The sequence below is a fragment of the Nicotiana tabacum genome, chromosome 23, assembly GCF_000715075.1.
Source record: "Nicotiana tabacum cultivar K326 chromosome 23, ASM71507v2, whole genome shotgun sequence".
NCBI lineage: Eukaryota > Viridiplantae > Streptophyta > Magnoliopsida > Solanales > Solanaceae > Nicotiana > Nicotiana tabacum.
In genome coordinates this window covers 29,484,959-29,557,047 of record NC_134102.1, presented here as the reverse complement: position 1 = coordinate 29,557,047, position 72,089 = coordinate 29,484,959, and the positions used below count along the sequence as shown (strand labels likewise).

The 72,089-nt window shown below is 37.5% G+C and overlaps 2 protein-coding genes and 1 non-coding gene across 6 annotated transcripts in view; 1 reads left to right on the top strand and 2 right to left on the bottom strand.

Annotated features, from left to right (window-relative positions):
- Positions 1-9,829, bottom strand: part of LOC107797204 (protein SUPPRESSOR OF PHYA-105 1) — an 11,505-nt gene extending 1,676 nt beyond the window's left edge. The window contains exons 1-9 of one of the 4 annotated variants that reach the window (XM_016620071.2): positions 9,559-9,829; positions 6,304-7,761; positions 5,957-6,114; positions 4,348-5,173; positions 3,898-4,049; positions 3,477-3,794; positions 3,334-3,393; positions 2,929-3,181; positions 2,603-2,832 (exon numbers count right to left, since the gene is read on the bottom strand). In XM_016620071.2, the coding sequence (XP_016475557.2) occupies positions 3,614-3,794; positions 3,898-4,049; positions 4,348-5,173; positions 5,957-6,114; positions 6,304-7,626 (2,640 nt within the window). In that variant the 5' untranslated portion in view covers positions 7,627-7,761; positions 9,559-9,829 and the 3' untranslated portion in view covers positions 2,603-2,832; positions 2,929-3,181; positions 3,334-3,393; positions 3,477-3,613. The remainder of the gene's footprint in view (positions 1-2,602; positions 2,833-2,928; positions 3,182-3,333; positions 3,394-3,476; positions 3,795-3,897; positions 4,050-4,347; positions 5,174-5,956; positions 6,115-6,303; positions 7,762-9,558) is intronic. The other 3 variants (XM_075245454.1, XM_016620066.2, XM_016620068.2) reach the window with 3 other exon arrangements.
- A 22,384-nt stretch (positions 9,830-32,213) lies between these two features.
- Positions 32,214-32,319, top strand: LOC142177851 (small nucleolar RNA R71). Its single transcript, XR_012706396.1, has one exon. It is a non-coding gene; the product is annotated as a small nucleolar RNA R71 (small nucleolar RNA).
- Positions 32,320-36,700: 4,381 nt separating this feature from the next.
- Positions 36,701-45,109, bottom strand: LOC107824819 (mitochondrial adenine nucleotide transporter ADNT1). The gene is made up of 8 exons (XM_016651626.2): positions 44,626-45,109; positions 42,786-42,834; positions 42,304-42,467; positions 41,500-41,537; positions 38,370-38,482; positions 38,154-38,267; positions 37,366-37,707; positions 36,701-37,093 (listed from the first exon to the last, which is right to left on the bottom strand). Exons 1-8 carry the CDS (start codon positions 44,784-44,786, stop codon positions 37,010-37,012), a joined length of 1,065 nt encoding a protein of 354 aa, XP_016507112.1. The 5' UTR covers positions 44,787-45,109; the 3' UTR covers positions 36,701-37,009.
- Between the last annotated feature and the right edge of the window lie 26,980 nt (positions 45,110-72,089).

The window sequence follows — 72,089 nt, the reverse complement described above, 5'->3', positions numbered from 1 at the left end:
TTATCTTTTCGTTTTTGTGGGGTTCAGGAGATTGGCTAGAAGAAAGAGTCCAGTTTGAGTTCACATGTGTCTGGATTAAGCACTAAGAAGAAGGGGATCAATGGCCATTGGAAGATGCATTTTTTGTTGATAGCATCATATGTAGAAAGGAGCTGGAGTAATTAAATTTCAACTATCTAGATTATCTGCTACACTTCATAAGTTGACATATCTGATAATCTATCCAAATGATCGAACAGTGGCATGTGACGCAGGAGCTTATCACCTAATGATGCAGCAGCTTATCACGTGCTAATGTAGCAGCTTATCACGTGCTGATGTAGCAGCTTATGATATGATGATTCAGCGGCTTGTCAATCTTATTTTATATTTATCATCCTTATCTTTTACTCCCTCAGTTTATGTGAACCTATTTCCTCCGTTTCAAAAGGAATGATCTTTTCCTAAATTTAGAAAGAATTTAACCTAAATTTTCCATTTTACCCTTAAGGAGAAGCTTTTACAGCCACACAAACACTATGACATGTTTAAGACTATAAGTTTTAAAAGAACTATATCCACACAAATGTTATAGCTTGTTTAGCACGACAAGTTTCAAAACTCTTTATTTCTTTCTTAAACTCCGTGTCATGTCAAATGGATTTACATAAATTAAATCGGAGGGAGCAGGTGATAAGCTCTTGCTTCATTAACTAAAATTCAATATCCTACTTAGTCGAAGGAGTTAATTGAGTTTTACGCAGATATTTAGATGCCTACTACATCTTTAAATTAAAAATGTTTTGGGATAAAATTTCATTCTAAATACCAACAACAACCACCCAGTGAATTCCCACAAGTGGGGTCTGGAACGCAGACCTTACCCCTACCCCGAGTGAGTAGAGAGGCTGTTTCCGAAAGACCCTCAGCTCAAGATTCATTCTAAATACCATTAATGAATATTATGTAGGTATTGCTGCAGCTACCTGGAACTAGAGCGAGCTCTGCTACACCAGGCCAAGAACTTAACATGGATTTGAGCACAAAGGTCGTGCAATGAAATTATAAAAATAACAAAAGCAAGGTCGTCAGCAGCTAAAGGTTAGTATGGAACACTGTAAAATTACTCACCTTTAAGAAAAGAAGCCTAAAGCATGATAAGCAAAGAAGATAATGACAGAGAAATGTTTCACTGATGAATTAACCTTTTAAGTTGTAATGGCTTCACTTTGCGGTGAAGCAACAATTGCTAAGATATGCAGAAATAACTAGAACAATTCGACACCCATTACGAAATATTTAACCAGATTAAGGGTGTGTTTGGTATAACAGAAAATGTTTTCCGTGGAAAATATTTTCCAAGAAAATGTTTTCCGTGGATAATATTTTCCAAGAAAATGTTTTCTTGGAAAACAAGTAGTAATCTTATTCATTTTCCGGTGTTTGGTACGCAAATTAAGGAAAATAACTTCTCAAGAGTATTCATAAATAATTTAGATACAATAAACATAAAGTCATAAACTTTTGAACCCACAAATTTCATAAATTTCCGAACCGCTAAACTTTCGAAACCACGAAATTTCGAACCCATAAACTTTATAATTTCTAAACCCGTAAACTTCCAAACACATAAACCTCTGAACTCATAACTTTGGAACTTGTAAAATTTCGAACCTGTAAACCGAAAGATGAAAAAACTAAAACTGAAAATATATAAAAAAATATATATTTGGGGGGGGGGGGAGTATAAAAACGAAAAAACAGAAATTTAAAATTACAAAATTTGTGGGGGGTTGTAGGGTGGGTGGTGATGGAAAAAAAAAACTGAAATTTGAAAAAAAAAAAGACCTTTTTGGAAAGAGGGGGTGGGGTGGGTAGGCATGGGGTGGGGTTAGGTGGGTGGGTGTGAGGGTGTGGGGTGGGTGGGTGAGGGTGGGGAAGGCTGAGAAGTAGTTTTGGAAAATATTTTCCCTTCTCTTGATAAGGAAAACATTCGCGTTCACAAGGAAAATGTTTTTCAAAACATTTAAGCCAACCAAACATGGAAAAATTAGAAAACCAACTGTTACGTGACGCCTTCCTGAAGTTCCTTGGAAGGGCGACGTAAGGCTAAGCAACTGATGTCAGTGCGGTTGTTATGCGCCAACTGAGGTCCCCTCCGTACGCTAGACTAAATTGTCAGTGTCGTACGGGAAAACCAATGTCGTGAGCAATTGAGCAGCGAAAATGAGCAATTGATGATGAAAGCTGATGATTGTATTGATGATGATGAAATCTATTACAAAATGCTATGCGGAGTCGGGGGGAGAGACACCAGTACAGAGAATTGTTTGAATGCTTGAATGTTTGAATTCTTTGGTCCCCACGTGCAGATCCAATGCCAAGCGCCGGCGCCCAGCCGCAAGCAGATCCAAATAGTGTCGCGCGCCATCAGCAATCATACCAAACACACCCTAAATTTGATTCTTTGCTGTTCAATAAGTAACTATATTTCTATAGACTAGTCGTAAAAAGGGTGTTTTTCCCCTTTACAATATGAAGAAAGAAATAGGGGTCGAAATTTAGACCGCTCACGCCACATTGAAGTAAAGAAGATATTTCTTCCAAAATTTATAATCCGTACCTCGGCTTCAGAAAACTAATCACGCAAAGCAAAATTTCTCAACATTGCTGATGTCATCTTTTCGCAAAAGAAGCACCGAAGGAGGCCAGAACTGCTGCATCTCCATTTCCATCATCAGAGTTGAATACTTTTGGCTCCTAAAAAAGTTGTATTCCTATTTTAAAGTCCATTCCATTTAGCCCACAACTACAAATTTCAGCTTCAATCTTCCACACCTACATTCATTAGTCCTGAAATGTTCAAAACATTGTATTCATAAAAAAATACTATTTGTGTACTTTGACCAATTTTGTAATATGTGAAATGAACTAAATTCAACAATTTACCTGAAGCTAATTGCAGAACACATCTGACAGCATGGCTCAGATTCAGAGGATAATGAGCTTTAATTCATACCAAACGCAACAGCTTTATACATCCAGTTGAGTTTGCCGCAACTACCATATTAGATTTTCTTCTCCAGCAAACACTTGAAACAAATTGCCCATTACTCTCACCTTCATTGCCAGAGCTAGGATCAACAGATCCAAAATTATACGAGGTAATTGGCATCGGTAGAGATCTATGATACGCATATACCTGCACAAAAATGTTAAATTAAAGAAAGAGAATGATGCTTCAGCTGGAAACCAACAACCTTTAGATGTTGGGAATGGTAAGGGACACCAGTAGTTGAGTGGTCTAAATCAAAACCACATATCCCTAATAAAAATGATGAGATACGGTGTTACCTCATTAGATTCGGAACCACATGCAATGTATCCATCCAATACTGATAACCCGACAAAATTCTGTAGAAAGCAAAAAGAACAGTAAATGAAATTGAACTTATTGCATTCAGATGTTCATTATAAAGAAAATATCCTCGGTATACCTTCTCATTGGTGTGCCCCTTGAAAGTCAAGCTGCAAGCATTTGAGGACAGTCCTTCCGAACTTGTTGTCTTAAGGTCCCATAGCTTTAATGTGTTATCAGTGGATGCAGAAGCCATGGTACCATAATCTACAAATTTTACATAGCTAACAGCCTTCTCATGTCCTGATAAAGTGCACCACGGAATCCTAGTATGGCGAAGATCATAGCAGTAGATTTTGTAGTCAGCAGATCCAAAAGCCAACAGATGAGAGGAGTAAGCGGAGAACTGCACACAGCATATGTTGGCAGGATTCCAGATTGTATCCACAGAACTCCTCTGCCGAAAGAAATGAATTAAATTCCATGTTTGTTTCCGCAGATTAAATCTCAATGAAGCTACCAACTTCATTAAAGTTACAAGCTAGGATCAGGTAAAGTACCTTACCTCATTAATATTCCACACTTTTACGGAACAATCATCACTTCCAGTGGCAAACTTTGTGGGATCTACTTGACAAAAATTGACCGACCAAGCCCTCTTCTGGTGCTCTACATATTGTGAAAATCCTTGACCTGTGCTTGGATCCCACATCTAGATTCAAAATAGACACACCGAATTACGGAGTGACAGAACAAGTTGTAAAAATTAAGTTAACAAAATGAATGAAATACTTTCCGCTTCAACTGCAAGTATGTGTTGGGTAGTTGATGTACCTTTTCAATTATAAATTAATGCACTTAATAGCGAGGAGACATGTTCTCTTACATTGCCAAGAAAAAGTCATGCCAGAAAGAATACTTTTCGAGTATTTATAGGCTAGTCAGATAAGGGGTAAGAATTAAAAATATTGTCAAAATCTCTAACAATTTCAGTAAAAAAAGGTACATACCTTGACTACGCCATCATAATCTGTTGAAGCGAGATAGTTTTTCATATAACTATTCCAGGAAAGACAGCTAAGCCTAGATTTGTTTGACATCTCAACCACAGGATATTGAAGATCGACAGAGTCATTCAAAAGTGAAGCAAATTCAAAGATTTTGATTTTCTTTGAAACACCAGCTGCAGCTATATAGTCCTCTTCACGATCAAAACAAAGGGAGCAGATCACATTTATAGAGTTGAGAAGATCGCCATTTCTTAATGTCCCGTATTCCTCAAACTTGCTGTAGCGAGCATATTTACAAACACCTTCAAAGAAGGCTCCAACACGATTGACAGATTTAAGAGTTGGCTCCACAATTTTTGTTGAAACCTGGGACAACCTGTCACGACATGTCAACAAATCCTTGTCTGGTCGACCTATCGTATCATTTTCCACAAGCTGGATTTGGGATCTCATGCAGAAGTAAGCACTTTCAAGCTGAGAAAAATTTTTAATCAGCTTTTCATTGGTCATGTTTTTCATAGAAAGACGGTCATTAGACTTGAGATGTTTAAAGTAGGATCCCTGCCGCGTATTATGGAAGTCTGTGTCCACCAAATTTGAAGTTCTAAAGCCATCTTTTTTCTCGACCTCCTTGATATCAGCTTCTAAGCACTCTATTCTTTGTAATAACTTGGAGGTATTATTCTGATTTTCCTCCTGCAGTGAAACTAGGAAATAGAGCAAGATGTCTGAATCAGGGTCATCATCCTTCTCAATAATTGATGGCACACCATCTATTTTACAGATTTCTTCAGTTCCATAAATTAATTCAGACTGCAGGATTTCCCTGCAAAGATGATAAGTAGAATTGTGAATGTGATTACAAGTAAAACAATTTTACTTGAGGAAATTCACAAAATTGGGGTGCCTGAGCTTTCTACCAGTTAGAGAAGTTAAAACTGAATAGGATAAAGCCACAAGGTTACCAGCACAAAAGCAGAGATATCTATCAGATCAGACCGATAAACGGCAGGTTAGAAGACAACTAGCAAAGAACAAATAACACTTTAAAAAAAGTCTATTCCCTCAATCCTACCGAGTGGCAAATATTTTGCTATTTATTTTCCACCATCGCAGAAACTCAACTCTTTTTCGTCTGAAAGCTATCCTACTTATATTACTTTTTATATAGTTTCTAAATATGTATATTTTTTTCAAAAAATTTGAAAATTCTATGTCTAAATTCACACAGAAAATTAGTCAGTTTGACCCTCGTACTCCAAAAAGGTTTACATAAACTGGAACGAGGGGAGTATATAATATAAAAGAACAAAAGAAGAGGCTAAGATGCCTCAAGCCCTAAAGAGCTCCTCTTTTCTGATTATAGAAACATTAGTCTTGAACACCAAACAAGCTTCTCACCCGAAAGGAAAAAGGAGCATAATAGACAATATAACAAACTACAAGGAATCTATGATTGGCAAAAGCGGAAAATGCTATGAGTTTACTCAGCACATCACAATGTTATCAAAATAACCAAAATCTAGGGTACTTTAACAATGAATGGTTTAAGCAAAGTCCAAGTAGCAGAAAATTATACTGCGCATGGAATTAGGAAACATAATAATACCTTGCTGTAGGACGAGAAGAAGGTTCAGGATGAAGCAGCAAGAAGCAAAAGCCAACTTCCTTGGGATTCTGAGAAAGGAAATTTGGTGGGAGAATTCGACTATGCAAATTCAACATTGCTGCAGAATGTGCCGCTGGTGATTCGAAACAGCAGAGCAACTAATAGAAACAACAGGCATTAGTAAGAGGAAAGATAATTTATCTTAACCCTTCAGCAAAGCACATTGTGGAACAAAACATCCCTTGTACCCACCGTCAATTTAAATGAATCAAGAGGAAAAAAAATCATTAACAACAAAGGAGAATTCATAAATTCAGCATCTACTGTATGATAAATTGATTACCCACCTCAAAAAGAAGAACCCCGAGACTGTAGATATTAGATGATACTAGGCTTCTGTAGTTGAGTTCTTCAGGACAAGTGTACCACTTCTTTTCCAAGTGATTAATGTCAGACTCCAGTCCCTTGGTTTCACCATAAATATCTCTAACGACATACCCAGAAACATACTCAGGCTTCTCTCTCATCAAGTCCACGTAATCACTGACTTTCCGCTGCTTTGCACCCAAGTTGTTTTGAGCATGCATTTCCAGGTTGGATGGCCTTTTCCCATTTGTATTCTGATTTACGACATACATGGAGTCTATTTGGATAGATGGACCGACATATTTAACACCATTTGGTGAAAGTAAAATGAAACAGGATGGCCGTAAATCCTGGAAAGCAATTCCTTGGGAATGTGCAATATCGATTAACTTCACAATCTGCCGGAAAATGTGAATCCTCTCAGCTTTCTTTATCCGTGATCCCATTAAGTTTATCCACTCTCTCAATGTAACTCCATTGTGAGTTGAAGTTGGTTTTTCTCTTTCCTGATTGTTACAACTAAGCGGTGCTTGATTAGAGTTAGCGCCTGGCTTAAACGATGCATCAGATGATACCATTCTTATGGAAGCTTTCTCATACTCATACTTATTCTGCGGAATCGAGGCGCTATGAACTTCTTTATGAAGTGCAGTGCCTTTTGGTGCATCAACATCTTTGCCTTTAAGAGATCGGTTAGCGAAAAACTTAGAAAAGCCAGATGTAGATAAAAGTTTCGATCCACTATTTCCCGGAAGTAATCTACTGCTTGGAATGGTTAGGTTATGGTCTTCTTTTGATTGGGAAGAGACTGCATTAGAGCCTACATTGATATCTTTATCGGATGCATGCTTCAGCTCTTTCAGCCCTAGCAAATTCTTGTCTGTGGAAGAAGGATCTACATCGTCCTTCGCATTTCTAGAGCCACCCCTCAATTGATAGGAACGTTGCCACTGAATTTGCGGCTTGTGATTTTTTTCTCGATTATCAGAGTAATTACTAAGAGTAACTGGTTCAGGAATATTGTAATTACTCCTAACTAACTCTTCAATGGTGAGCCTTGAACTACTCATCGAATAAGAGCTTGTACCGGCGGGCTGAGGATCCTTCACGGACATTGCATATCTGTTTGTACCATCATCCTCCATCATCGCCAAACTAGCAGAAGTTGATCCCTCCGCCAACTCATGACTGGTAGTTATGCACGTTCCAATCGATGGTTCAACGGAAATATCACATTCCCTCGTTTTAAGTAGCGCACTCGCAGCTACATCATTTGCCTCTACTTCCTCCTTTGACTGTTCCATACCACTCCAAACTCAGAGTACTCTTTTTTTCTCTAACCAATCTTTCATTTCTCAGAAATGTTTCAAAGAATCAAATTAAATGGACTCTTTCAATTAAATACCAGCTGCATTCGGCATTGATTAATCCTCGAGGGACTGACTGAAATAAAAGTACTTTACATTAAATTGGGGCAACATTCCTATCAAGCAGAATTTTGAGGTACTGAGATTTGAAATAAGGTCTAAGGGCAAGGGGATAAAATTATCTTTAAATATCTATCAAGGGAAACTAAAATCAAGGACTCAATACCCAATATACAACAAGAACAGCAACTATACCTAAGCTTATTGGGTCGGCTATATGATTCTTCACTATATGTCTGGCAATAACCAATTATGCAATAGTGTAAATTATCACATTGGAGAAAATAAACTCAAGAAGGTGAAAAACTCAACCAAGCAAAGAAATTCAAGAAACACAAACTAAAATCCAGATACCCTGGCACATAAAGTTGAATCCTTTATACCAGTATACAAGAAAATAGCAGCTAATACAAGTCATAAACATTCATATGACTATAAAAAACTCATTACGGTAAAATTGGACGTTTAATGTTAAATTATTTTTAAACATAAAAATGTACCCTTTATTAGAGCAAAGGAAAGTGTGTCATATAAAATGAGATAGAGATATATGCAGTGTGTCACATAAAACGGGAGAGGGAGTAAATGTGCGGTCCAGATGAAACAACCAGAATCAGGGGCGGCCCGCCCATAAAGCAGGTAAAGCAACTGCTTTAGGCCCCACATTTGTGGAGGCCCCATTTTTTTTTAGTATAAATTTTTTTAAAAAGTTATGTGAAGTGAAAATGTTTGATTTCATTATTTAACAAATAAAGAGATGAAGGATTTGCAACTACTTTAATTTCTGCCAAGGAAATTGCATTTGAAATTAATATCGAACCCAAATTTCATAAGAAAAGTGTAATATATAGGAAAAAACAATTTGATGAGAATGTTAATAGTGAAATCTCAAATATACATACTCCCTCTAGTCCATGACTTTTTAACCTTTGTTGTGCCCCTTAAGAAAATACCGACTCCTAGAACAAAAATGTATTTTGACGGAATTATCCTTAATTAAAATTTATATGTTGTTAACTTGACACATTGAGATATGTAAATAAGGGCAAATTTTGGAAAAATAAAGTTAATTCCTTCTCGATTATATAAAAGGACACTTATTTTGGACCAAAATAAAAGCCAAAAAAATAACTTATTATGGACCTAGTAGGCAAGGTTATTTTTTCACGTTAAAATAGATTTGAACAATTAGAGGCATATGAAAATATTGTTGATTTTCTATTTAGTGGTAAAAAATGAGATCACTAGTTGATGAAAATTTAAAAAATATTGCCTTCATCTTGAAAGATCCTTAAATCATAATAATCAACCCGTTTAGATTTATTTTCTGAATAAAAAATATTTTAAAAAATAGTACAATTAGAAGATAACAATTTAATTGATATACTCAATCAAATAAAAAAGTTTGATTATTTTCCAAATGTCTATATTACTTATAGAATAATATTAATAACTCCTATTACCGTTGCTTCGGCGAAAAAAAGTATTTCAAAATTAAAATTGATAAAAACTTAATCAACAATATTTCAAAGATATTAAATAAATTAATTATATTGTCAATTGAGAAAGACTTATGAAAAGAAATTGATTAAAAAAAATTAATAATAACTTTGTATCTAAAAAAGTTAAAAAAAATAGACTTCAAATAAAAATAAAATATTTTTTATTAATAAAAAAATTAAAGCCCTATTAAAATTTTGCTTTAGGCCACACGAAATTGATCGGGCCGCCCTACCAGAATAAGCAACAAAGTTCAGCTTTTCCCCAAAACCCACAGCTCAAATAGCAATAACAGAGATATCAAAAGACTTGCCTGAAATAGAAATGGCTGAAAAAGGGTACTTTTCCCTAGTATTGGATTCCGTTATCGTTCACCATTTCTACAGCAGTAAAAATCTGTGTAGCTCAACAGTAACTCAAGATTCTAAAACCAATAGGTAACTTTTTATTACCACAACCAGAAATAATTCTTTGTACATTACTTTTCATAGATATGGTATCTAATCAGTATAACTCCGAGAAAATTTGTAGGAGAAGAAGAATCACAGATATTTCTGTTATGGAGTGTTGTTTTGCGAAATGATGATTGTCAATAGTGGAGGGAGAATTAAAAGGGACAGGTCTTAGTCAGGGGTCAACTATCTTTTTCTTGCAATTGTTTTTTTTCTTGGAAGTTGGAAAAAAGGAACCACGGATATTTGTTCCTTTTTACTACTACTCCGTCCCTTCTTTTGCAAAAAAAAAATTAAATTTATGGTCTAATAAGTTTTACAAATTTTTTTGGTTATAAATTGTCTTACAACATCAACAACACTCCATGCCCCGGAGGGATATAGAGACTGTTTTCAAAGAAATATTCGGTTCAAAAATTAATTATAAATTATTTTATAAAAATAAAATAATAAATTTAATTTAATTAATTTTAAATATAAAAAAGTATTCTTCTTCTTACCGGCTTTTTAACATAAAATAGAATGAAAGAATACTGCTTCACTGAATTATGACTTACACTATATTTGTATTTATTTGAGTTATTTTAAAACGATTTATTTCTTTAATAAATATATAATATAAAACTCATAACTTTAAATATACAGTGGTTGAGTGCTCAAAAATCTAGGCATCCGAACACATGCAGATGGTACGACTAAATATACTGACATTTGAATCGTATTATTTATGTATATAATCTAGTAATGTACAAATTACATCAAATAATATGTCGTGACTCGTGACTATGAAGAGAGACAAATCGTCAAAAAATGGTGTAATTCTAAAGTCAGCCGCAAAAAGGGCCGGCGTGGGCTCGGCCCGGTAAATATAAGGGTTAGATTTATCATAATCACGTGTGCTACTGAAGGTCCTCTCTGTTATTCCCACGTGAAGCCCAAGCCCTTCACAGCCCGCCGCCCAATAATTTGGTAACTTTCCTCTTTTATACCACGTATTTGTTGCTTACTATTATGTTTCCTCAACTAAATAATTTTCTTTGACTTATCACAAGTTGATGTAAAAGAAGAGGTTTTGAGTACTTAAATATGTAAGTCAATGTACATTTTACAAAATTAGATTGATGTTATAAATAAAACCGGGAAGCTAACTAAAGCATTGAAAAATAGAGCGAGACTGATATATTATTTCACTTAAAACTGTATAAAATGCATTAACTTAACTTCCTATTTGTAAAAGAAAAAAAAATTAATTGCAAGCCTCTTTAGTGAGCTACTTGCGAGCATTCGCGGAGTCAGAATTTTTATTAAGGGGTGTGTAAAATATATAAAAGTAAACTAACGAAAAAATCAAAGAGAATCAACATATATTATATATGCATATAAAAAATAATTTTACCTACCTACACAATTTATTTTTTCACGAAAGGGTGTTAGTTGACATCCCTTGCTATAAGTTGGCTCAGCCACTACTTGCAAGCTATTTACATAATTACTCGCGAGTATGGGTGCTTATCGAGCGGATTGGGTGAATAATTACGCTTAACGGTTTGGTTTATCGGTTATCGGATTATAAATATAGTAATCTGCTAGTCATCCAATAAGACAACGGGCGGATTGGTATCGGATTAACGATTACCAGGTGGTTTATTGGCTAAACCAAATAGAAAAATTTTGAACAATTAATATCAAACGGCCAAATGCATAGTTCAAACTGTCTCTATTAGTTGTAGTAGCTTTTCTTGATGAAAAGCCAAAGACGACTACCAATGATGTTAGCTACAGACAGACGACAGTTCTATTGAGAATTAAAAATTAGAGATTTAGTCATTTATGATTTCAATAGTACTTTATATATATAGGGGTAAAAGTACAAATATAAAAATTCTTAATGGGTTAATGGTTTACCCAATAAGAAAATTGAATAATTCGCCCCCAAACCGTTAAGCCGTTAATTATAAAACTCAATCTGTTCACCATCCATTACCCCGACAATCCGATACCAATAAGCCAATAAGCCATCGGTTCGGCTCGGTTAACGGTTTCGGCTCGGTTTTGAACAACCCTATTACAAGACTCTTTAGGGAGCTGCATGAAAATTGTCTCCTCGAGTTCCTTGCAAACTACTTACTTGATTGCAATCACTTCAAGGAGCTTCTTGTAAACTATCTACATAAGTTATTTGCAAGTTACGTGCTTAATTGCAAAGCTCTTTAGGAAGTTGCTTGTAAGTTATCTGCATAAGCTACTTGCTTGGTTACAAGCTTCTTCAAGAAACCTTAGGAATATTAAATTGGCAAACAAAATTTAGTATGTTCATAGTAGTTGAAAGTTTTTTTCTTGAGATATATATACGAAAAACCTTCTCTTGCACAACTGACGAGCAAAAAAACATAAAATTATTGCTCGCTAGTCAATGATAGTATAGATTTATTATCGTCTCCACAGAGATTAGATTTATACAATGTTCGAATAATCTCCAGTTGATTACTATCCAGAAAAATTAATACTTGATTTGATAACTGTTACTACGGTGAACTACTAAAAATTAAGCAAATAACAATTGATCACAAAAGACAGCAAATGAGGAATAAAGAAATATCAATGAGAGGGATAAGGGTATTTGACTAGATAGGTGAAAGATAACCGACTCGGGATCCAATTCTTGAGTTAATTCACTTTATAATATGGTTGATTCTCACGAATTCAACCGATAATCAGATTGAACTTGAAGTTACTGTTCCTCTTTCGATTAAACGTTAATTCAATAACTAATCCAATTGAAACACGGTAAACAATTGCAACAACCAAATGATGGTTATGATCTAAAGGGTAACTTCTCACGAATATTTTCCTATTTTCTAATTCGATTAACAATTCAAGAGGCTATTTCGATTACCTATTTGAATCACGAATTTAAACTAGAGCGTAAGATGTGAAGAAATTCAATATCAAACTCCTCTTTCGATTAAGCAAAACAATAAATAACTCACAATACAAATTAAAGCTCCAACAATTAATTCTAACAATTATCAAGAATCGAATCTCTAATCACGTTATCGAAACATTGTATCTGGCAACACCCTAATGGAAATTACTCCATAACAATGGAGTAATACATCTCAAATAAGTTTAAGAACAAAGAAAACATTAAAGCTAATGATTTCGATACAAACTCTCGTATTGCACCGATTGCAGGTTGTAATATTGATGAATTCTTGAGTCTTCTTGCCTTGATTGGTTCTCCAATCTTTCGTAGGTCAAAAGTCCCTTCAAAATCATATTTTTTGTATATTTATACCGTGTAGAAACAAGTCCGGATGAAACTACACTTTCCTAGCCGAACTTGGAAATCACTTTGACAATTTTGCACAGCCGCGCTGCCCGCTAGTGAGGAAATTCAGAGAGCTCGCATTTTGCTTGTCAAGCAATTTTGCACTGTCGCATTGCGCCTCGCGGCGCCCCATGCGCTTTTTCTCAGAATAAATTCATGTGTTAACTTTTTGATATCCGGACTTGGTCCTCGACTCCCGAACGTGATCCTGGCTTTATTTCTTGGGCTTCTACTCAGACATCAAAGCTCCAACTTGTTCTATTTTGCTCCAAATTACCTAAATAGCTCAGAATCACTTCCTACAAGGCATAAAGCATGTAACAAGTATAATTTACTATCAATTAAGCTCAAATACACGTAAAATGCAATAATTATAGTGCAATACTACGACTAAAATACGTGTTTCTAGCCTACCATCAACACCCCACACTTAGACTATTGCTCGTCATCGAGCAATCAAACAGCATTTCACCTAGGGACGACCTTTTCATTAAACAACATCCCTAACACATCATGCCAAGAATGTTTAAAATCAACTAAGCACCATATCATAACATCCTGACCTCGAGACTCGACTCAAAAGTACCACGCATTTTTGACAACCTGTTCACTTACTCTAACACAGAGGTCAAAGACTTTACCTTACCTTCACAAGTCATATGCCCTCACACAAATAATAGAGAGTAGTTTCATATACAATAAATTTCAAGAGCAATTAGGACTCAAGATAGATAGAATTCACTCACTCTCCAAAATAAAATTTATGCGCCACAGAAGACGTACCATATGTTTTTCCGTAGTGTAATACTCTACTAATTTAGCTCATTCAGTCAAGGATCAAGTAGGATTTTAATTGGTTTTAATGTAGGTTGCGGGACGGGTAGAATATAATTGGATATAGTGACTACACCTCCCTGAGCACTTTAATACATACGATTTCACAATATAAAATCCATACTTGTGTTGAACTAAACCCCAACCTTCACATCATATTAACACCGAGCTCCCAATTTCCTTAAGCACAGACAAAGCAAGATTTACCACTAGCAAGGAATAGTTTTCTTTATAATATATACAAACACCAACATTTTTTCTTTTTCTAGATTCTGATTTTCTCTTCTTCTTTTTTCAACTCCCTACAAGTGGTTCTCATAAAAAAAATCTTTTCAACAGTGCACCTTTCCCTTTTCTATAGTTACACTCAAAACCAACCATACCTCCACCTAGATTTTACAAGCTCATAACAAACTCAAGTGCTCAAGAGAGGTCAACGGTTCAAATAGATAGTCAATTCAAACAAAGGGCTCAGGCTTGTAGTGTAGTTGCCAAAGAAATAGGATTAGAGGCTTAAATGGGCTAACTGAGATAAACATTAATTAGGTGAGAAAAAGCATATATCTAGCTCAACAAAGAAATGCCTATATCACTTCCTAGACTGAACAAGACTGTTATTTCGCTTTGCAAACACACAGGGCAAGTTCTAGACATTAACTGACATGCATATAATATCAACGAAAAACTCACTCACACATTGGCACATAACTCACTCAGGATCGGATCTTTCCCGACTCTCTAGTCAAAGTAGTTAAGCAGAGTTACGATCAAGCAATTTAAGGCACTTATCTAAAAGTCAAGAACTGAGCCTAGGCGTCACGACTAAGGCACTCACCACTCTCAAGGCATATACAGTCAAGGAAAATTGCTTCAAGTTAGCACTATGACTCAAGATTCTTTATTCCTATAAAACAAAAAACTAACTACACATGATTCAAGTAAAACCCTTTGAAAAGAACCGCGACACAAAGAAATATCAAGGGAGAATTACTATACTGCCTAAGAAAGAAAAATAAAATATAATAAAATAAAACAAAGGACATATTTTTGGATTTTCAATTTTTTTATTTTATTTTGTATTTTTCTCGTTCGACTTCAAATCCCCTTAAGAAGCCAGTCGACAAAATCCATGGTCGGGAAGAGTCGAAACTAAACAGTTAATTACTAGCTATTACATGCCGATAGAATTCAGAGTTATGATTACATACCATATTATCTAAAAAAACAAGAAACAAATCAAACAAAACCAACTGGCAAATAGAAAACAAGTACAAATACAATCAAATAGAAGCACCCCACACTTAAGAAATTGCATTGTCCCCAATGCAAAACAGTAAAACAAGAGTGAAAAGGTAACTCCCTGAGGCCCGTGGCCTACTCCTCATCAAATACCCTCAAAAGTGTGTAGGTACTCTTCATCATCAGAGGGAACAAAGTTGGTGTCCTCATCTGGTGGCATCTGTACTCCAACAGCTAAACCTAACCATTGTTGCGTGACCGCGAAGAGTGGATGGTCCTCCTGCAGCTCTGCCAAGTCAACCTCCCCTCGAGCAGCGAGAAGGCGCATATCAACAAATAGCAACTGCAGTGTCTCCTCAACATGAACAAATCTCTTATCTACAAGAACAACAACAACAGAGGGGTCTGTTACAGCTGTGACATTAAAATGCTTAAGAGGCCGCAAAACCGGAATCTCCCGATCATAATGGAACTCCTCCTCCACATGGTGAGTCCTCAAAAGACGCGTGATCATACTCGGGAAATATAGGCGGCGGGCCTCAAGTGGTCGTACTCGAGACATGTGCTTAAGCATAATATTACCCAGATCAAACTTCATCCGAGTCAAAATAGCATAAATGAGACACACCTTCAACCGAGAGACATCAGTGTCATTCTAGGTAGGCATGATCTTTGCCTTAATCAAACGGAGAACGACTCTGGCGAGACGCTGGAAATGGAACTTCTTCATGTCCTTGTGGAACTCATTAGCATCTCGCGTCCATATGGCAAGAGATCCCGTGCCACACAGTTGGCGTCTAATATCAGGATAGGGGGCCGATGCAGCAACCTCAAGAACAACTTATGCAAATTCTCCGTGAATCCCATGATCTGATTTATTACCTTGGAAGAAAATGGAATCATCTTGCCTCGCACCTCCACTTCATACACTGCATGTAAACTGGCCTCAGGTTTCCAGTTGACATAAAACTCCTTAACCATGTTCACGTTCACCGACTCACCGGGACGGAACAAGCTTTCAAAACCCCTGTATCTAATGTTGTTGTAAATCCCCGAGTGTTTCCTGGCTAGCTTACCATCATCAATGCCAACTTCCGGGTCGGGACTCACCACCGGAACAAAGGTCCGGTACCACATCCTAGCATGAGCTGGCACAGCCCGAATGCCATACTTGCATCCTGGCACTACATCTGCATCAGGATCAATGCACTCCTCTTCCTTCTCCACTGGGGCAGAGGGAGGTTCCCTCCTACCTCCTCGACGGCTACTAGAGGCAGCCTCTGAGGTACCCGTGTTAGAACATTTGCTAGGATGATGAGACATTGTACCTGCACAAGACGAACAATATTAGCCACAACACTTAAAACATAAACAGGACCAAACGGGGTAACCACCCCGCACTTATGTTATTGGCAAGTTCATAAGTACAATGTATATCGGGGACTCAAACACCCCATTGAAAGCACACCACGAGTAATCAACAACCCACCCGACCACCAATATAATATTACAACAACATAACCACGGACTACACTAGTGTAAAAGACAAAATTATGAAGCTAAACTAGTAATTAAGAAAAGAAAAAAAAGTTAGTCCAATTCACTACTATCAAAATTAAGATACAATACAATACTACACAAGCACATAGCGTGAATCGGATACCCCATTTTGCACCTAGCAACACATTAGTATGGGATGGTCAATCAATTAGCACTCGAGACTAACAAATTAAAGTTTCACAACATACAGACATGACCTCCCACCCCACACTTATCATCTAGCATCACATCCCACAAAGCACTTTCCTTCAAAATTATCAACATTACAAAATTTTATGTCACTAAGGCACTTCCACAAATATATTGTGGGCATACCTTTCACCTTCTTATTTCAATTCAAAGTGGGTTAGAATCATCATGCAACCACATCAAAAACACCATGCACCACAACCACATCTTCACAATAGCATCAAGTGCACAAATTTTATACAAACTTCACTAATTTTTGGCCACTTGGGCACCCTCACCAAGCTTCAACACAAATTAATTACAACCCATCAAAACACACCAAAAATCACCCATAATCATAAGAACACTGAAAATCCCACAAATTTATGCAAGAATTTCGGCCAAAATAGAAGAAAAAATAGCTAAAAGATTAGCACAAAATAAACTACCTAGGGTTAGAGAACTTAAACTAAAATTAACTAAAATCTACAATTAAATACTAAAAGAAAGAGAAGGAGAACTTACCTTGAAATTGGAGTGGTAAAGGTGGGGAGTTGGAGTGGAAGTAAATTGAAGAAAAAGAAAGGGATTTGGGGTGAGAGAGAAGGAATAGTTGGGAAGCAGTAAAATGAAAGAATGGGAAAAGAAGGAAAGGGGTTGGGGGTGTTAGAGTTTCACATTAAAAAAAAATTATTTTTGTTTTTTGCAAAATTTGTACCGCCTCCTTGTGCTTTTTCTTCTCTTTTTTCTCTATTTCTTGCCCTCTCATTCCAAATTGCTTCGAGTTGGCTCCTACACATCACAACACTAACATTTTAGTTCAATCTATCATAACATATGTGAAATTACATAAGATTCTAGTAAAATGTGAGGTGATATGACCACATACTGACCTGTCCAACTTGATTTGAATTTTTCGGGTAACAACCTAGGTCTACTATTGTATAGTAAGACTTTGTCCCCTTCATGAAAATCCTTTAGTTTAATCAGACGATCATGCCATCTCTTTGTCTTTTCCTTAAAGATTCGTGCATTTTCATACGCGTCCAGTCTAAACTCCTCCAATTCGTTCATCTGCCCCAACCTGTGTTTACCTGCAAGACTAAGATCAAGATTAAGCAACTTAATTTCCTAATAAGCTTTATGTTCTATCTAAACAGGTAGATGACACGATTTTTCGTACACTAATTGAATGGTGAAGTCCATATGGTTGTTTTGAACGCAGTTCTATATGCCCATAGAGCTTCATCTAACTTTACAGACCAATCCTTACGAGAAGCACTAACCATATTTTCAAGAATTCGTTTAAGTTCACGGTTAGCCACTTCAACTTGCCCACTAGTTTGGGCATGGTATGGGGTTCATGTTTTGTGTGTGACCCCATACTTGGACAGCAGTGCAGCAAAATGCTTGTTCACAAAGTAAGACCCATTGTCACTGATAATCACTCGAGGTGTCGTAAATCGGGTAAAGATATTCTTCCGTAAGAACTCATACACCATCCAAGCATCATTGGTCCTAGTAGGGATTGTTTTGACCCATTTAGAGACGTAGTCAATGGCTACTAGGATATACTTATAAGAATGTGACAATGGGAACGGGCCCATGAAGTCAATGCCCCAAACGTCAAAAATTCACATACCAGAATGGAGTTGAGAGGCATTTCATCCCTCTTGCTAATATTACCTACCCTTTGACACTTGTCACATGCAGCTACATACGCTCGTGAGTCTTTGTACAAAGTAGGCCAATAGAAACCGGCTTCCATGACCTTTGCTGTAGTGCAATTTCTACCATAGTGTCCTCCAGCTGCTCTATCATGGCAGTGAGACAGAATGCTTGCCATCTCTCTTTCAGGCACACACCTTCGAATCACACCATCTGCATACAGTTTAACAAGAGAGGGTCATTCCAAAAATAACTTTTTACCTCACCTTGAAGCTTCCTTCTTTGATCACAAGAGAGGTCACGCGGCAACCATCCACTAGCCAAAACGTTGGCTACATCATCATACCAAGGCAGTCTTTCTTAGACCACAACAATGGAGAAAATCTTCTCATCGGGGAACTCTTCTTCTTCTCAGTTTCAAGAGCTTCAGCCTCTTTCTTTATTTCAGGATCTTCATCCTCCACTGTGCTAGACTGAGTAATACACCTCTCCAGAGTATCCCCCACAAACTTGTCAAACTTATATTTTTCATCCAATTCTCCAACAACATCCAGCTTGAAACACGAGTAGGCAGATGCCTCATTACTGGGGTATTTCATCATCTTTTTCATCTGGAACACCACTTTTTCGTTGCCCACTCTAAGCATAAACTACCCCTCATAGAATCAAGGATACCTTTGCATGTACATAAGATTGGTCTTTCTAGATATAGAGGCACCTCCTTGTTCACCTCCATATCCACCACAATAAAGTCTACGGGGAACATAAACTTGTCCACTCGCACTAGAATATCCTCAATGATTCCCTCAGGTAGAATGGTGGTTTGGTCAGCCAGTTGTAGGGACACTGGTATTGATTTGATCACTCCGATCTCAACTTCCAGTTTCCTGAATACAGACTGAGGCATTAGATTTATCGACGCACCAGAATCACAGAGGGCCTTGTCAAATTTTTCACTCCCCAACGAGCATGGTATGGTGAAGCTACCTGGGTCCCTACATTTTTGGGGAATTTTTTTTTTGCAATATGGCACTGCAGTGGGCATTTAGCTTGATCACTGTTGTTTCCTCTAATTTTCTCTTGCTAGACAGGATTTCCTTTAAGAACTTTGCATAGGCCGACATCTGAGTGAATACCTCAGTGGAGAGAATGTTCACATAAAGTTGCTTGAGCATCTCTAAGAATTGCCCAAAACATTTATCAAGTTTCTCCCGCTTCATCTTTTGAGGGAATGGTAGAGCTGGCATATGTCTACTTTCTTCAATTTCTTTTTGTACCCCAATACTCTGGCCTTTCTGCTCATCACCTTTTTTCTCTATTGGTATCTCTGCCTGCTTGTTCACCACCTCGGGTCTAGCCTTCACCACTGGATCAACCAATGTTTTGCCACTTCTCAGAGATACAGCTGTCACGACCCCAAATTCCCTCCGTAGGATGTCGTGATGGCACCTAGTCTCTAAGACTAGGTAAGCCTATCAATGTGGAATAATAATAAATATCTGAAATAAATAAACTATAATTCAAACAATTTCAACTCCCAAAATCCGGTAGAAATAAGTCACAAGCTTCTAAGAATTTATTCTCAATGTCTCTATATGTCAAGGTCTAAATAAAATATAAGGAAGCAACATAAAATGATAAAAGGGGACTCCGGAGTCTGCGGACGCTGGCAGATTTACCTCGAAGTCTCCGTGCGCAAGTAACTCACTGACGTCTAGGCACAAAAAGATGTGCAGAAGTGTAGTATGAGTACACCACAGCGGTACCCAGTAAGTGCCAAGCCTAACCTCGGTAGAGTAGTGACGAGGTCACGTCAGGCCCAGCTGGAAAATAAATAATGGCATGGTAAAATGTTTATCAATGTAGTAAAATAAAATGACATTGAAAATGAATCAAGTAGTATGTCACATTTAATTACATCAAATAATGGCAAATAAATACCTCGTTGAAACAAAATAGAATTCTTTTCAACTTTAAGAAAATCACAACAATAATCAAAGGCAACTACGGCCATAAATCAATATCAACAAGGGCACTCCCGAGGTACCGCCTCGTAGTCCCAAATCATAAATAAATTCACAATATCTCATTTCCTTATATCACCGCGGGAGCCTTCACAATTTATTTAAAGAAAATATTTTTCCCGAAATAGCATCCCGCGTTTTAGCCACCCTTATCACACCGCATGACTTCTAGTAGTTTCCCTACTAGCCACGCGTATCAAGCCACTCTTATCTCACCGCATGCGTTTCAACACCCAGACCTTATACCACCGCATGCGTATCAATATCACAATATATCACAATTTGCACCTCAAGTGCTCAAATAATTTAACTTGCCAAAATAATTCAACAACAATATTTTTCCACAATAAAGAGCTCACGGCTCATGCCAAAATAAATCATCAATAATAGTTTTCCACAATAAAGAACTCACGGCTCATGTCAAAATAATTCATCAATAATATTTTTCCACAATAAAGAGCTCACGGCTCATGTCAAAATAATTCATCAATAATATTCTTCCACAATAAAGAGCTCACGGCTCATGTCAAAATAATTCATCAATAATATTCTTTCACAATAAAGAGCTCACGGCTCCCTCACAATGAGTATAAAAATATTCAGGAGTAAATAATATAGAAAAATAATATTTCAAAATCTTTACTACGTTGCTTCAATATCAAGTTTAAAAATGTCAAATACTTCATATTAATAATATTTAATTTAAATAAAATCAACTTTCAAATAATGCACAGAATAAAAGAAACCAAGTTTCAACTAAACAGGTAAAACAATTAGTAAGAAAAGATCAACCAAATTTGAAGTATATATCTCACATCAATGATGAAGAAAATAACAAGATAAAATAATTTAATAAATGCGCAACAGTGATCTACACAATTTAAAAATATAATCTTTCACAATTTAACCCGTGTACACACTCGTCACCTCGTGCACACGATTTTTAACACATTTCAATAATCACATCAATATCAATCCTAGGGGAAATTTCTCCCACACAAGGTTAGACAAGTCACTTACCTCGACTTGCTCCAATTTAACCAAGTATTATGCTTTTTCCTCGATTTTCCGACTCCGATCGACTCGTATCTAGTCATAATTAATTCGATACAGTCAACAAAAATTATAGTAATCACTTTCATAAGAAAATATTACATTTTCATTAAAATCCGAAATTAGCTCAAAATTTGCCCGTGGGGCCCACATCTCGGAATCCGGCGAAACTTATAAAATCCGACAACCCATTCAATTACGAGTCCACCCGTACCAATTTTACCAAAATCCAATAACAACTCGACCTCCAAATCTTAAATTTTCGTTTTTGGAAGATTTTGCAAAAATCTTGATTTTTCTTCCATAAATTCACGGATTCATGATGTAATTGAGTATGGAATCATGAAATATAATCAATATAGGATAAGGAACACTTATCCCAATGTTTTTCCTTGAAAATCGCCCAAAAATCGCCCAAGAACCGTGCTCCAAAAATCCAAAACGAAATGAATGAAATGAGCATTTTTGGTCCTTAAGTTTCTGCCAATCCGTCACTAAAAGTCCATTTTTCGTCACTAAAAGTCCATCAGAAACAGCTCTAGCAGTCTTACTTCAATTGATCATAACTTTATATACAAATGTCCAAATGATAAATGGTTTAACTTTCTGGAAACTAGAATCCACCGACTACAACTTTCGTGTTTTGCAATTATTCTGATTCCTTATGCATTGCGAAATATAAGGTCCCAAAGTCGGCTGCATGCATCAGAATTTCTGGCGAAACTGCTCTACCAGCCTTCATTCAATCCGTCATAACTTTCTGTAAAAATGTCCAAATAATGCAGAGTTTAATTTTCTGAAACCTATAATCATACGACTACAACTTTTATGTTTTGCACATTTTATGATTCCTTATGAATTGCGAGATATAAGCTTCCAAAGTTGGCTCCACGCACGGAATTTCTGCAACAGAAATTTCCAGCACTCTTTGTCCGAAATCCATTCCGTTTACCTTCCGAAATTCACCCGAGACCCTCGGGACCTTAACCAATTATTCCAACATGTCCCAAAATACCATACGAACTCAGTCGAGCCTTCAAACTATATCAAACAACATCAAACAACATCAAAACGACGAATCGCACCTCAAATCAAAATCAATGAACTTTGAACTTTCAAATTCTATATCTTGTGTCGAAACACATCAAATCAATTCGGAATGACTTCAAATTTTGCACACAAGTCATAAATGACATAACTGAGTTATGAAAATTTTCAGAATCGGATTTCGACCCCGATATCAAAAAGTCAACCCCTCGGTCAAACTTCCCAAAAATTCAACTTTCGGCATTTCAAGCCTAATTCTACTACGGACTTCCAAATAAAATTCCGATCACGGTCCTAAGTCCAAAATCACCATATGGAGCTGTTGGAATCATTAAAATTCTATTCTGGGGTCGTTTGCACATAATTTGACATCCGGTCACTATTTGAACTTAAACTTTTAATTTTTCATCAAAATTCCATATCTCGGGCTAGGGACCTCGGAATTTAATTCCGGGAATACGCCTAAGTCCCAAATTATAATACAGACCTACAAAAATTGTCAAAACACTGATCCGAGTCTGTTTGCTCAAAATGTTGACCAAAGTCAACCTAGTTGAGTTTTAAAGCTCTAATTCACATTTTAATTCATTTTTCACCTGAAAACTTTTTGGAAAATTTTTACGGACTGCACACGCAAGTCGAGTAATGATAAATAGTGCTTTTCGAGGTCTTAAAACATAGAATTAATTATTAAATTTAAAGATGACATTTTGGGTCATCACATTCTCCACCTCTAAAACAAACGTTCGTCCTCGAACGGAGTTAGAAAAAGTACTTGAGGTAGTGAATAAGTGTGGATAACAGCTGCATATATCACGCTTGGCCTCCCAAGTCGCCTCCTCGACCGAATGACCCCTCCACTGAACCTTTACAGAAGCAATATTCTTTGACATCAGCTTTCGAACCTGCCTATCTAAAATAGCCACTGGTTCCTCAACATAAGATAGATCCTTGTCCAACTGAACCGAACTGAAGTCTAACACATGAGACGGATCGCCGTGATATTTCTGAAGCATAGAAACATGGAATACCGGCCACGTAGAAAGACTAGGTGGTAGTGCAAGTCTGTAAGCCACCTCTCCAACTCTCTCAAGAATCTCAAAAGGCCCAATATACCTAGGGCTCAACTTGCCCTTCTTCCCGAACCTCATCACACCCTTCATAGGCGAAAACCGGAGCAATACCTGCTCACTAACCATGAATGCAACATCACAAACCTTCCGATCCGCATAACTCTTCTGTCTAGATTGGGCTATACGAAGTCGATCCTGAATCAACTTAACCTTTTCCAAGGCATCCCGAACCAAGTCTGTACCCAAAAGTCTAGCCTCACATGGTTCGAACTAACCCACTGGAGACCGGCACCGCCTACCATACAAGGCCTCATACGGAGCCATCTGGATGCTTGACTGGTAACTGTTGTTGTAAGTAAACTCCGCAAGTGGTAAGAACTGATCCCAAGAACCCCCAAAATCTATCACACACGCACGAAGCATATCCTTCAGTATCTGAATAGTGCGTTCGGACTGCCCGACCATCTGAGGGTGAAATGCTGTACTCAACTCTACCCGAATACCCAACTCACGCTGTACTCCCCTCCAAAACCGTGAGGTAAACTGTGTACCCTGGTCAGAGATGATAGATACTGGTACACCGTGAAGTCTGATAATCTCGCGAATATATACCTGAGCCAGCTGCTCTGAAGAGTAAGTAGTAATCACATGAATGAAATGAGCTGATTTGGTCAGCCTATCCACAATCACCCAACTGCATCGAACTTCCTCCGAGTCTATGGGAGCCCAACAACGAAATCCATAGTGATTCGCTCCCATTTCCATTCTGGAATTTCCAACTTCTAAAGCAATCCACTAGGTCGTTGATGCTCATATTTCACTTGTTGACAATTTAGACACCGAGCTACATACTCCACTATGTCTTTCTTCATCTTTCTCCACCAATAATATTGCCTCAAGTCCTGCTACATCTTCGCAGCACCCGGATATATGGAGTACCGCGAATTATCAGCCTCCTGGAGAATCAATTCACGAAAACCATCTACATTAGGTACATATAGCCTACCCTGCATCCGTAATACATCTTCATCTCCAATAGTGACTTCCTTGGTATCGCCGTGCTGAACTATGTCCTTAAGGACAAGTAGATGGGGGTCATCATACTGACATTCCCTGATACGATCATAAAGTGAAGACTGGAAAACCATGCAAGCCAAAATCCGACTCGGCTCGGAAACATCCAGTCTAACAAACTAGTTGGCCAAGGCCTGAACATCCATGGCTAAAGGCCTCTCTGCTACCGGTAAATATGCTAAGCTACCCAAACTCTCCGCCTTACGACTCAAGGCATCGGCCACCACATTGGCCTTCCCCGGATGATAGAGAATGGTGATATCATAATCCTTAAGCAACTCTAACCATCTCCGCTGCCGCAAATTAAGATCCTTCTATTTAAACAGATGTTGTAGACTCCGGTGATCAGTGTAGATTTCACAATGGACACCGTACAAATAATGCCGCCAAATTTTTAAGGCATGAACAATAGCTGCTAACTCCAGGTCATGTACAGGATAATTCTTTTCATGCACCTTTAACTGTCTGGACGCGTAAGCAATCACCCTACCGTCTTGCATCAACACTGCGCCGAGACCAATATGTGACGCGTCACAATACACAGTATAAGATCCTGTACCTATAGGTAATACCAATACTGGGGCTGTAGTCAAAGCTGTCTTGAGCTTTTGGAAGCTTTCCTCACATTCCTCGGTCCATCTGAATGGAGCACCCTTCTGGGTCAATCTGGTCTTAATAGTTGTTCATAATCAATTACCGAATCATCAATTAACTTCATGTTAACGAAAATCTCATTTCAAACTTTCACAATACTGATAACGAGACACGAGGCATGAAGACCTCAAAATTATTTACCCAAATTAACGAGTCACATTTAACGCCACCTAGGCGGGCACCTACCTCGTAGGTTAAAAATTAATAATTACCAGACGAATTTGACAACTATGCACAGAGAATTTCATATAAGAATTTTCAAATAAGCCTAATAGGCATGACTCCCTATTAGTACTATAGTACAAATTTAATTTCACAAGGGAGAATTTAAACACAAGAATTTTCCTCACAAGGATCTCGTCCTTTTATAACTTCCACCGCAGCTCGTAGCCCGGTTTAAACATATCAATTTATATAAAAATGTGAGGATCTCGTCCTCAGTTTTGAATCACAAGTAATATGCACATCGTGCCAATTGCAAATTTCTATTTTCTCCTTTTAAATAATTTCGGTTACACCAAATCACAACACATAATGAACCCCATACCAGTAGGGCATATAATTCATAATTTGTAATTAATTATTCGGAATTTACATCAAAATTTACCGAAATGAGGAACAGAAAGCCACATTTAGCCTCGCAGCTCTTATTAGTGACCAACACGAAATGATAGGTGTAGTTATCTCCATAAAATCTCCCAACAGAGGTAAACACATAAGTAAATTATAGAATTATGAAACTCACTCATAAGTGGAGCACAATAGGAAGACTCGTTTCGATATTGAGAACTGAATCAACTTAAGGAAATCATTCCTTTATATTATATCAAAGTCGTACCTGTAACGACATCAACTGATGTAGGATGCCTTTTACCCGTCTGTCCTCCACCCCTAACTGGTCGTGTGGGTGGTGTAGTAACTGCAATGGAACAAGTAGCCTGAGTGCTTTGATGAAATAAGTCTCTCCCAAGTTTTTGACAATTTTTCTCATGACGAGCCTAGTATCACCGTATTCATAATAACCCCTTTGCGGGTTAGGCTGCTCATATTTAGTTTGTGCCAGATAACTGGAATAACCATTGTAGGAACTCATGTCGGTGGTGTATTAAAAGAACTTACTAGAGCACCCCGAGTAATCTGATGTGTGGACTGGGATGGACGACTGCCTGAGCCCCCGCCATAATGATTTATACTTGCAGAGTAGAATCCACTGAATCCCCCAGAACCATGAGACGTCTTGGTCTCCTTAGTTTCCCCCTTTTTTTTCCCACCCCGAACACATTCTAATATCTTGGCAATTTGTACAACTAGCAGAAATAAAGTATCAGCTTGTAGCTCCCGAGTCGTACAAAATTTTACGATCATAATTTAGTCCTTTAATGAGTCTATGGACTCACCCTCTGGCTGTAGGAAGTAAAGTAGGAGTATGACGGGCAAACTTATTGAATTTGATGGCATATTCTGACATCGTCAATAGTGACATAACGCAACCATTCAAACCCTATGCGCCACGTATTACGGAGAGTCCAGAAAACAAACTCTTTCAAAAGCGTTTCTAAGAACTGAGCCAAGTGGGCGGTATTGCATTGGCTGGTTTGCCCTCTTCATAGGCTTACCACGAACACTGGTGGAGAATTATCTCTCCCAAGGCAAATTTCTTCTTTTGTTATGCTGACTCAACACTGTTGAGCTGACCCATTTCTTAACATACTCTTTGATTCTTCTTTGGGGTAACCCTTACCCCTATTTATACACAACGATCACAAAAGTAGAGCTCCATACAGACAAATCTTGGCACGAACCACATAGTCCAGAATCTCGTCAACAACTATACTTACTCCGAAGCACTCCAAAATCCGCAACAGTGACGTCCACGCTGAGTAGACCTTCTACAAATTTAGAGTTGTTTCTATAACTCCTTTGGTATTGAAGTATAGGATTATTAAGGAGGCGTACATACCGCAAGTCCTAACCTTATCCTCCACAAAATCTCAGGTCTTAAACATGTGTAAATTTTAGGGAACCTTTCAGTACCACATATATACATTTCAGGCCAAAACTGATATAATACATGACCCCGCAATCTACCCATTGATAGTGGACGGCGTGAAGTCATAGGTCACAACGTCCGAAGATCCACAATAATAACCTTCACAGCTCGTATAAATCAACTATACGCCAATGTCCGTTGCACCCCGCACATGATTCACTAGGTGATCTCTCAATACGCCCACATCTTCAGTCGGAACCACACGTTAAGACAATGTTTGAGCATCTCTAGCTCCCTCGTAGTCCATCTGCGGCATCACGAACCCTCGACACATAACTGATATTGAGTGCGCAATGTCATACATGAGTGGATACAAAGGAGTATAAGATATATCTTTCAAGCTAAATCAATGCCGCACGATAAGGAGTCAAAAAGTGAATATTTCCTAACAGTTCCATAGCCTCTCGAAGATAAGTACAGATGTCTCCGTACCGATCCGCAAGACTCTACTAAACCTGCTTGTGACTCATAACACCTATGAACCTAGTGCTCTGATACCAACTTGTCACGACCCCAAATTCCCTCCGTAGGATGTCGTGATGGCACCTAGTCTCTAAGACTAGGTAAGCCTATCAATGCGGAATAATAATAAATATCTGAAATAAATAAACTATAATTCAAACAATTTTAACTCCCAAAACCCGGTAGAAATAAGTCACAAGCTTCTAAGAATTTATTCTCAATGTCTCTATATGTCAAGGTCTAAATAAAATATAAGGAAGCAACATAAAATGATAAAAGGGGACTCCGGAGTCTGCGGACGCTGGCAGATTTACCTCGAAGTCTCCGTGCGCAAGTAACTCACTGACGTCTAGGCTGGTAAAATGTACCTGGATCTGCACAAAAAGATGTGCAGAAGTGTAGTATGAGTACACCACAGCGGTACCCAGTAAGTGCCAAGCCTAACCTCGGTAGAGTAGTGACGAGGTCAGGTGAGGCCCTACTGGAATATAATAATGGCATGGTAAAGCGTTTATCAATGTAGTAAAATAAAATGACATTGAAAAATGAATCAAGTAGTATGTCATATTTAATTACATCAAATAATGGCAAATAAATACCTCGTTGAAACAAAATAGAATTCTTTTCAACTTTAAGAAAATCACAACAATAATCAAAGGCAACTACAGCCATAAATCAATATCAACAAGGGCACTCCCGAGGTACCGCCTCGTAGTCCCAAATCATAAATAAATTCACAATATCTCATTTCCTTATATCACCGCGGGAGCCTTCACAATTTATTTAAAGAAAATATTTTTTCCGAAATAGCATCCCGCGTTTTAGCCACCCTTATCACACCGCATGACTTCTAGTAGTTCCCCTACTAGCCACGCGTATCAAGCCACCCTTATCTCACCGCATGCGTTTCAACACCCATACCTTATACCACCGCATGCGTATCAATATCACAATATATCACAATTTGCACCTCAAGTGCTCAAATAATTTAACTTGCCAAAATAATTCAACAACAATATTTTTCCACAATAAAGAGCTCACGGCTCATGCCAAAATAAATCATCAATAATATTTTTCCACAATAAAGAACTCACGGCTCATGTCAAAATAATTCATCAATAATATTTTTCCACAATAAAGAGCTCACGGCTCATGTCAAAATAATTCATCAATAATATTCTTCCACAATAAAGAGCTCACGGCTCATGTCAAAATAATTCATCAATAATATTCTTCCACAATAAAGAGCTCACGGCTCCCTCACAATGAGTATAAAAATATTCAGGAGTAAATAATATCGAAAAATAATATTTCAAAATCTTTACTACGTTGCTTCAATATCAAGTTTAAAAATGTCAAATACTTCATATTAATAATATTTAATTTAAATAAAATCAACCTTCAAATAATGCACAGAATAAAAGAAACCAAGTTTCAACTAAACAGGTAAAATAATTAGTAAGAAAAGATCAAACAAATTTGAAGTATATATCTCACATCAATGATGAAGAAAATAACAAGATAAAATGATTTAATAAATGCGCAACAGTGATCTACACAATTTAAAAATATAATCTTTCACAATTTAACCCGTGTACATACTCGTCACCTCGTGCACACGATTTTTAACACATTTCAATAATCACATCAATATCAATCCTAGGGGAAATTTCTCCCACACAAGGTTAGACAAGTCACTTATCTCGACTTGCTCCAATTTAACCAAGTATTATGCTTTTTCCTCGATTTTCCGACTCCGATCGACTCGTATCTAGTCATAATTAATTCGATACAGTCAACAAAAATTATAGTAATCACTTTCATAAGAAAATATTACATTTTCATTAAAATCCGAAATTAGCTCAAAATTTGCCCGTGGGGCCCACATCTCGGAATCCGGCGAAACTTATAAAATCCGACAACCCATTCAATTACGAGTCCACCCATACCAATTTTATCAAAATCCGATAACAACTCGACCTCCAAATCTTAAATTTTCGTTTTTGGAAGATTTTGCAAAAATCTTGATTTTTCTTCCATAAATTCACGGATTCATGATGTAATTGAGTATGGAATCATGAAATATAATCAATATAGGATAAGGAACACTTATCCCAATGTTTTCCCTTGAAAATCGCCCAAAAATCGCCCAAGAACCGTGCTCCAAAAATCCAAAACGAAATGAATGAAATGAGCATTTTTGGTCCTTAAGTTTCTGCCAATCCGTCACTAAAAGTCCATTTTTCGTCACTAAAAGTCCATCAGAAACAGCTCTAGCAGTCTTACTTCAATTGATCATAACTTTATATACAAATGTCCAAATGATAAATGGTTTAACTTTCTGGAAACTAGAATCCACCGACTACAAATTTCGTGTTTTGCAATTATTCTGATTCCTTATGCATTGCGAAATATAAGCTCCCAAAGTCGGCTACATGCATCAGAATTTCTGGTGAAACTGCTCTACCAGCCTTCATTCAATCCGTCATAACTTTCTATAAAAATGTCCAAATAATGCAGAGTTTAACTTTTTGAAACCTATAATCATACGACTACAACTTTTATGTTTTGCACATTTTATGATTCTTTATGAATTGCGAGATATAAGCTTCCAAAGTTGGCTCCACGCACGGAATTTCTGCAACAGAAATTTCCAGCACTCTTTGTCCGAAATCCACTCCGTTTACCTTCCGAAATTCACCCGAGACCCTCGGGACCTTAACCAATTATTCCAACATATCCCAAAATACCATACGAACTCAGTCGAGCCTTCAAACTACATCAAACAACATCAAACAACATCAAAACGACGAATCGCACCTCAAATCAAAATCAATGAACTTTGAACTTTCAAATTCTATATCTTGTGTCGAAACACATCAAATCAATTCGGAATGACTTCAAATTTTGCACACAAGTCATAAATGACATAACTGAGTTATGAAAATTTTCAGAATCGGATTTCGACCCCGATATCAAAAAGTCAACCCCTCGGTCAAACTTCCCAAAAATTCAACTTTCGGCATTTCAAGCCTAATTCTACTACGGACTTCCAAATAAAATTCCGATCACGCTCTTAAGTCCAAAATCACCATACGGAGCTGTTGGAATCATTAAAATTCTATTCCGGGGTCGTTTGCACATAATTTGACATCCGGTCACTATTTGAACTTAAACTTTTAATTTTTCATCAAAATTCCATATCTCGGGCTAGGGACCTCGGAATTTAATTCCGGGAATACGCCTAAGTCCCAAATTATAATACAGACCTACAAAAATTGTCAAAATACTGATCCGAGTCTGTTTGCTCAAAATGTTGACCAAAGTCAACCTAGTTGAGTTTTAAAGCTCTAATTCACATTTTAATTCATTTTTCACCTGAAAACTTTTTGGAAAATTTTTACGGACTGCACACGCAAGTCGAGTAATGATAAATAGTGCTTTTCGAGGTCTTAAAATACAGAATTAATTATTAAATTTAAAGATGACATTTTGGGTCATCACAACAGTTTTGATTGTTTCCTTTGGGTTCATTTCAGTGTTAGAGGGCAAAGTCCCAGGAGCCCTCTCAGATAACAAATTTGCAATATGTCCCAATTATCGTTCTAAATTCCGGATGACCGTGCCCTACTCTCTGATGGATGTGCCCCGAGTCTCAAAGTTTCCATCTGATTTGTTGATGAATGCCTTCATGAGGTCTTCCATACTAGATTGATTTGACTGTTATGGCTGGTATTGTTGCCTCTGCTGGTTCTGAAAATCTGGTGGTCCTTAACCCTGGGGTCTAAGATTATTTTGCTGCCATAAATTCAAGCTCCCACTAGGTGAACTCCACGAAAAACCTGGATGTTTTTGACCTATAGAATTATAGTTGTTCCCACCTTGGTAGTTTTCTCTATTAAAATTCCCCACTGCGTTGACTTCCTCAGCTGATGCTTGACCCTCATGTGTAGGGTGTCCCAATCCACAAAAGTCACATGTTGTTTGCGGCTCATTCTGTACCTTGGCAAATGTCAGCTTTTTTATCTCCTTGGCCATGGGTCTAGCTGGGCTTGCAAGGATGTGTTAGAGTCCACCTGGTGAACCCCAACTGATTTTCTTCTATCATTACTCTCAGTCGGCCACTGATTAGCATCCTAAGATAATTCATCAAGGATTAAGACAACTTCCTCCGGCGTTTTCTTCATTAGTGGACCTCTACATGCAATATTCAAAATTCGTCGCGGGGACGGTGTCAGTCCATCCCAAAAATCCAGGAGTTGCATCCACAAATCGATTCCATTATGCTGACACTTTCTGACTATCTCCTTGAATCGTTCCCAAGCTTCAAAAACCATTTTTTTCTCCTTTTGGCAAAATTGGGGATTTCCCTTCTAAACTTCCCAGTTTTTGCAGCTGAGAAGTACTTGTCAAGAAACTTCTTGGTCATATCTTCCCATGTTCTGATAGAACCTGCGGGTAAGCTACGAAGCCATTGTGTCGCATCATCTTTCAATGAAAAGGGAAATGCCCTTAAATAGACTGCATCCTTTGATACTCCATTGTATTAGAAGGTGTTCATGATATCTTCAAAGTCCATCAAGTGAGTATTAGGATCTTCGTTCACCTTCCCTCTGAAAGTGCAGTTATTTTGGATAGTTTGAAGCAACTGTTGCTTCAATTCGAAGTTGTTTGTTGCTATGGGTTGGGGTCTGACACTTGACAGTCCTTTATTATAGACTGGCCTAGCATAGTCACCCAATGATCTTCCAGGCATGGGTGCTGCATTATCGAACTGGTCTTCAACCAAGGGTCGGTTTAGATTGAATCTTCGACCCACATCATCTTTGACGGTCTCATCAGCAATTCTCTGTGCAGCTTCTAGTTGTACTGCCTCTCTTGCAGCTAAGTCTACTCCATCATTCTCTTCGTTTGCCATAGTATCTTGAGTCGAAGTTTGACCCAAGAATTTTTCTATTAAGTCTCTTTCTTTTCTCAGTTGTCGCAGGTATTTCTCCAACTCTGGTTCGTAGGGTATCACTTCCTTTGAAGACGATCGAGTCATACACCAGAGAAATCAAACCTGTATCCTGCACATAAGTAAGAAATGTGAATAACTAAAGTAAAAATTGGTTCCTAAATTAGTACTAAAAACTATTTTAAACACTATTGATTGCCAATCCCCGGTAACGGCGCCAAAATTTGATGAGCGCAAAACACAAACACAAAATTATTGCTCGCTAGTCAAAGATAGTATAGATTTATTATCGTCTCCACAGGGATTGGATTTAAACAGTGTTCGAATAATCTCCAGTTGATTACTATCAAGAAAAATTAATACTTGATTTGATAACTGTTACTACGGTGAACTACTAAAAATTAAGCAAATAACAATTGATCACAAAAGATAGCAGATGAGCAATAAAGAAATATCAATGAGAGGGATAAGTGTATTTGACTAGATAGGTGAAAGATAACCGACTCGGGATCCAATTCTTGAGTTAATTCACTCTATAATACGGTTGATTCTCATGAATTCAACCGATAATTAGATTGCGCTTGAAGTTAATGTTCGTCTTTCGATTAAACGTTAAGTCAATAATTAATCTAATTGAAGCACGGTAAACAATTGCAACAACCAAATGATGATTTTGCTCTAAAGGGTAACTTCTCAAGAATATTTTCCTATTTTCTAGTTCGATTAACAATTCAAGAGGCTCTTTCGATTATCTATTTGAATCACGAATTTAAACTAGAGCATAAGATATGAAGAAATTCAACATCAAATTCCTCTTTCAATTAAGCAAAACAACAAATAACTCACAATACAAATTAAAACTCCATCAATTAATTCTAACAATTATCAAGAATTGGATCCCTAATCACGTTATCGAAACATTGTATCTGTCAACACCCTAATGAAAATTACTTCATAACAATGGAGTAATAATCTCAAATAAGTTTAAGAACAAAGAAAACATCAAAGCTAGTGATTTCGATACAAACTCTGTATTGCACCGACTGCAGGTTGTAATATTGATGAATTCTTGAGTCTTCTTGCCTTAGTTGGTTCTCCAATCTTTCGTAGGTCAAAAGTCCCTTCAAAATCGTGCTTTTGGTGTATTTATATCATGTAGAAACAAGCCCGGATAAAACTACCCTTTCCTAGTTGAACTTGAAAATCACTCTGACAATTTTGCACAACCGCGCCGCCCCATGCGGCGCGCTAGTGAGGAAATTCAGAGAGCTCGCATTTTGCTTGTCAGACAATTTTGCACTGCCGCGCCTCGCGGCGTGGTAGTGGTTTTTTCTCAGAATAAATTCATGTGTTAACTTTTTGATATCCGGACTTGATTCTCGACCCCCGAACATGATCCCGGTTTCTTGGGCTTCTACTCAGACTTCAAAGCTCCAACTTTTTCGATTTCGCTCCAAATTACCTAAATAGCTCAGAATCATATCCTACAAGGCATAAAACACGTAATAAGTATAATTTACTATCAATTAAGCTTAAACACACGTAAAATGCAATAATTAGAGTGCAATAGTACGGCTAAAACACGGGTTTCTAGCCTACCATCAACAACTGACTTAATTAAAGCAACTATGATAACTAATTTGAATTTTTACCTATTGGAATCTGACATTTTTTATTAAATTATGGGATGAAAGCAAGCCCAAGAAAAAAAAAACGAAGGTCCACCCAAATCTATTAGCCAAACATTTGCCTAAAATACAGGAAGTTGTGGTTATTGTTACATAAAACATGGTGGATGAGTAAAAGCGAGTTGACACCACATATTAGATCTATATATATTTGTGTCCTTTATTCCTCTTATAGTTCCCAAATCTCTTAGTTTGGAAAAAGAAAAAAAAAATCCTACTCCATAAATAGATTTTTGAGGGAAAAAATGGTTGAATCTACGACTATGGCCATGAAGCTAGAAGAACAATTAGTAAATATAGAGGAAGAGAAAAGTGATGAGAAACCAAGAGAATTGTTTCTAGCAGAGCTGAATCTTGTTCTTATTCTCTCATTTCTTTAATTATCATCTGAAGAACGTAGTTTTGAGGAATTGGAGATTGACAAAGATCACGAAGAACACAACATTGTTTCTAATGTAAATTTCAGAAAACGAGGAGGAATGAATAATTACCGGGCTACTGAACCACAAATGCCCAGGTTCCAGACCAAGATTAGGGACTGCAGGTAAGCTTTTTATGAAAATTACTGCTTTATTTCGATAAACCATAGTGGTTTCTAGGTCAGTTTGTAAGCATTTCGACCATTTCATATACCTGCTATATTTTACCACCACAAGTATCGAACAGTGTTATCAAAGGCACACTTAAGTCCCGGAGCGAGACTCAAAACATATTTAGAGCTTCGCCTCGCTTAGAGGGCGCTTCAATGTTGTCATCAAAACTCTAAAGCATATTTTTCCTTGCTAATGAGCATAATCCTAAAGAGGCGACACTAAACAATTATTATTTTATTTTATCGTAAATTTTCTTCAATTTCTTTGTCCATATATTTGGTATTCATGCTAATAGATATTAGTCTTGGATTACACATACATATTAGTAATTTTTTTTCATTTGCATCTTTCTTCATTAAAGTTCATTCTTTATTTGTGTTTTGCGCTTAAAGCCCCAACAGACTTAAAGTTTTTTTTCACTTTTCGCCTTTGATAACACTGATACCGAATAATTCTGGTCAAACAAACTTAGGCTAATAGAAAGTAATCCCTAGTATTTTGTCTGTCGGATTTATTTTCTGATTTCCCGTGGTTTCACCCGCTTTATTGACTGTTATATGTGTTGAAATTAGAATAGTCTTCGCTCCCTTATGTTATGTTAGAAGTAATCAAGAATCTCTCTTTCATGTATTTATCCAGACACAGCAGAAGAATGTGAGGAATCAACACACTTGGGGCATAGCAAGAATTAAGAGGTCTTTTGACTCTTTTCCATTTATGGATAGAGAAAAATGAAGAGACGAGAGTCAGAAAACAGGAAAGAAGATAGAAAAAACGAAAGACAGGCTTTTGAATGGCAAACATTTCTATTCAACTCTACGAAAGCATTCTACAATTCTACTCAATACTTTGAAACCGTGTTTCAGTATTTTATAGAGCATTTCGTTACAAATCAGCATAGCAAAAACTACTTGATATGAAACTTTTTACCCCCATATAATTTACATAGGTCATTTCCCTTTATCCGAGAACATCCACTAGGGAATGGAATAAAGGGGTTTACACCCTCTATCTTTCCTTTTAGACATCTCATTTTCCAAGAGCATCTTTTATCTAATAAGCGAAAAAATCTCATAGTCAATGGCACATGGTTCAAAATTCAATAAATAACTCGCTTGCCCCTCTAACCTATTCCACTTTAATATAATGCTTTTGTCCATATGTCAGGATTCGAAATATGAGGTGCACCTAACATAAACATCATCAGTAACTGCACTCTTACCACTAGGCCAAAGCAAGGAGCATCTTATACATCGATTTAAACAACTATAGGCAGAGGAATAAAGGGATTTTGTCTTTCTACACTGAATTAAACAACTATAGGCAACGGAATAAAGGGTGTTTTTTCCTCATCTGGATTATTTCCCTTTCGTTGATTATCCAAGAACATCAATGTGCCCATGTAAACAATTGTAGGCAAGGGAATAAGGGGTTTACTTCTCTAATGGATTTAGCAGCTATACACAGAATATTTGAATACTATGGCAAGACCAGCTTTTGCATCACTGGAACACAGTGCACAAATGGCCTACAAACTTGTATAATTCCTAATAACTGATCGTATAACAAAAGTAAGCGGTTAAAAACACATGAATACTTGTATTCTCTCACTAACATGGGCACTCAAATTATTCATTAGACTATTCTTGATAATTTCTTATTGACAACACTAAGATAGCAATAAGCAGATACAGTAAGGAAGTTCTAAACACAGGCTAGAACAGGACTCTAAATTCTCCATCTAGACTATGCAACCACCATGTTATTGTAACCTTTGTATCCTTGCCTACAAAATTATCATATGCATGAAAAAAATACTGGAGCTTCTCTTCATTAGTCAGATATTCTGATCTCAACTCCCAATAGGTCCTTCACTTGCTCATATGCCACAAAAGCAATAGATATTGAAGGAACAACCTGAATATATACCGCACTATTAGGAATGAAATAAAAAGTAATGATGTAACGTCTAATGAGAAGCAAAGTATCTCTAATCAGAACCAGAACTTTTTATTTAAGCAAGCAAAGATTCAAATGCAACACTGAAATATAAAACAATGAACCCAAAGAAGAAAACAAAGGACAGAGAACAGAAACACATGCGACGAGACTTGGTTTGAAAAACAAAAACAGGAAGGATACAAGACTGCTTAAACTGGAAGGTAATGCTATTGATAAATAAGACTAACCTTCACTGAATTGGGCACTAAACCCTTGTACAAGGCTCTGACACCCTCGTACTTAACAGTTTTCCTGAAAGCATCAATCATTCCAGTATATTCGAGGGGAACCTTGCTCCTCCCATCACCAGCAACGATAGATGCAGCATGATTCCATCCCACCATCTGCATCCTTCTGCGAATAACATCAAGAGGGTAGGCAACAGTTTGTCCAACCGTTCCTGCAGCAGCTCCACATGCCAGCCTTGTAACAACAGCAAGCTCATCATCAACAAGACCGAATGGTTTTGTTTTGATCAACCAGTCTTTTAAAGACTCATATACAGCAAAATTAAGCCCCACATATGGAACCTGCAAACACCAAATCAGATGATAAGCATTCAAAAGAAAGATAAGAACTCTCAACTAGTGTTATGTCTTCTTTTCTCTTCCCTTTCTTTGCCGAATAAGATTTTTTTTCTCTTTTTTCCTTTCATCCAACAGGGATTCATGTTTAACCTTTTTCCTAGAATAATTGGGTTAATACTTAATACTAATATAGCTAATTGACCATTGGTGGCCATTCTTATCACTTTCAGAAGAGAATGCCACTTGACTTTCTTCTTCATGGACATCTTTTCAAATGAAGATATACCAAATGCATTCACAGAGTGATTATCAAATTAATTTGAGTCTTTTTCTTCATTAAAAAACTTTGGAGAGATGTATATGACACCACCAGATCCTGTGAGCATGGTTATCAAATTAATATGAGTACTGGATAGCCAGTTCCTTTTGATCCAGGAACAAGGACTTACAACTCCTATGACAGAAGGAGTCCATCCTTTATACAAAGCACGTGGACCTTCCTCACGAAGCACAGTTGACAATGCATGGAACATTCCTCTGTATTGATAAGGAGACTTCTCTGTCTGCATAGTACGGAAAAGAATTTAGAAGGCATCCTTGCAAAATAATACCCATATGAGTAGATCAACACCCATAACATTTATTCAAAAGGATACGCAACTTACCTGCACAGTGATTCTTCCTCGCACCATGTCCATCGGGTAAGTTGCAGACATGGCAATTATGCCAGCACAAGCTCCAGCTCCAAGACGTAATAGTGGAGTGAGCTCAGCATCCTCTGTCATAAGGCAAGATGAAAGAGTCAAATAGTGCTCCATTTCCGTTTTATTGTTAAACTAGCATGCAATAGTTTCATAGGAAATCAACAGACCAAGCAAAATCCTGCAAAAGCTTCATCAATTAAATGCAGACACCTCTTAAAAAGAACCATTATCAGATGATAGTTAGTGTAAGAGGGTATAGTGAGTGCAGATGAGGCCAGCAACTTAATGCACATCATGTTATGGGATTGAAATGCCTTGGGAGGTATTGTAATCAGCCGATCCTCATACTAGGAAGACTTCAGTTTTCACATCTAAAATAAGGGTTGAAATTTTATTTTACTAAGAAAATTAAATAAATAAAGGTTGAAATTTTAAAATTCAAAACTGCCTCTTGTTCCATGAAATTTCAGCTGCTGGCACAGGCAGAATATGACAATGGTAAAGATAATTGACAGAGAAACACTCTAATGTGCGTTTGAGACCTTCAGCAAATGATGTAATGAACAAAACCAGGGCCAGGTTCTTATTCTAAGTTAATCCAAGATCTTTTTGGATATAATAAAACTCCGATGGATTTCCTTTTTGCCATACTTAGATATTCGACATGATTTACCAAAGGTGTGCACAACAGATAAATAGCATGTGAAGAGAATGCTTGGTAAAGAAATGGACCTTGGGTGTAAGTCATCCCCAAGAGCTAGAGCTAGCTAATGAGGTGAGGATTGCCCAAGACCATATAAGGAGACAACCAGCCCAATCCTCAAACAATATGGGACTCTAACAACCACTCTAACACCCACGCATGCCCCGGTGGACAACGTAATACGGGGGCCAACATCGGGTAAACCAAGAATTGGGATGGGTCCAGCTCTGATACCATGTAAAAAATGGACCTTGTGCCTGACTCAACCCCAAAGGTATATAAGTAGACAAACAACCCATTCCTCAACCAAAGTGGGACTCGTAACAGTTAACACCCACTCTAACATGCTTCCTAAGAATTAGGATCACCAAGTGAAAGTACGTCTACAGCCTTGTGCAAAGGTAAAATTTATCAGAAACTGAAGCACTTGAGCATATCAGAATATCCAAGAATAGAAATAAGCTAATGATGTATAAGTTGTGCACATGGAAATTAGTTACTTTTAGACAATGAGTGACAGAAAACATTATGACAAGAGAGGGACATGAGTAGCATTGCAGTGCTTGAAAATTGTTTGTTTTATTTATTTATTTAAAACTGAGGGGGATATGAGTAGCATGGCAGTGGTTGAAAATAGTTTTATTTATTTTTGTTACACCGAAACTTCACCATATTCAAGCCCAATAAATATCAATCAACCACACCTCAAACTGAAACTGATCTGATTGACAATATGAATCCACTATATCCATTCTGCTCTATTCAGACCTACATTCCAATACTAAATTACTGGTCTTCTAACGCAATTTAATGGTTCTGTCAAACTAGAGGTTCTCTTACTCACATATATTCCTACTTCGACACAAAAGTCTATAATCAAACTAAACAAGGTCATGGTAAATAGCAGACCTAATGTAAATAAGCTTTGGGCGAACAACAATAAACCCTTAATTCCAACTAGTCGTTGTAGCCTTATGGAATCTTTTACTTCCATTGCATTCTGTTCTTAACTAAATTTGCATTGATCCTGCGAGATTGTAGGTTTTTTTAGACGATTTTTTTCCCTACATGTAATTCTACCTTGTCCCTCTTTTAGCACCTTCAATTGGGCGTATGCAAATGGGTGCCATAAAAAAATACTAAATGTTTATACTAATATTCTGCAAAAACAAGACAATATATAGTAATGACACCGTTTTCTAGCTAAGAGTATTTCTTGATCCACGAGTCAAGCTCATATTTGGGTTTGTAAAGGTTGTAGGTTCGAGGCTGGACCTAGACACTATTTTTTGAATATCTTTGAGCGAGCATTTTTGTTAAAAATTTGAGGCTAAGGAAAATTGAACCTATACCTCCCTTTGCAATAACATTCAACTAAACCATTGGGTCAAGGCTTTCAACTTGTAGGAAAATGATATTAAATAATACTTATTTTTATTTATTTATATAAATACAACACCGCTTACAAAAAGTTTTGCGTACGCCCTGTAGTGACGCATCAATCAGTCGATGCATTTAGAGGTCTATTCAAGACATTGTAAGAACCATCTCAAACGACCTTCTAGTTCTTCTCTTATTTTATCCCCAACAGGTGATACTTGAAGCCTACTTCAGACGTGATCATTTCTTTGTCCAATCTTGTATGATAACACATTCATTTTAACATTTGCATTTATACAACCATCAGCTTGTGGATATGTTGTGAAGTAGAAGCCCAACAATTACTCTCATAGATGGAAGTTCTTCCACTATTTTAACAAAACTGCAACTGGAGGAAAAACAAATTCCTAGAGGGGCATTAACTACGAAGAGGAAGAAGAAACTAGTGAGAATACAGCACCCAGTTTTGGCCCCACAACCTGGGGCATTATTAGGCTCGAACTGGGTAAAGACCTAAAAGGCAGCTTATTTTTCACTTAGCTGTGCACAACCCGAACTTGCAACCCTATGCTTGACAGATGAGTTTTTACCATGCAAACGGCAAATAAACATAATGAGAAACAGGAAGGATAATACACATAAATCAATGAACAAGTGAAGCAAAAATTAACAAAAAATGGGCTTAAACTAGGACTGGAGGCAAAGGAGAAGGGAAGTAGGAACTTCAAAAGAGTATAAGGCATACGAAACATGAACTATAATAAAACAATGTGTAATAGCATCCAGAGACGAGTACTATGCTTAAAAATTAACTACAAATGAGAAGTCATGTTTCCTCCTATGACTGGATTCATCAATGAAATAGTCTCATTTACAATGCAAACCATTTAAAAAGCAAGAATGGTGAAATGAAAACAAACAAAAGGATATCCATAACTATTCCCTATTCTTTCTTCAAATAGGTAAACCCCATGACCACTAAATCGCTTGAAAGGAAGACAGACATACCATTTCCAGTTTGTTGCCGGTACAAATATAATATACCCCTGTTCCAGTATCAAGGAAGAAATCAGTAGAGGGAAGAGAATGCTATAACAGTAACATGAGAAACAAGTTGGAGATTCAACAATCCTTTAGTGACTTGACACATCAACAACAGCCATCTTCAGAAAGTACCTTGTGAGGCCCTTATCAAGATCTCGTCTTCACCTTCGCTTAATATAGTATTTTTCCCTATTACACCTAAAAGGCCAGATTAGGTCATTGCATTACTTGTCCATCTCCACAATGAGGTTCATAAGTTAGTTCATGTTTGCATGTAAGATATCGTTACATCATCAGAAGTTCTCCAACATTCCTCTCACAGGCGGCTCATTTAAGCTCATTTCCTTCCCTTATTTTTCTTGATAAGATAATATTTTATTGACAGTGTGGGGTGGGGAAACCTCAGTAAACAAAGGTAGAGAACCTACATTGAGCTCATTTCCTTTAAGGGCATGAAATCTTCTAGAAGAAGAGATCACAGAGACTATCTTTTCCTTTCTTGTGTTTATTTTTTTCTATTTCTTCTTTTTGTTTAGTTTTTTTTTCCTTTGTTGAGTATGGGGAGGGTTCCCTCCTAAAAGTTAAAATGCCACTAAATTGAAAAGACGAACTAAATTGAGCAAGATCTATCACCATACAAAGTCAAAAGGTGAATGTTAAAATAATATGGAAAATATTTAGAAATGAAGTGGCCACAAGAAACATTAATGTGTATTATATTATCCTCCTAGTTTTTATGCAAAATCTATGTTCCAACAGGATCATTACTTGGAAGCTTGCTCATAGCTGAAGAACTTGACTGCGGAGTTTGGGACAATGCGTGCGCAGTTGGTGCCGTTGCCCTTAAACAGTCCTTTGAACCCTTCAGTTCTCCAGATATATTTCAAGCCTTGAATGGTGCCATTGTATTTAATGCTATGTGGATTTTGAACCTGCACATCAAACAAGATCATGTTACAAGTAGAGAACAAACAATCTAGATGGGTCATGGAACCTCCATGTAAGCAACCTCCATGTAAGCACATAGCTGAGATGAAAACTCTCGTGGGGATATAAGGAAAAAAAAGAGTTCATAAATCCTAAAACTTTTTATGAACAGGAAAAAGAAATACGGAGTTACAAACCAAAACATGGGGCTTACTGCTCCATCATTCAAAATGAGCATAGCACACAGGAAGAGAGTTTATATTGCTCTGCTTCAGTAAAAATATTCAGTGGAGAGAAAAACAAGCTGCGGAATTACACTTCACCTGTAGCAATATCTTCAGCCGTTCTAGTGGAGCCACAGCAGTTCGTGACCTGCCAGAGGGCGAGTAGCAGTAAGTGTGAAGTCAAGTTAAAGTTCACAAAATAAAAGGATTAGTTCAAGCATATACAAATATTAGTCAGCGTCCACACTCATGTAGAGCAGGGAGTACCAATATGATTATGCTAAAGCATATGCCGAAAGCCTTTGAAAGACTAAAAGATATAAAAATAGTTACACTTGTCTTCATATAGCGTAATAAGTCAGAATTGAGAGAATAAAATGTTCAAGACCCGTTACTTAACCATAATATACAATGATCTGCAGGTTGACCTAATAGTTCCTGCAACTGCAAGTTACAGATTTAAGCATCCGCACGTGAGAAGCTTACACAATTTCAAGTCTCAACAAAGTCTTGTGGATAAATGGAGATTAGTGTGTCCAAAACTCAATGAATAGGTTGGGACACTTTTTCAAAAATCATGAGTCTTTTGACTACAATCATTAAGCAATATCAGAACAGGAAAGCCACAACTCCCAAACACACCAAACAATTGTCATATAACGAGGTCAAGTGACAGAGACAAAACATGAATAGCACATATACTGTTGCAACATTTTGTAGATTTGCAAAGCTATCATTAAGTACATTTGATGTTTTCCTCAGTTGGAATAAACATGGATTTTCAGTAAGTAGAGGATTAAGACATGTAAATTTTGCATATGAGACAAAGGGATTCAATTTATTTTTTCTTTTTTTTTCCTTTCATTATGAGAAAGGAAGTGCCTGCATAATTTTACCTTGGTAGCCAACATTATAGACACTACAAGATTAAGGCTATACTGCCACTGAGATACAAATAAAGCTTACAAAGAATCTCTTTTTTTTTTTTTGAAGTACAAGGAAACAAAGAATACCTGATATACTTAATATGAGTCCATCAAATGAGTGTTTGGTTAACTTTATTCAAGAGTTTAGAGTTCAATCAAGCTGAAAGCTTGACCAGAAACCCATTTGAAACAATTATGTCATAATTTTTCAGCAAACTGAAACCAATGATGACAAACAACTAGTACTCCCTCTTTCCATTTTATGTTATACTATTGTCTTATTAGTTCTTTCCAAAAAGAATGACATATTTCTATATTTGAAAGCAATCTAACTTTAAACTTTTCATTTTACTATATGAGTAACTTTTATAACCGCATAGATGTATTGGCATGTTTAAGACCACAAGTTTCAAAGTCTCTTTTTCTTTCCTAAGCTCTGTGCCGAGTCAAATTATGTTAGCGAAATTGCAACAGAGTCACAAATATTATGGCGTGAAGAACGGGTCTTTGTACTCGATTTTAGATATCCTCTCAATTGGAAAAAGAAGAGCAGATATTCTACTCCCTTTGTCCAAATTTATGCGTCATACTTACCTATTTAGTTTGTTCCTAAAAGAATGTTATAATTCCTTATTTTGAAACAATTTAACTTTAAGCTTCTCATTTTACCTTTAATGAGATAATTTATAGTCACACAAATGTCCATGACTTATTAGACCGCAAATTTTAAAAGTTTTTCTTTCCTTGTTAAACTTTGTGCTCAATCAACCACAGCCACATGAATTGGAACGGAAAGAGTAGCAAACAAAAAGATCAAATTTTCAATTTTTTCTCCTATAATATTCACATACTACAACATTTTCACGCATATGATCAATTGACAACCGAGGCACAATACATATCACAGTTAATAGCGAAGTATCAAACTAATCAAACTTAAAGATAATACTCAGCTAATTTTTAGGATTACACAAAACACATCTAGTACGTGGTGATATATATATAAAACTCACACGCCTCCGGCGACACCTCCGGCAACAAGTGACTTGCAGATACTGAGGACGGCATGGCTTGTAGGCTTAATTTCTTCTCTAGCAAGCTTAGCTTCTTCAGCTAGGTTCACAATTTTCTCCACCGCCGAATCTCTCGCCGCCTTCACATCCTCCGAAGCCATATAATAAGATCAAAAAAAGCTTAACCTAACAGCAAATCGTTCGCTGAAAAAACTCCGCTGCTTTTCAATTTACGGATCAGAATTAGAAAAAGCTTATGAGAAACAGTACATTTTACAGTGACTGTTTCAGTTAGCGGTTGCGGTGGTTGGTGGTGGCAGCGACGGCGAGAGTTCGATGGAAAATGTGGAGGAGAAATGAAGGTGCAAAAGACCTGCTTTTTATACGACGGCGTTTGTTGAAAGTGTGGTGTGGGCTTTCGATGAATTATAAAGTACTTTAATATGGAAAAACAGGTCGGCTCTTTTTGGCATAAACACTTCGCAGAATTTATTACCACGGTTAAGTGGTAAATGAGGTATACCATGGCCGATGGATAGGATTGATTCATTCTTAATTATATTTATTTTTTTTCTAAGATTAGAACTTATAAATGGAAAAATTCTAATATGAGCACTTTCCTTTATGGATCTTAATAGGATCGAATTCGAATTAGTCGGAGTCATTGTGTAATTACAACAACCATAACATATTTAGTGGAATCTCACAAATAAAATCTGAGAAGGATAGTGTGTACATAAATCTTACGCTTATCTTGTGAAGGTAGAAATATTATTTTCTAATATACCGTCGTCTCATGGAAAGCATAATCCTACCGGTCATGAAAAATAAATACCGTAGTAGAGAGCTATGAAAAAGAAAAATAAGATAATTGAAGCAAAAAAATAAAGTAATAATAAAAATTAAGAATAAGAAAATACGGGAGTAATAGTAATACTACTGGTATGGGGAAGAAAAATACACAATCTTCAAACCCTCATATCAAGAGTCATGTACTCAGTAAGCTAAAGATGTATCATATTTTGTTTAATCACTTCTCTCCGATATTTTTTTGGCCTACCTCTTCCTCTTATTAGACCCATCATTTGTTGTTACGAGGTTAGTTTGAGCTACCGTGTGAGAAATAAAAAAAATTAATATATGAGATAAAAATACACATTAATTGAGTATAATTAAGTGATAAAAACATGTAAAAGCCACCACATACTATCATGTTATTATTAGTTTGATGAAAATGCTTATTGCAAATAAATTTGTATGATGAAAAAATTGGGTGGGCTCCTTTTGGGTGCTACTTTGAAGATATAGGGGCGGAACATGCCATAATTTGTTGAACAAGTGGCGTTGATACAGTGCGCTAAAGTGAGTGTAGTAGGACCGCTTAGGGACCGGAGGAGAAAAGTAGTGATTTCCATTGAGATTAGCCCTCTAAAGGCCTAAAAGGCCATTTTTAGGAGAATCCATTATAAATAAAATAAAGAAAAGAATAAAGGAAGGGGGGAAAAGTTGGGAATTCATGTATTTGAAGTATCTGAAGCAGCAACAACAACCCACTATAATTTTATTAGTGGAGTTTAGGGAGAGTAATATATATGCAGACCTTATCCATACCTTGGGGTAGAGAGGCTGTTTCTGATAGACCCCGGCTCCCTCCCTCCAAGAGCTCCCCACCTTGCTTTTGGAGTGACTCGAACTCACAACCTCTTGGTTGGAAGTGGAGTGTTATATGTTGGTTGAAGTATCTAAAGCGCATTGCTTAAAGTCTTAAAGCGACCAAACTGGGCAATTGATCAACTTCATTTATTAGATTCGAACGTGGAACAATTAGCATTTACATGGTTTATATATTTAGGAGTTGTTTTATTGGCGGCATTTTTAAAAATAATCGTTAAATAAAACTCTGTATAAGTGATACTCTCTTAGTTAAATGAAAAAATAAAGATTGGCATCATTATAAATTATTTAAATATATTATAAATTTAAAGAATATATATATATATATGAAAATCTTGTACAAGGAAAAACTATTTGACTCCGCCAAGTAATAAATAATAATAGTGTCATATAAAGCCGGACATATTTCATCTTGTTACTATTTGGTACTATTTTTTCTTCTTTTTTTTTCCCATTCTTTTTCTTTCTTCTTTCTTCTTCTCATTTTTTCCTAAGTCGATGGTCTATCGAAAACAACTGGGGGTAAGGTCTACATACACACTACCCTTCCAAACCTTACCTGTGAAATTATACTGAGTTTGATGTTGTTATTGTTATTGTATATAAAGCCGAACATAGAGAGAATAATATGGTTAGCCACATTCGAAAAAATAATTGAAACAAGAATATATGCATATATTACAGTAATAACAATATGTGGATAGTATTTACAGATTAAAATGCACAAAGTAGGTAAGTAATTGTTTAATATTCCATGTAATGCTATTCACCGCACAAACGAATCAATCTATCATACTTCATGCATATGTGAATTCAAACAAATAGATTTCTTTATATGTGCATTCAAAATCTACCACCTCATTGGAAAAGATGGAGTAATTAATCGTCAAATTATGCGCGCGCACGCAAATATTACTTTTTTGTTTCGACCAGGCTTATATATTATTCTAGTACAATAGTTACTTGGACAAATGTACTCTGCTTTCACTCGTTTAGCAAATGGACGAGTAGCCGCCAATCCAAGTCACTTTTTTTATTTTTGCATTTAAACCAACTAGAGATATGTCGAGATAATAGAGGCTATCAACTATGAGCATGTCAAGATAATAGAGGCTATCAATTATGAGTATATCTTAAGTTTAATAGATTATATTATCATTGGCCTGAATTGATGAAGTTTGGCAAATGGCAATAATCGATGGTTGGATCTGACAGATGACTACTGTTAATATGATTTCTTCTTTGGATATTTTCTGATTTCAATATATATCATAATGTTTATTTGAATAAATACATTTGAAAAGTCCATATTATTGTAATTTGAGGAAGTTAAAGGTTGAAAAAGTTTTACTAACCATAAAAGGTTGTGATGGGTAGTAAGTATTCTTTCATCCTTAATTAAATAGAGGTCCCGAGTTCGAACCATAAGAATGAAACTGTGTTGGCCTCAATAAGTTTGTTTTGGTGATTGACAAAGGAACGCACGCATGAACCAGGTCCATATATAATGTACATAGGGCACGGGCAGATTCAAGCACAAGGCATGCACGTGAAAGGAATAAGCTTAAGTGGTTATATCTGAGATCTCCTGAACGAAAAGGTTGCATAATTGATAAAGATTAAGGAGCAGGACTCCTTACTTGAAGAGAACTCTATCCTAGATAAGGAAGGAGTTAGAAGTTGAAGATAACTAGAACTCTTCCACCATGGAAGAGTAAAACATTAGAACTCTAGTTATTTCCTATTCTACTAACTCTACAAATATCGGATTGTTCTCTTTTACATGTGACGCACAAACGCAGAAGTTAAGCAAGAATTGAGAGCAATTCTTATGTGTTTCAAGTGTGCGAACCTGAAGCTACATAAATCGGATAGAAGAACCAGTTCCAAGTATCTGTCTTTTATTCTAGTTCAATTGTAGCATGGCTTTTGAGTTGTACCTTTCAGCTTTTGTTAGAAGCATTTGTACTAGGTACTTTGAGTTGTATTCTTCAAGTTAGAGTTAATTTGAAGTTATCGCAATATCCTGAGGCTGGTTGCCACAAAGGGTTAGAGGTAATCCTTTGTCACGACCCGAAATCCACTAGTCGTGATGGCACCTAACCCAACCTGCTAGGTAAGCCAATTAACGATTATCCATTTTTAATTAACTTAATTAAACAATTAAACAAAGGAATTATCTGAGTCTTATGCATCCCCAAGGATTGGTAGTACAAATCATGAGCTCCTAAGAATAGAATTTACAAGCTGATATGAAGTAAATATATCTTATGTTTGAAAAGTACATAAACAAAGTTTTTATTATTATTATTTTTATTTCATAAATCTAAGACTATCATGAACAAGAGGCAGCTACAACAGGAACGCAGGTACATCTTCAATCCCGGCAACCATCGAGTACAGCAACAACAACAGCTAACATCTGCACGCAATGTGCAGAAGTATAGTATCAGTACAACCGACCCCATGTACTGAGTAAGTATCTTGTCTAACCTCGTCAAATTAGTGACGAGGCTTTGGTTAAAATATGCTCATTGATAAAACATGTAATATAAACTAACAATAGAACTATACTACAATACAACAGAGTAGCGCACACGAAACGATTATACAAAGCAATAACGGAGTACTAAAAGAAACACAATTCAACAGGTATTAATATCTCACCCAATCCTTTCCTGAGAGCGAAAGCCAATAAATCACAACAATTACCTCAAAGCTTTTATAATGTGAGAAATATACTCAATACATCTGTCACAACTTTTTTTTTTCCGAAGGCATAGGGGAGTTTTTCCAATTAAAGTGACATTAATCGAAATGGGATTATCTAATTAATTCAGAGTCACCACTTGGGATAATTTATGGTGTCCCAAGTCACCAGTTTATTTTAAATCCCAAATCGAGAAAATTTGACTCTATTTAAAGTCTGCGAAACCAGAAGACCGGGTAAGGAATTCTATTAACCCAGGAGAAGGTGTTAGACACTCCCGAATTCCGTGGTTTTAGCACGGTCGCTTTTAATCATATCTGGCTTAATTAAATTGATTATTACATATTTAAAAAACTATGTGCGTTTTACCTTTTATCGCTTTTAATTGATTAATTATTCGTGATTATGGATTTATCTTTGAAACAGATCACATGTATGTGTACTCTTTTTGTTTGGCGCGACAAGCATCATGTCACGCGTATAAAAAGGGACCCAACTAGTTTGGATTCCTAAGACTAACCCCTGATTTCCTTTTATAAGTCCAAGTGAAGGAGAGCAGCCAAATATGGTACATGGATAGTGGCTGCTCAAAGCACATGACATGAAGCAAGAATCAGTTCCTTTCACTTGAGGACCTTAAATGAGGTAATGTCTCATTTGAAAATGGAAAGAAATGTGAGATCATTGGGGTTGGAAAGGTAAGTAAGTATGATTCTCACTCTATTGAGAATGTCAACTTGATAGATGGACAGAAGTACAGTCTAATAAGTGTATCACAATTGTGTGATAGAGGTAACATGGTAGCCTTCACCTTTACAAAATGCTTTGTGATAAATCTTACCACTGACAAGATAGTTTTACAAGGAAAAAGAGTGAATAACATATATGTGGTGGATCTGTCCATACTCTTAGATAATGAACTCACTTGCTTAAGTGTGTTGGACAGTGATCCCCTCATTTGGCACAAGAGACTTGGACATGCAAGTCTAAGCCAACTCAACAAACTAGTCTACAAAGACTTAGTGATAGGGTTGCTTAACATTAAGTTCAAGGAAGACAGAGTTTGTGAGACTTGTGAAAATGGGAAGCAAGTAAGATACTCTTTTAAAAGCAAGAAAATGGTAAGTACCACTAGGTCGATGGAACCGGTCCATATGGATTTATGTGTACCAATGAGAACAATGAGCAGAGGTGGTAAGAGATATGTTATGGTGCTTATTGATGATTACTCTAGATTTACTTGGACACTGTTTTTAACATCTAAAGTTGAAGCATTTGATATGTTCACTTCATTTGTTAGAAAAACTGAGAAACAACTAGGTTATCAACATGCATCAATTAGGTCTGATCATGGCATTGAATTTGAGAATGCTAAATTTGTTGAATTTTGTGATGAGAATGGCATAGATTATAATTTGGCTGCTCCTAGAACTCCACAACAAAATGGAGTAGTTGAAAGAAATAATAGGACTTTGGAGGAAATGGCTAGGACTATGTTGCTTGCTAGTAAATTGCCTCATAGCTTCTGGGAAGAAGTTGTGAACACTGCATGCTACATCATAAATAGGTGCGTGACTGGACCTCTTGTTGAGAAGACTCCTTATGAGTTACTTAAATGGAGAAAGCCCAATATATCCCACCTTAGGGCATTTGGATGCAAGTGCTTTTTGCACAATAATGGTAAAAACTCCCTAGGTAAGTTTGATCCCAGAAGTGATGAGGGAATATACTTGGGATATTTTTCACATAGTAAAGCTTATAAGATTTATAACAAAAGAACTATGTGTGTAGAAGAAAGTATATATGTTATTTTTGATGAAACTACCATTCTTTCTGAGAGGCAGGAACAAGATGATGAAGCAATTGGGCTGGTAAGAAACTCAACTGAAACTACAACCCAGACTGAAGCTGTACCAGAGGAAGGAACAGGTGATGGAAGAGGTCCTTCCACCCAGGGCAACCTGATAGGGGGAACTGAATAGAGAGGAACTGATCCTCAAACCTCGAGAGAACCTGTCCATGAACCTGTTCCTCATCAACAAAATATTGAAGAAACATCTAAGGAAAACCAGTTAGTTATAACCTTATAAGTATCAAAGTTCTCATCTCATTGGGAACATAATCACTGATCCAACCTCTGGAATCAAAACCAGATCTTCTTTGAAGAACCTATATGTTTTTTTATGCTTTTTTATCTTTTAATGAACCTAAAAATGTTTCTGAGGCTTTGCAGGATACAGACCGGGTAAATGCAATGCAAGATAAACTCAACCAATTTGAGAGAAGTCAAGTTTGGCATCTGGTACCAAGACCCAAGGATAGATCAGTGATTGGCACTAAATGGGTCTTCAGATATAAACTTGATATGGATGGAATGGTTACAAGGAACAACGCAAAATTGGTGGTTCAAGGATATAGTCAAAATGAGGGCATAGACTATGATGAGACTTGCTCCAGTTGCAAGATTGGAAGCAATTAGAATCCTTATAGCTTTTGCTACTTACATGTAATTCACTCTCCATCAGATGGATGTCAAGAGTGCCTTCCTCAATAGCTATCTAAAAGAAGAAATGTTTATCAAGCAACCTTCTGTCTTTGAGAGCAAGAAATGTCCTGATCATATGTACAAGCTTGACAAGGCACTTTATGGGATCAAGCAGGCTCCAAGAGCATGGTATGAAAGATTGTCTAAATTCTTACTTGAGCATGGCTACAAGATAGGTAAAATTGACTATACTCTGTTCTTGAAAGAAAAAAGGTAAAGTTCTCTTGGTAGTTCAAATATATGTTGATGATATAATCTTTGGAGCAACTACAGATAGGTTAAGTAAAGAATTTGCTAAGCTAATGGGGAGTGAATTTGAAATAAGTATGATGGATGAGCTTAATTTATTTTTAAGCTTACAAATTAAATAAAATTCAAATGGAACTATGATCCATCAACAAAAGTATGTAAAAGAGTTGCTTAAAAGGTTTGAAATGGAAGATTCCAAAGAAATTGACACTCCTATAGCAACAACCATGAAATTGGATTTGGATGAACCCGGTTCATCTATTGATCAGAAGATGTTTAGGGGAATGATTGGCTCTTTGATAAATCTTACTCCTAGTAGAACTGACATTGTTTTCAGTGTAAGCCTTTGTGCTAGATTTCTGGCAAATCCAAAGGAGTCTCACTTGAAGACTGTCAAGAGGAACTTGAGATACCTAAAGGCACCACTAACCTTTGCCTATGGTATCCAAAAGGTAGTAATTTGAATTTAGTGGGATATGCTGATGCTGATTATGTAGGATTTCTTGTGGATAGAAAGAGCACTTCAGGTATAGCTCACTTTCTTGGATCATGTCTTGTGTCTTGGGCCACCAAAAAGCAAAACTCCGTGGCTTTATGGTGAAGCAGAGTATGTGGTTGTTGCCTCATGTTGTGCTCAATTGTTGTGGACCAAACAATAATTAATTGAATTTGGAATTAGGTTGTATCCCAATCTTTTGTGATAACACTAGTGCAATTAGTATGACCAAGAACCCAGTTCATCACAAAAGAACTAAGCACAGAGATGTTAGACATCACTTTTTGAGGGACAACTATGAGAAGGGTTTGATCACTATGGAATTTTGTATTACTGACAAGCAAATAGCTGACATCTTCACAAAAGCTCTAAGTAGAGATAACTTTAAAAGGAACAAATTAGAATTAAGGATGATTAAGATCACCTAAAAGGAACCAGTTCTAACTCAATGATTGGCTAGATAAATTGTGAATTTTGTAAATAATTAGATTAGATATTGCTCAGTATCATACTTTAATTAGTATACTCTTATGCCATGTGCTAAAATGTCTTACTGATCTCTAATGATATTACCCTTATTTTCTTAGAAAATGCAGTCCCATACAAGAGAACTTTCAATGAAGAATCTGATTCATCAAAATTACAAGGTATGTATTCTCCACTCCGTATATTTTGAAACAACTGTAATTGGATCATGATCAAAAAGTGAGTCCCATTTAATCCCAACCTCCTTAAAGCCTATCCATTACAAACTAACCAGTTCCACAATAGAGTTCCAAGCGCCATAATTTCCTAGAATCTAGGGAAGAGCCCAATGTCTATTCAAACTAACTTTCCCAGATTAATTAGACTTCTGAACTTGAAAAAGTTGTCGTTGCCCACTCTAACTCTTCTTATTTTAATTGATTGGACTCTAACCATATCTTCACTTCTAATCTTTGAAGAAAATTCAAGACGCCAAAAATTCTTTCAACGTTCTCTTATTTCTTCTACACTCATCTAATGGCCAACCCTTCTGAAAACCCCAAAATGATAGAGAACCCTTTTTACCACCCAAAGAACCATCACCCACACCTTCAACCACCCAAACTCCCAAGAAATGACGTATTAAGGTGCTTGCTCGTAAAACTGTTGATGGTAGTGAACAAATCACGAGACTAAATGAGAAATTGAAAGAATGCCAAGCAGTGGGAAACCCAAAAATCAGATGAATCTTTCAAGTCTGTAACTGAGAAGAAAGAACATGTTTCATTTGCAACAGAACAGGTAACTTATGGGTTAAAAATTACAACTAATGTTGTTTATGATATGGCTGAAAATCTGGAGAACAGATTCGTTCTTGTTGGTACTATAGCAGGAGTAGAGTCTAATTCTATTAAAATTGGTGGTAAAAATAAAAAGGGAAAAGAAAAAGAGAGTGAGGGTGAAACAGGAGATGTGAGGGAAAAAGGAGAAGAAAGAGTGGCTGAATCTTCACCCATTCATGTTGGTTTGACTGAAGAAACATAGAAAATGGTGATATAGAGTGAGGAAGCTATTAAGGAGGAAGAAAGTTTGAGAGAAGAAGGAGGCATTAGGTCTGGAGATGCAAGTGCAGCGTAGGGGCTGGTCAGGTTAAGAAAAAGGTTCCAAGAACATGTTCCATTTTAGAAGGAACCCCTCCATGAACTTTTGAAAAGGGATGTCTGATAGCTATAATCCAAAGAAAAAGAAGAGTCCAGGAGTCAAAATCCCTAGTACTGTTATGGGAGGCAAGAAGAGAAAAACTGCCTCTTCTATCCCAGTAGAGACTCCTCCACAAGAGGAAGAGCTACAAGGAGTCAGAGGAAGAAAATGTATGCTGATCTGGAAAAGGGCCTTAGATGAGAGTAAAGAAAGTGCTGCAAAAGTAAAGAAAAGGGTGAATGAACCGGTTAAAATAATTAAAATTGAGGATGGGGACATGGTCCTTCATGATGAGGACAAGGTAGAGGAGGTGGAGGCTGTGACTCCAAAGGCTAAGAAAATAAAGACTTCCAAAAAGAAGTCCCATGCAAAGTCTGTTGATACAGAAGCCTTTGTCTTGGCAAAAAGAACTAGGTCTACTAGGAAATCAAGAAAAGTTCAAGTAGTGGAAGAGGAGAGTGAGGAATATCAAGATAAGATGGTGAAGTTTGGCAAAAGAACAATTTTGAAGGGTATACTCCTTAGAGATTTAGAAGAGGGAGGAATGGTGCTGCTATTGGATAAGTTAGAATTTCAGGGCTGGAAGGATATGGTCCTTTAGTTGGAAGGAAAACTAGCCCGAGCTGAAATAGTGGAGTTCTTAGCAAACTGTGAAATCAAGAATGGAGGAGTAACCGGTGTAGTGAAAAGGGTGAAAGTGAGTTTCAATGGCAATGAACTAGGAGAGATTTTAGGGGGTACCTGCTGAAGGGTACAATGATTACAAGAAGTTGAAATGGCCAAGCCTAGAAAACCTACCTACCGCACTTGACATCACCAAGAAATTTGCTGACAAGGACCTAGAGCTACTGCCTAGGGCTGTTTATAAGAGTGAAATGAAGCCTGCCCACAAGGTGATATTTGAATTTATCAACATGATTGTTCTGCCCAGGTAGGAGAGGAGGCACATTGCAACTTTCATGGACCTGGTCCTTATAGAGTGCCTAGATAGTAGGAGGCAGATCAACTAGCCGGGGTTTATAATCTAGATCCTTAATAGGGTACTCTTTGCACTAAAACTCATACCATACCCTATGGGTTCATTCTCACTGTTGTGCTTGCTCACTTCAAGGTTCCCCTTGAGAAATGGGATGTTAGCATACGTAAAGATCACTTTAGGGCCAATACTTTGATTGCTTGTGACTATAAAGTCCTTTCTGCTCCCAAAGAACATGGTTCATCCAAGAGGGTGCCTGTGAACAACAAAGTGAGAGCCTTGGAGAAGGAGATTGGGGCTAAGGATGCTGAGATTGAGAGGCTGAAGAAGAGGCTGGCTGAAGTAGAATTTGAGAGGGATGCTCTCAGGTCTGAGCTTGCAAAGGAGAAAGAGAAGAATGAAGGCATTTTCATGACATGTTGAAGCTGCTTCACTCCAGAAACCAAGAACCTGGTCCTTCCCATCCTTAAACCCTTCCTAGACAAGTTTGAAAACCAGTGACCCGAATGGGATTTTTTTTTGTCTTTTTGCTCATGGTGCAGTACTTTTATTTCCTTTGATGCTTTGTGGATGACTCTTATCAATGCTAATTGCTATTTTTTGCTCTAATTGTTTGTTGATATTTCTTAGATGGCTAATATTCTTAGATTGATAAGTGATACTTGAATCCATGATTGTATTTAAAGTAGCCTCAATGGCCATGAGTAAGATCAACTAAAATCTGGTTATACAACTTAATTATGCAATTTTTTGATGATGCCAAAAGGGGGAAGATAGGTGCTTTGCTTTGGACTGACTGTGATGTTTATAACCTAATGAACCCGGTCCTTGATGATTTGTGACTGTAAAATAGAAAGCGTTCTAACATTGTGTTGATGTTGAGCTAAGTTGAAACACAGAGTTTCAACTCATGCTTATGAAAAGCACAGAGTTTGTCATTATCAAAAAAAGGAATTTGTTGGCCTGAGTACGTAAGTTTGATTTGATGATTGACAAAGGAACACAGCATGAACCAGGTACATACACAGTGTACACAGGGCACATGCAGATTCAAGTACAAGGCATGCACGTGACGAGGATAAGTTTAAGTGGTTATATCTGAGATCCCCTGAACGAAAAGATTGCATAATTGATAAGGAGCAGGATTCCTTACTCAAAGAGAACTCTATCCTAGATAAGGGAGGAGTTAGAAGTTGAAGATAACTAGAACTCTTCTACCATGAAAGAGTAAAGCATTAGAACTCTAGTTATTTCCTATTCTACTAACTCTATAAATATCGATTTGTTCTCTTTTACAGGTGACGCACAAACGCAGAAGTTAAGCAAGAATTGAGAGCAAAATAGCAAGGCATTTTGCAAGCAATTCCTGTGTGTTTCAAGTGTGCGAACTTGAAGCTACATAAACCAGATAGAAGAACCAGTTCCAAGTGTCTGACTTTTATTCTAGTTCAATTGTAGCAGGGCTTTTGAGTTGTACCTTTCAGCTTTTGTTAGAAGAATTTGTACTAGGTACTTTGAGTTGTATTCTTCAAGTTAGAGTTAACTTGAAGTTGTCGCAACAACCTGAGGTTGGTTTCCACAAAGGGTTAGAGGTAATCCTTAGGTTTACAAGAGTTTTATAGACGTTGTTGTTTGGCTCAGTATTTAGTGAAGTGTTGGAAAAAATTCTACTGGGTAGTAGGTCGTATTATTTTCACCTTTTGAGCCAGATATTTTCCATTTAAAACTAGTTGTGTTATTTATTTTATGCATTTATTATTTCGCATTTATAGTATAAGGAACACGTAGAAGAACCATGTCCTTCTATAATCTGTGCACTCAAAAAATTGGACACCACACAAATTACCCCCCTCTTGTGTGGTATTGAAGTATAAAATATCAAATTGCCTTTTGATATAGAATATTTTATATTCCGAAGTGAAACTTTGGATACAAATCCGTATTAGTAAAGATCCAAAGGGGTAACCAGACACCTAGTAAAAAAATCATACTGCACTTATGAAGTACTAGTAGATATTCAAAGAAAAAAAGAATTTATATTTGAGGTTTTTACCTAGCTATACTATATTAGAAACTTATTTATCTATGTTCTCTATGTTTTGTAGTTTTTAATAAGTATCTAAAATTTTCTTACATATTGTATGCATTGCTCCTTAAAAAACTCTCACCCCATTATTAGTCCCTTCAATTAAGGGATTCAATTTCATCCTTTCCCTTTTTTTCCCTCTCCTCTTCTGTCTCTTTCTTTTTTTATATCAAAATCCCTTAATCTATACCCAGAATCTCCATCTTCTCTCTTTCCACCATTGCCGACAACTTTATATTATTAAAAAAATCATCAATTGCATCATTCTTTTGATGAGAGATTGGACAACATTGAAAATGAAGAAAATATTCAGGAATTGTATGATAACTGTATCATAATTGTATTTGAATTGTATCATATACATCAATGCCTAAAATATAATTGTACCATACTTGTATCACAATTTTAGCTAACTTGTATATGGTACATTAATACCCAAAATAATACCTGATACAATAAAGAAAATATTCAGGAATTGTATCATAATTGTATCATAATTATATTTGAATTGTATCAGATACATCAATGCCTAAAACATAATTGTATCGTACTTGTATCACAATTATATCTAACTTGTATATGGTATATTAATACCTAAAATAATACCTGATACAATACTAATAGATTAATATACAATTATCATATATTTGTGATACAAATTGTGAAATTCACCACGAACTCACAACTGTTCGTAACAATATATAATGAATATACAATTTTCTTATATTTGCAATACAATTCCTTCAACAATGATACATATACAATTATAATACAATCGCGATACCTTTCTGAAAAATTGTGATGTGATTATGATCTTCATCTTCTTCAAGTTTCAATCACAACTCTACACTAAAAATCTAATATAATCGTATTATAATTATATTAGTATTGTATCAAGTATTATTTTGGGTATTTATGTATCATATACAAGTCACACACAATAAAGATTTTAGAAAGAAAGAAAACAAGATTCAAAACTTACCCGCAGCTTTATTCTAGAGCAATATTCTGAATTTCGTCTGCATTGTATCAATTTTGAAAACTTTTAGAAAAGAAAAAGAATCAGAAATTTGGGAGGGGGCAGGGGGAGGTAGAAAAATAAAAGAGAGATTTTGAGTGATTATTAAGAAAGAGAGAAAATATTTTTGACATCCTTTAGAAAAGAACCAAAATCTTAAATGTAGGGGAGGTTATTGGAAATGGGGATGGGTGTCGTGTAATTGACAGGCTAAAATTAAGGGATCTTGAATTTTTTTCTTTTTTATGATTTTGTATATAACTTGTAAATATAGATATACAAAGTAATTAATAAGTAACCTAAATAAAGGTGGCAATAAGGGGGTTATTGGAAATTGGGAGGGGGGGGGGGTAATCATGTAACTACATTTTATCTCCCAAAGTGGGACTTCTCAGACGAATCCAGATTAATCGAGCCTCAAAAAGGGTACCAGACACCTAATAAAAAAGCATACTTCACTTATGAAATACTAGTAGATATTTAGAGAGAAAAAAATGAACTTACATTTTTCTAACATCAACCACTTTGTGTGAAATCTAAGCTGTGAAGATGAAGGGTAATATCTAAATATTACTTTCTCTATTATTATAGGAGTGAAAGCACCAAACCGTATAGGAACTAGGTAGAAAAATATTATTAGTATTATATGATGTACATGCAAAAAGAAAAACTCTAATACGCACTGTGATATTTCGATTTTGAAGCAATGCAAATTTTACGACAAACTTTATGGAATATCAATTATTTACATGGATACAAAGGGAAAGGTCCATATGATGAATATATTTTGAATAGTGAATTTATCAAATAAGACTTTTTTTGTTGATCAATTGCACTGCCTTTTCTATATTGGAAAACGTTAAGAGAACTCTCATTCGAAAAGTTCTACAAAGATATCCCCTGATTGTCTTGAATATATTATCACAAGATCCCCTTTATATAATGCTAAATGAACAAAATATTATTAGTCGAATAATTTCAAAATTACTCTTTATCAAAAAATAGTTATTCTTACGTGAAAGGTGAAATTAAAAATAGTTACGGTTAAATTGGTTATATAAAAGAAAACATAAATTTGAAATGAAGAAAAGTGGAAAATAAGGACAAAAGTGAAAGGCTTGGTGAAGTTTGTCCAAATAACTTTCTTTTTTTCTTTACACTAAAAGGAAGCTTAACTAGGTTATCTATTTTTCAAACCCCCGCAGAGGTCTAATTAGGATTTCTAAAAGATGGATGTACTAATACAAAGAGGTGTATTAATATTTGAGGGGTTTAACCTTTAGGTTCTTATCATGAATTCATTATACTTTGAAATTATAGGGTCAAAATTTATTATTTTTGCAATTTTAGTGTTTTTCATATGTATTTATACTCTGTATAAAAAATGCAAGGATTAGTTGAACTTATTTGGTATGTGCTACATTCTCCATTGGTGCTAATTGTATATCGACATATGCTTTAATTATATAAAATTTAACGATGAAGATAAAAGGAGAATAGAGATATCAATGTGTCAACCTTGAAGATTTTCAAAGAATAAACTAAATAAAGAAAACAAAAAAGAAAAAGAAAAAAAGGCTTAATTAGAACGCAAGAGAGAATACAAGATATGCTCATTTCCAATTGGTGACCCAATTTTGAAAGAGAAAAAAATAACAAGACGGATATGAGATCTGAAATTTTGGGTTCAATTCTAGAAAAAAAAGTATAATAATATAATATGGGATTTGAAACTCCAACTTTACGTATAAAGGTGCACCTAATAATCATTGCATCATAAAATCATTTGAGCTTAGGTCCACAAGTACATATTTTAAGTACTAATCTTGAAATAATATAGTAGCATTATTATACATGGTCTAGGGAACCAAATATGGATTTTCGAGAACCCATTCATTTCGACCAACCGATCCTTCTCAAACTCTTTTTTAAGAACTAAAAAGATTTATACTGAAATAACATATGCCAAGAAGAAACTCCAATTTTTCTTAGACGTAGCTATATTTCTAAATTTTAAACTGTCAAGACCCCAAATTCCTTCCGTAGGATGTTGTGACGGTACCTAATCTCTAAGGCTAGGTAGGCCTAACAATATACAGAAACATCAAATAAAAACTTAAAATTTCAAAAATTTCAACAATTTCATCAATAGACTATAAGCTCAATACGTACAATTTTCCAACACTCGGTGAGATATGAGTCACAAGCTCTAGATACAATGCTAAACAACCTATACATTACTGTCTATCAAAAACATAAAGAAATAAGAAAAATAGGGTAGAAGGGGGCTCCGAGTCCTGCGGACGCGGGCATGTGTACCTTAAAGTCTCCAAAGCAGCAACACAACGTACTAATACCGAGGCTGATAGGATGTACATGGATTTGCACAAAACATGTGCAAAAGCGTAGTATGACTACACCACAGCGGTACTCAGTAGGTGTAAAGCCTAACATCGGTAGAGTAGTGATAAGGTCAGGTCAAGGCCCTACTGGTGAAAATAAGAAACAAGCCAGAAAATATAATGACATAATGAAATAACAAGGAAGTGAAACGGTAAAGAATTTTAGCAAAATAACAACACGAAATCAAGGAAGCAAATAAAAACACGAAAGGAAAACAAGGATTTTACATGTTAAGGAAACAACAACCGAACAATACAGCAAGTATAGAAGATCAACATAGGCACTCCCAAGTTACCGCCTCGTAGTCCCAAATCATAAAAATAAATCACAGTCTTTTCTTATATCACCGCGAGAGACTTTATATTTGGTTTTAAAAATTATTTTCCCGAAATAGCATCCCGCGTTTTAGCCAACTTTATCACACCGCATGACTTCTAGTAGTTTTCCTACTAGCCACACATATCAAGCCCACCTTATCTCACCGTATGCGTTTCAACACCCACACCTTGTACCACCTTATGCTTATCAATAATCACAACGGCACGTCATAAACCTCATGCGAACAATAACAACCGCACGACAGAAACCTCATGCATCAATAATAACGGCACAGCAGAAACCTCATGCAAACAACGAAACAATCACCTCAATAATAATACGAAAGCCAAAACATAACAACTAAATAAATGATATTTCACAACTTACACCTTGCCTCAAAAGAACCACGGCCTTGCAATTCAACACCAAACTCAACAATACGATATTTCAAGGATAGCAAATTTCAAGTAAAGAATTCCACAGTTAAGTGATGAATACGAAAATCAATAAAATCAAGTAATTCAACTAAACATGTGATACAAGTTGCAAATAGGGGATAAAATAAGTAGACATGTAAAATTAGGCTAAACACGATGATTATAACATGATAAAGTAACTCAATTAAGGCATAAAGAAGAAACTACGTAGCTAAAAATGGAATTTCAATATTTAGCCCATGTACACACTCGTCACTTCACATACACGGCCTTTACATATCACAAATCATCACCAAAATATCAAATCCTACGGGAAATATTTCCCACACAAAGTTAGATAAATTATTTACCTCAAACTACGCTCAATCAATCAATTAGAAGGCATTTTCCTCGATTTTTCAACTCCGAAAGGCTCGAATCTAGCCAAAAATAATTTCATACTATAAATATAACCGTAGAAAACTAGTTTAAATAATAAAATAATAATTTTTACAAGGATTGGAAAATCGCTCCAAAAAGTCACACTGGGCCTGCGTCTCACAACTCGACCAAAATTATAAAATTCGAACACCCATTCGATATTGAGTCCAACCTTACAAGAATTATCCAAATACGACCTCAATTAGCCTTTCAAAACTCAAAAACATGGTCTAAGAGCTTCTACACCTTTTTTCCAATTTTAAACTCCAAAATAAAAAATAAAAAGGTGTAATTAACAGTAGAATCTTGGGAATTAATATAAAAATAAGTCAAGAATCCTTACCCAAATGCTTCCTATGAAATCTCTCAAAATCTCGCCTCAATCCGAGATCTTAAAGTCCCAAAGTGAAAATGAAATCAAACCTTCGATTTTTTTTCCTTTTCTGCCCAATGACTTTCACATATGCGGCCTTTAGGTCGCTTCTGCGGCACCACACCTGCGGAAAAACCATCGCAGATGCGGTCCCAACTTAAATCCAGGGCTTCCACTTCAGCGTATGAGGGCTCCCTTCTGCGAGACTTCTTCTGCTGGAAAAGGATCGCACCTGCGATTAAGCCCCAAGGTTGTTTTCCCAAGTTCCACTTCTGCGAGGGAACTTTTGCATCCGTGAGTCCACTCCTGCGGATACATGATCGCACCTGCGATCCAAGATAGGCTAGACCAAATCCTCTCCTATGACCAATGGCTCATATTTACGAGCCCGCACCTGCGGCCAATCCCTTCGCAGGTGCGAAGACACCAAAACTAGCCCAACATAAGAAAATTCCCTAAGTCCAAAAATGATTTGATTTCCATCCGGTTCACATCCGGGGGCCTCGGGACCCCATACGAATATACTAACAAGTTCTAAAACACGATACGAACTTATTCGAGGACTTAAATCACATCCATCGATATCAAAAACATAAATCGTACCCCAATTCAAGCCTAATGAACTTATAAACATTTAGCTTCTACATTCGATGTTGAACCCTATCAAATCAAGTCCGATTGCCCTCAAATTTTGCACACAAGTCATAAATAATATTACGAACCTACTCCAAATTCCTGAAATCGGAATCCGACCCCAATATTAAAAAGTTCACTCCCGGTCAAACTTTTCAAAATCTTCCTACTTTTCAACTTTAGCCAATTAACGCCGAAATGACCTACAGACCTACAAATCAACATCCAGACACACTCCTAAGACTAAAATCACTCTACGGAGCTATTGGAACCTCCAAAACTCTATTTCGGAGTCGTCTACATACAAGTCAAACTACGGTCAACTCCTACGACTTAAACTTCTGGTTTAGGGACTATGTGTCACATTTCACTCCGAAACCAAAAAGTAAAGATGAGGATAACGGTTGCACATATCATGCTCTGTCTCCCAAGTCACCTCCTCGACTGGCTGACCCCTCCACTGGACCTTAACTGAAACAGTGTTCTTTGACCTCAACTTTCGGACCTGCCTGTCTAAAATGGCCATCGGCTACTCAACATAAGATAGATCCTTGTACAACTGGATTGTGCTGAAGTCTAACACATAAGACGGATAGCCGTGATACTTTCGGAGCATAGAAACATAGAACACTGGATGAACTGCAGCTAGACTAGGTGGTAGTGCAAGTCTGTAGGACACCTCACTGACCCTCTCAAGAATCTCAAAAGGTCCGATATACCTAGGGCTCAGCTTGCCCTTCTTCCCAAACCTCATAACACCCTTCACGTGCGAAACTCGGAGCAAGACCCGTTCCCCAACCATGAATGCAATGTCGCGAACCTTCCGATCCGCGTAACTCTTCTGTCTGGATTGGGTTGTACGAAGTCGATCCTGAATCAATTTAATATTTTTCAAAGTATCCTGAACCAAGTATGTACCCAATAGCCTAGCCTCACCCGGCCCAAACTAACCCACCGGAGACCGGCACCGCCTACCATACAAAGCCTCATACGGGGCCATCTGAATGCTCGACTGATAACTATTGTTGTAGGCAAACTCCGCAAGCGGCAAGAACTGATCCCAAGAACCCCCCAAATCCATCACACACGCACAAAACATACCATCTACTATCTGAAGAGTGCGCTCGGACTGTCCACCCGTCTGAGGATGAAATGATGTACTCAACTCCACCGGAGTACATAACTAATGTTGTACGGCTCTCCAGCAATGCGATGTAAACTGCTTACCCCAGTCAGAGATGATAGATACCGGCACGCCATGAAGCTTGACAATCTCGCGAATGTAAACCTGAGCCATCTGCTATGAAGAGTAAGTAGTCACTACTGGAATGAAATGAGTTGACTTGGTCAATTTATCCATAATAACCCAAACTGTATCGAACTTCCTCTAAGTCCGTGGGAGCCTTACAACAAAATCCATAGTGATCTGCTCCTATTTCCACTCCGAAATCTCTAGCTTCTAAAGCAATCCACCTGGACGCTGATGCTCATACTTCACCTGTTGACAACTTAGGCACCAAGCTATATACTCCACTATGTTATTCTTCATTGTCTTCCACAAATAATGCTGCCTCAGGTCCTGATACATCTTCGCGGCACTTGGATGAACGAAGTACCACGTATTGTGAGCCTCCTAGAGAATCAACTCACGCAAACCATCTTCATTGGACACACGTAGCCTGCTATGCATCCGTAATACACCGTCATCTCCAATAGTGGCCTCATTGGCATCGCCGTGCTGAACCGTGTTCTTGAGGACAAGCAAATGAGGGTCGTCATACTGACGCTCTCTGATATGATCATAAAGAGAAAATCGAGAAACCACACAAGCCAAAACTTGGCTCGGCTTAGAAATATCCAATCTAGCAAACTGGTTGGCCAAGGCCTGAACATCCAAGGCTAATGGCCTCTCTACTACCAGTTGATATGCTAAACTGCCCAAACTCTCCGCCTTGCAACTCAAGGCATCGACCACCATGTTGGCCTTCCCAAAATGATATAAAATGGTGATATCATAGTCCTTAAGCAACTCTAACCACCTACACTGTCGCAAGTTAAGATCCTTCTGTTTGAACAAATGCTGTAGACTTCGGTGATCAGTGTAGACCTCAGAAAGGACACCGTACAAATAGTGCTGACAGATCTTCAAGGCATGAACAATAGCTGCTAACTCGAGGTCATGGACATGATAGTTCTTCTTATGCACCTTCAACTGTCTAGACACGTAGGCAATCACCCTACCATCATGCATCAACACCGTGTCGAGACCAATGCGACGCATCACAATACATAGTATAAGACCCCAAACATGTAGGTAATACCAACACTAAGGTTGTAGTCAAAGCAGTCTTGAGCTTTTGAAAGATTTCCTCACACTCCTCGGTCCACCTGAACGGAGCACCCTTCTGGGTCAGCCTGGTCATATGTGCTGCAATAGACGAGAAACCCTCTACAATTCGACAGTAATACCCCGCCAAACCAAGAAAACTCTAGATCTCCATAGCTGAAGACGGTCTGGGCAAACTCTGCACTTCTTCAATCTTTTTCGGATCCACCTTGATCCCCTCACTCGATACTACATGACCCAAAAACGCCACTGAATCTAGCCAGAATTCACACTTCAAAATTTTTGCATATAACTTCTTTTCTCTCAAGGTCTGAGGCACAGTCCTCAGATTCTGCTCATGATTCTCCCGACTTCGGGAGTACACTAGAATGTCGTTAATAAATACAATGACAAACGAGTCAAGATAGGGCTGAAGTACACTGTTCATCAAGTGCATGAATGCTGCTAGGGCGTTGGTCAGCCCAAAAGACATCACAAGGATCTCATAATGTCCAGACCTAGTTCTGAAGGCAGTCTTCAGGATATCTGGCTGCCGAATCTTCAACGGATGATATCTTGAACGCAAGTCAATCTTAGAGAACACTCTGGAACCCTGAAGCTGATAAAATAGGTCATCAATATATGGCAATGGATACCTGTTCTTCACTGTAACCTTGTTCAACTGGCGATAATCAATACACATCCGCATAGAACTATCCTTCTTCTTTACAAATAAGACTGGAGCACCCCAAGGCGACACACTGTGCCGAATGAAGTCCTTATCAAGTAACTCCTGCGACTGTTCCTTTAAATCTTTCACCTCTGTTGGGGCCATACGATAGGGTGGAATAGAAATAGGCTAGTGTTTGGTAACAAATCAATACCAAAGTCGATATCTCTAGTGGGCGGCATGCCCGGAAGATCCACCGGGAATACATGTGGATAATCCCTTACTACCGAAACTGACTCGATGGTAGGAGTATCAACACTGGCATCTCTCACATATGCCAGATACGTATCACATCCCTTCTCAACTATCCGCTGAGCCTTTAGAAATGAAATAACCCTACTAGGAATATAATCTAAAGTACCTCTCCACTCTAACCGCGATAGACTTGGTATAGCCAACATCACAGTCTTGGCGTGACAATCAAGGATAGCATGATAGGGCGACAACCAGCCCATGCCCAAAATAATATCAAAGTCTACCACACTAAGCAACAATAAATCGGCTCTGATCTAAAAACCACCGAGAAGAACTAAACACGACCGATACACACGGTCAACAACAATAGAATCTCTCACAAGTGTAGACATATAGACAAGAGAACTCAAAGAATCATAGGATACACCCAAATACGGAGCAAAATAAGATGACACATAGGAATAAGTGGAGCATGAATCAAATAAGACTGATGCATCTCTACGATAGACCAGAACAATACCTGTGATGATAGAGTCGGATGCAATTGCCTCCGTTCTAGGAGGAGGAGCATAATATCTAGCCTGGCCTCCCCCTCTAGGGAGACCTCTACCTGATCGACCTCCACATCTAGCTAGCTGCGTAGGTAGGGTGGCAACTGGTGCGACGACCATGGACTGAGAAGCCTGAGGGCCCGATGGAATACGCAGAGCCTGAGTAGTTTATGGAGGTAAACCCCTCTTGAATCGTGGGCAATCCCTAACCATATGACGAGTGTCACCACACTCAAAACAAGCTCTCGGGGGACGTGGCTGCTGAGGCTGGCTCGGGCCTGATCGGCTGAACTGACCACTGAAAGCACCCCGTGCAGGAGGTGCAATGGATAATGGCGGTGCATAATAGGGAGCCTGAGGCCTATGAGTGGCTGGAATACCGCTGGAAGCTGGAAGTGCTGAATGAACAAGGCAACTCACATCGCCCCTACCATGACGAGCTACATCTGGGGCACGAGTACCATTATATGTGCCAGACTCTCGAGACCTCTTGGCCTCCCTCTCCTCTTTCTCCCGAGTCAGCATACCCTCCAATCTCCTAGCAATCCCCACTACCTTCTAGTATGCGATGTCCATCTCCAACTCTCGGGCCATGCTAAATCTGATATTGGGGTTGAGCCCCTCGATAAATCGACGGACCCGCTCTCGAACAGTAGCAACCAAGGCTGGTGCATGCCTATCAGATTATAAAACCCTATCATTGAACCGAACAGCATACTCCGACACGGTTATAAAACCCTGGCGCAACTGCTCAAACTCTGCACGACATGTATCTCCGAGACTCTGGGGAATATACTCCCTCAAGAACATCTCCAAGAACTGAGTCCAAGTGAGTGAAGCTACATCGATCGGACTACCCAACTCATATGCTCGACATCACTGATAGGTCGCTCCCTTAAGATGGAACATAGTGAAAGCAAACCCACTAGACTCCGTAATACTCACAGTACGGAGGATACAATGGCACTCCTCAATAAAATCCTGGGCATCCTCTGACGCCAAGCCACTGACAGTAGGAGGGAGCTACTTCTTGTACCTCTCGATCCTGAGCTGATCCTCCTCAGAAACTACTGCCCTAACCTCGGGTAGAATTGGGTCGACCAGTGGCACTGGTATGACCTCTGGGACCTGGTCAACCTGGACTCGCTGCTCTGGGGTACGGGCGACGGGAGTCTATATTCCTCCCCCGACGTAAGATGTAGCAGGAGCAAGTGGGATCAACACCCTGCCTGCGCTAAAGTATCGAACATGCTCAAAAACTAGGCGGGGGTCTCCTGGAGGGCTGATGCAGTAACATGCATCTCAGGTGCCTGCCCTCTAACTGGAGCTACTGGTGGCTCCTCTATAGCAGCTTGTGCGGGTGTTCTGGCTACACTACGTGGATGTCCTCATCCTCTACCCCGACCCCAGCCTCTCGCGGCTCTAGCAGGGGGCACGGGTGTATGGTCATCTGATCCAGTTGTACGTGTCCACACCATCTGTGAGAGAAAAGAAAGACAGAAATTTAGAATCTGAAGTCAAAGATTTCGCACGATAAGGAATCAAAGAAGTGAAGCTTTTCTTAAAAGTTCCATAGCCTCCCGAAGATAAGTACAGACGTCTCCATACCGATCCGCGAGACTCTACTAAACCTGCTTGTGACTCAAAACACCTATGAACCTAGAGCTCTGATACCAACTTGTCACGACCCCAAATCCCCTACGTAGGATGTCGTGACAACACCTAGTCTCTAAGGCTAGGTAAGCCTAACAATATGTGAAAACATCAAATAAAAACTTAATATTTCAAAAACTTCAACAATTTCATCAATAGACTATAAGCTCAATAAGTACAATTTCCCAAAATCCGGTGAGATATGAGTCACAAGCTCTAGATACAATGCTGAACAACCTATACATCACTGTCTATCAAATACATAAAGAAATAAGGAAAACATGGGAGAAGGGGACTCCGAGGCCTGCAGACGCGGGCAGGGGTAACTTGAAGTATCCAAAGCAGCAACACAACGCACTAATACCGAGGCTGATAGGATGTACATGGATCTGCGCGTAGTATGAGTACACCATAACGGTACCTAGTAAGTGCCAAGCTTAACCTCAGTAGAGTAGTAACGAGGTCAGGTCAAGGCCCTACTGGTGAAAGTAAGAAACAAGGCAGAAAATATAATGACATAATGAAAAAATAGGGAAGTAAAACAGTAAAGAATTTTCGAAAAGTACCAACACTGAATCAAGGAAAAAAATAAAACCATGAAAGGAAAACAAAAAATTTACATGTTAAGGAAACAACAACCGAACAATACAGCTAGTACAGAAAATCAACAGGAGCACTCCCGAGGTACCACCTCATAGTCTCAAATTATAAAAACAAATCACAGTCTTTCCTTATATTACCGCGGGAGCCTTTATATTTGGTTTTTAAAATCATTTTTCTGAAATAGCATCTCGCATTTTAGTCCACCTTATCACACCACAAGGCTTCTAGTAGTTCCCCTACTAGCCACGCATATCCAGCCCATCTTATCTTATCGCATGCATTTCAACACCCAGACCTTATACCACCGCATGCGTATCAATAATCACAACGGCACGACAGAAATCTCGTGCGAACAATAACAACCACACGGCAGAAACCTCGTGCATCAATAACAACAACACGATAGAAACCTCGTGCAAACAACCAAACAATCACCTCAACAATAACACGAAAGCCAAAACATAACAACTAAATAAATGATATTTCACAACTTACACCTTGCCTCAAAAGAACCATGGCCTTGCAATTCAACACTAAACTCAACAACAAGATATTTCAAGGATAGCAAATTTCAAGTAAAGAATTCCACAGTTAGGTGATGAATACAGAAATCAAGAAAAGTAAGTAATTCAGCTAAACATGTGATACAAGTTTCAAATAGGAGATAAAAGAAGTAGACATATGAAATTAGGCCAAACATGATGATTACAACATGCTAAAGTAACTCAACTAAGGCATAAAGAAGAAACTATGTAGCTAAAATCGAAATTTCAATATTTAGCCCGTGTACGCACTCGTCAACTCGCGTACATGGCCTTTACATATCACAAATCATCACCAAAATACCAAATCCTAAGGGAAATTTCCCCCACACAAGGTTAGACAAGTCACTTACCTTAAACCACGCTCAATCAATCAATTAAAAGACCTTTTCCTCGATTTTCTAACTCCGAACGGGTCGAATCTAGCCAAAATAATTTCATACTATGAATATAACTATAGAAAACTAGTTTAAATAATGAAATAATAATTTTTGCAAGAATTAGAAAATCGCTCCAAAAAGTCACCCCGGGCCCGCATCTCGGAACCCAACCTAAATTCTAAAATCCGAACATCCATTCGATATCGAGTCCAACCATACAAGAATTATCCAAATCCGACATCATTTAACCTTTCAAAACTCAAAAACTTGATCTAAGAGTTTCTACACTTTTTTCCCAAATTTAAACTCCAAAACAAAAATTTAAAAGGTGTAATTAATAGTAGATTCATAGGAATTAATTAAAAACGAGTCAAAAATCCTTACCCAAATACTTCCTCTGAAAATCCCTCAAAATTTCATCTCAATCCGATCTCTCAAAGTCCCAAAATGAAATGAAATCAAACCTTCGATTTTTTTCCCTTTTCTGCCCAGCGACTTCCGCATTTGCGGTCTTTGGATCGCTTACCATTGCAGGTGCGGTCCCAACTTAAATATAGGGCTTCCGCTTTTGCGGATAAGGGCTCGCTTTTTCGAGACCGCTTCTGCGGGAAAAGGATCGCATCTGTGATTAGGCCCTAAGGCTGTTTTCCCTAGTTCAGCTTCTGCGAGGGAACTTTCGCATCCGCGAGTCCGCTTTTGCGGACACATGATCGCACCTGCGATCACAGCTAGGCTAGACCAATTCCGCTCCTGCGACCAATGGCTCGCATTTGCGAGCCCGCACCTACGGCCAATCCCTCCGCAATTGCGAAGACACCAGAACCAACCCAGCACCGGCAAATTCCCTAAGTCCAAAAATGATCAGATTTCTATCTGATTCACATCCGGGCACCCCAGGATCCCGTCCGAACCTAAAACACGATCCGAACTTAGTCGAGGCCTTAAATCACATCCAACAACTTAAAAAATACAAATCACATCCCAATTCAAGCCTAATGAACTTATAAACTTTTAACTTCTACATTCGATGCCGAACCTTATCAAATCAAGGCCGATTGGCCTCAAATGTTATACATAAGTCATAAATGATATTACGGACCTACTCCAACTTCTAAAAATCGGAATCCGACCCCGATATCAAAAAGTACACTCCCGGTCAAACTTTCCAAAATCTTCCAACTTTACAACTTTCGCCAATTAATGCCGAAATAACCTACATACCTCCAAATCGACATCCGGACACACTCCTAAGACCAAAATTACCCTACGGAGCTATTGAAACCGCCAAAATTCCATTTCGGAGTCGTCTCTACACAAGTCAAACTACGGTTAACTCCTACGACTTAAACTTCGAGTTTAGGGACTATGTGTCCCATTTCACTTCGAAACCAAAAATTAAACCTCCCGGCAAGTCACGTAACCACACTATAACACAGAGAAGGCAATAAATAGGAGTTCGGGGCTAATATACTCAAAACGACCGATCGGATCGTTACATACACACGCACATTTGATCTTAAATTAAATAAATGATTTTGTATCTATTTGGGGCGTAATTTTGGATTTTTGGAAAATATTTATATTTTGATATGGAATTAATTCCTATTATTTTTTGTGAGCTGAATCAAATTAATTATGGCTAGATTCGAGTCATTTGGAAGTTGATACGCGCAGAATGGAATTTCTGGAGCATTTCTTAGCTTGCTCGACATTGGATTTGGCTTGTTCGAGGTAAGTAACTCTTCTAATCTTGGAGTTAAGTGTATGAACCCTGAATATATGTATTTCGTGAATTGATGGGAGGTGATGCACATGCTAGGTGTGGGCGTGCACTATAGAAATTGTGATATAATTGTTTATGTGGAATTTTGTAGTTAAATAATCTTGGCATTTTCCATGCGGTTTTATCAGTTAAAGAAATTTAGCTGAAAAGCATATTACAAATCATGTTGAGGCTATGTGCTAGTATTATTGGGACCCACATAGGTCATATTGCTGTGAATTATTGGTTATATTGAAAATTCATACTCAGTCATATTCATTTCACTGCATATCATATCTCAGTCTCTGTTGTTATTTATTGATATATCATATCATCATTTTTGGGCTATTCTCATGACATTATGAGCCCATGAGAGAAAAACTGGAGAGATTGATTACTGAGGGAGGCCGAGGGCCTGATTGTGAGGATATTTTTAGGATCGGGCTGCACGCCGTAGCAGGCCATGTTGGCTTTATATATATTATTACTGTTATATGGATCATGGATGCCCGCTTGCAGCAGGCCTTATTGGCTTCTTATTGTACGTGAGTTGGCCGTGCAGCACGTGAGTTGGCCATCCGGATCCTTATATTATTATTGCACGTGATTTAGCCGTGCAGCACGTGAGTTGGCCGTGCGGATCCTTATATTATTATTGGGTAGAAGGAAATCTAATAGGCTTGCTCGGCCGGGTTCACTCGGTTGAGCGCCAGTCGCGC

What these genes read in the sequence shown, in the direction of transcription:
- LOC107824819 (XM_016651626.2), bottom strand. Translation starts at nt 44,786, where the DNA reads ATGGCTTCGGAGGATGTGAAGGCGGCGAGAGATTCGGCGGTGGAGAAA. An exon ending in CCGGCAACAAACTGGAAATG is followed by an intron (nt 38,483 to 41,499) that starts GTATGTCTGTCT and finishes GCCTTATGACAG; the next exon opens with AGGATGCTGAGCTCACTCCA. An exon ending in CTCCTTCTGTCATAGGAGTT is followed by an intron (nt 37,708 to 38,153) that starts GTAAGTCCTTGT and finishes TGGTGTTTGCAG; the next exon opens with GTTCCATATGTGGGGCTTAA.